Source organism: Phaseolus vulgaris, chromosome 5 (assembly GCF_000499845.2).
Source record: "Phaseolus vulgaris cultivar G19833 chromosome 5, P. vulgaris v2.0, whole genome shotgun sequence".
Lineage (NCBI taxonomy): Eukaryota > Viridiplantae > Streptophyta > Magnoliopsida > Fabales > Fabaceae > Phaseolus > Phaseolus vulgaris.
Genome location: NC_023755.2, coordinates 4359476 through 4431564, shown reverse-complemented (window position 1 = coordinate 4431564; position 72089 = coordinate 4359476). Strand labels below are relative to the sequence as shown.

Here is a 72089-nt window from a genome sequence, read left to right as displayed (position 1 = left end):
ATATTAATTTGTAATGCAATGATATTTTTATTTTTTAACAAATTTTCTTTTAATACAAAACAGCAAAATGTTATTTAAAAATAAAAGAGTAAATTATAAGATAAAAAAGTTTTGGTACACTTGTTGTGTGTGGCTGAAATAGAGGTATGATTTATTTTTATTTATTTATATAATAAATCATACTTCTTCTATTCTCAATTATAGGATATTGCTTTGAAAGTTTGGTCTGACAATTTTCAAATTCCCATTTGCTTTAGTTATTGTTTGATCAAAATATCTTTAATTATTTTATTTCATTTTTAATAAATGCTATGAAGTATCTTTTCTGTATTTGGTAACTGAAGAATTTAATTTAATTTTATAACTTTTATTCTTTCTTCACGCGCTAATTATTTAAGAGTAATTTAAAAAAAAAATTACAATTATAGACAAATTTAATTTTACTAGCTAAATTAGCCAACTTTTCTTATTAAGAGTAAGTTAACTATCAATGTCTTATATTTAGAGACATAAAAATTATTAATTAGTAGGAAATTTAATCGAAAATCATTTTAAAGGCACGTGTTTTACTATTTTTGTCCATAAATTTAAGTCACTTATGACTGTTGCACTGATTACAAAAGTTGATTAATTTAGGTAGTAATAGTATTAACTTTATTTATAACTGTAATATATATTTTAAATTCAACCTTAAATAACTAATGAACAAGAGAGAATAGTGATAAAAAATAATTATTTAAGGATGGGATTAAAAATAATTAAAGACGTGATTAAAATATGAGATTTTATTTATTATTATTATTATTATTATTATAGTTCGGAATATAATGAACACAACTATGCAGTAAAAAATCCATAACAGAGTACTCTGTTTTTGATTAGTTCCTCCCTCTGTCTATAAAAAGTGAAGCTGATACAATAATAATGATAATTCTAGTACAAGGAACATCTTGATGGTGTATAAGTGAAGTTGAACAATGTTTAGAATCTTCTCCATTTAGCAAAGTTGGACACATTCTTGGAGCTACCCTTGCATTTTATGTTCATATGAAGACCCTTCTACCTTCAAAATTTCAAAAATTATCCCCTAAGGAATATACTATACCTCTTGAAAAAACCTCTATTATTGTATAGTAATCATGTTTTGCATATATTGTCTTACTTCATGTTGCTCTGCAGAGAAATTCGTCAGCAAAAGGCAAGCTCTTCCCATTGATACCGTATTCCGAATTCCTGTAGATGTTTCTAATTCTTGGGGTCCAGGTAAACATAATGAGAATGGTCAAATTCTTTCAACTTTTCTTATGTGTTTGTTCGATTTGCTTATTTTTTAAATCAACAGTTTTCTATCTTTCTTTAAAGAAAACTATCTACATCTTAAACAAGTGATTATTTTAAGAATTGTTTATGCCAGAAATACTTATTTTAAGTTAATCAAACAGATTAATCTAGTTCAATGCATGCTGATTATTTGTGGTGGTGAATTGCTACATTCAGGTAATTTTTCAAGTGGAATAATTGATCTGGGTGGGTTGCAAGTGTATGAAGCATCAACATCAAGATCAACATTAACCAAAGTTTGGGGTGGCTATCAGGGTGGAGCTGATGATCATGGGTTTTCCGTGTATGAACCAACAGGAATACCTGAAGGTTTCTTCATGTTGGGTAGCTACTGCCAACCCAACAACAAGCCTCTCTTTGGATGGAATCTTGTGGCAAAAGATGTGTCTGCAAACACCAGCAACCCCATTTTAAAGAAACCAGTTAACTACACACTCATATGGAGCAGTGAAAATACAAAAATTGACCAAGATGGTCCCATCTATATTTGGCTTCCAATTGCACCTGATGGGTATAAAGCTGTAGGCAATGTTGCCACCAACACCTCAGGTATGCCTTCCCTTGACAAAGTCATGTGTGTGAGGTCAGACTTCACTGATGAGTGTGAGACAAACGGATCAATTTGGGGTTTGGACACAGCCAATGTTTATGATGTTAGACCAAGCAATAGGGGAATTCAAGCTCCTGGTGTTAGAGTAGGCACATTTGTAGCTGGAAATCCTAACCCTCCACCTATTTCTTGTTTGAAAAACAACAATCCCATTCCAAATCACATGCCTAACTTGAAACAAATCAAGGCAATACTCGAAGTTTACTCTCCAGTCATGTTCTTGCATCCTGATGAAGAATACTTTCCATCTTCTGTGGAATGGTTTTTCGCCAATGAGGCACTGTTGTATAGGAAAGGGGGAGGCATTCCTGAGATTATAACACTGAATGGCTCTAACCTACCTCAGGATCCTCACAATGATGGTGCCTATTGGATAGACCTGCCCCTTGATCCAGCAGTACAAGAGATTGTCAAGAAAGGAGATTCCAAAAGTGCCCTAAGTTATGTGCATGTGAAGCCAATGTTAGGAGGAACATTCACTGATGTTGTACTATGGACATTCTATCCATTCAATGGACCTGCAAGAGCCAAAGTTGAGTTCATTACCCTTAACCTGGGGAAGATAGGTGAACATGTTGGTGATTGGGAGCATGTTACCCTAAGGATAAGCAACTTTGATGGTGAACTAAAGCAGATGTATTTCTCACAACACAGTAAGGGTATGTGGCTTGATGCCTCCCAGATTGAGTACCAAACTGGCAACACACCACTGTTTTATTCTTCCCTGCATGGCCATGCATCATACCCTCATGCTGGTCTTCACCTTGTAGGGCAAAATGCTGTTGGCATAAGGAATGATACTGATAAAGGTAATGTCTTGGATTTGATAGCATATCAGTTGGTTGCTGCTGAGTATTTGGGTTCTCAAGTTGTAGAGCCTCCATGGCTGAACTATTACAGGGAATGGGGTCCTAAAATTGATTATGACATAGATGATGAGTTGAAGAAGCTTGAGAAGCTTTTTCCTGGAAGGCTAAGATCTGTCATAGAAAATATTGTGAAGAAGTTGCCTAGTGAAGTGCTGGGAGAGGAAGGACCAACAGGGCCAAAGGAGAAGGATAATTGGAATGGAGATGAAAGGTGAAGATTCTAGACTTTAGAACCATTGAATCTTGTAAACTTCAAATTGGTTAGAAGAATGGTAATTACTGTGTGCAAAATGGAAGTTTACTTTTGAAGTTTGAACAAATGTGACCTTAAGTTAAGGTATACAATGGGAGAACTTTGTAGTATAACAAAAATTAAACAAGAGATTTCATTACCATCTCTAACAAAATAAAAGAATAATTTATTTTAGTATAAATATTCTAATAAAATATAATATTTTATTAAGTATATGTGTTTAAGAAAATTATAAATTTTTTTAAAATAAAATGTTGAAGTAAATTAATAAGTAGAATGTGTGAATATTAAAAGAAATAAAAAATAATTGTTCATAATATATTATAATTAAAAATAAATTAAAAAATTCAATATTACTCATATGCAGTTATTCCTTTTATGTATAAAATAATAAATATATTATGTAATTGAATTATACACATAAAATTAATTTAATTAGTTTAATTTAAAATATTTATTTAGTTTGTTAGACATGTCCCCACTAGATTAATAATAAAAGGGTTTAATTGAATATTTTACAACTACACTTTTATATGTTTACAAAATTTACACATTCAATTTTGTGAATTTTAACTAACTGAATCCATCGAAATAAAGATTAAATGTTTTATATAATTATGAAACAAGTTAAATGAAGATTTGTCATTTTTTTTTAAATTAGAAGTAACATCCTAGTAAACAGAAAGCTAAAATAAAATCTAACTAACATAGAAGGAAAAATTACATAATTTTTTTAATTGAATAATATATAAGGAAGCAAGAAATATTAATCACAGAAAAAATAAAAAGATAACATAATGCTTATTATTAGCATAACAAAACAAAAACATTCCAAAAGGACAATGAATATTTGAAATAGAGAACCGCTACCAAACCTGTTTATCTATACCGATAATTTTTGGTTTACATAATTCTTTTTTTTTTAATTTGACTCTTATTTAATATATCTCATTTAATTTTTGGTTTACATAATTTTTTTTTTCAATTTGACTCTTATTTAATATATCTCATTTTATTAATAGAATGAATTACTACGTGATTTTATATTTTCACATTTTTACACAAAATCTCACATATCAAATAAAATAATATTTACTTTTAATTATTCTTTACACTTCCTTTTTTTCTTTTCAATTTCGACTTATCTAAAATTATTTTTTATGTTTATTAAATTTTTATCATTCTAAAAATTGAGTAAAAAAATGAAGAGACTATTTACATCTCATGTTTATATTTATTGTTATTTTAATAAATATCCATTGACCATTTTATTTAGTTAATTTTTCTGGCTGTTTCTCGTAAAAATGGCATCTATAGAATCTTGATTGGTGATGAAATACTTTTTCCAAAGAAAAAGAAGATTCTCTCATTCTTCATGAAAATAAAGTATCTCTCCAAGAAAAAGCAAAGAAGGTGCTAGCACCTATACACAAAAGTATAACTTCTATCTTGCATGGATCACAATATCTTGGCTAGTTTCTTCACGCCAAGAGTAATATTAGAAGAATTTTTTTCATTACATTGCTACTAAAGCCCATTTTACAACTATATTTTTGTAGCTAAGTTTCACGAAAAGAATATGTTTTTCTTGCTGCAAACTGCAGAGCTTTTGTTAATGTCGAATGAATAGCCACATTGGATGACATAAGTGACATATCAGAACATTCAACCTTCTAAAAACACAGCAATGGTGGGTTCTCATGGTCAATTCAAGAAAAAGAAAAGTTTGCCTATTGAAACCACATTTAACCTTCCTACTGATATACCAGTTTGGCCACCAGGTAGCATTATTCAATAATGCATATCTTCATTTCTTTTCTATGTACTCTGTAATAAGATCAGAAAGATGGCTAATATTTCTGATTCATTTGGTTATGGTAATTTTTTGTGATGGGTTTGGCTTGTCATGGATTTCGTAGGTGGTGGATTTGCAAGTGGCATCATTGACCTTGGTGGTGGGTTGCTAGTGTCACAAATCACAACATTCAACAAAGTTTGGACTACCTTTGAAGGTGGACCAAATAATCTTGGGGCCACTTTTTTTGAACCAACAGGTTTATCTCAAGGGTTCTTTATGCTAGGATGTTACTGCCAACCGAACAACATGCCTCTTCATGGTTGGGTTCTTGTGGGGAAAGATAACTCTTCAATCTCTAATGGAGCTTTAGCCAAACCAGTTGATTACAAACTGGTTTGGACCACAAGCTCCTTGAAAATAAAGCAAGATGGAGAAGGTTATATCTGGTTACCAATAGCCCCTGATGAGTACAAACCTGTGGGATATGTTGTCACCACCTCACAAGAGAAGCCTTCTCTTGACAAAATCAGGTGTGTTAGATCAGACCTCACTGATGAATGCACAACATACCATTCAAAGAAGCTTTGGAGAACACAAAACAAGAGGTTTAATGTGTTTGATGTTAGACCAATGAAGAGAAGCATTGAAGCTCAAGGTGTAAGTGTAGGAACCTTCCTAGCTCAAAGTGGAGGAGGGGCAAACTCCAAACCTTTACCTATAGTTTGTTTGAAAAACACAAAGGCTAAATTTTCCTACATGCCCAATTTCTCCCAAGTTGAGGCAATGATCAAGGCCTATTCTCCATACATGTACTTGCATCCTATGGAAGAGTACCTCCCTTCTTCTGTGGATTGGTTTTTCACCAATGGGGCAGTGCTAATTGAGAAAAGAAAGGGTGTCATAAGGGAGAGTGCAATAGAACCAAATGGGTCAAACCTTCCCCAAGGTGGTTCCAATGATGAGGAAGTTACCTATTGGTTGGACCTTCCTTTGGATGAAACCAAGAGAGTTAAAGTAAAGCAAGGAGATTTGGCAAGTTCACAAGCTTATGTTCATGTTAAACCAATGATGGGTGGGACTTTCACAGACATTGCCATGTGGGTCTTCTACCCATTCAATGGGGGAGCAAAGGCAAAAGTGGCATGCACCAACATTCCACTAAGGACAAAGGGGGAACATGTTGGGGATTGGGAGCATGTGACATTAAGGGTAAGCAACTTGAATGGAGAACTATGGAAGGTTTATTTTTCACAGCACAGTAGGGGTAAATGGGTGGATGCAAGTGAGTTGGAGTTCCAAAATGGCAATAGGGTTGTGGCTTATTCTTCCTTGCATGGGCATGCTTTGTTCCCAAAACCTGGGGTTGTGATGCAGGGGATGAGAAGGTTTGGTGTAAGGAATGATGCTGCTAAAAGTGATGCAGTGATGGATATGGCAAATGGGTTTGAAATAGTTGGAGCTGAATATTTGGGGTCAGAAATTAGGGAGCCACCATGGTTAAATTATTGGATGAATTGGGGTCCAAAGAATGGACCAAAGGGTCCAAAGCAGAAGGATAGCTGGAAAGGAGATGAAAGGTGAATATTGTTACCCAATTATTCCAAAAACACAATAAAAGAAATTTATCAAAATCAAAATCTATCCAAATGAAACTTCTCTTTCTTTTTTTTATCTATTTTTTTTTCTTCATCCACTTAGTTAGGATTTTAGATCAAAAATAAAAACTAGAATCACTTATTATATTTAAATATAATATATGTATTGTAGAGTTATTTTACAACCAATAAACCTAAATATTATTTTGTAAATATTGTTTTATAACAATAATTAATAGAACAATTTATAACATGTTATTTTATTTAATAATATTTACTGTAAAATATTTAAACTTTTTAAAAGAAAATGTAAATGTTTTAGCAAAAACAAAAACTAATGAGGATCATAAAATATTAGTTCGATTAGATTAACAAACTTATATTTAATTTAATAACTAAATAAAAACATCACAAAAAAAAAATATTTAAAAAATTTAAGCAAAACTTTTTCACGTGCTATACATAGGAACATAGTCCTATACAACACAAACCACAAAGGGTAAGCTAACAACTAAAAAATTTCATAATATACCAATAATATGTTATATAATGAAAGTCACATTTTACATTCACTTGTTATATTTGCATCAAATTCTATTTTGATAACATCCAAATTTACTTATATAGTCCGATTTTTTTTCTAATGAAATATAAGTATTGATTGTCTTTTATTTCTAATTTTTTTATGTAAAAACTTATTCCTAAAAAATTAGAACAATAATTAATATATAATTATCTTATAGGTTCACAATCAAAGTTGATAACAAAGAATAACAATTGTTCAATTATGTCTAAAATAAGATACAAAATTGAACACAATGTAATATCTTCAAGATTTCTTTTTCTTCTAAAAATTATTCTGGAATCCATTCGGTACTCAAATATAGTTTACTAGAAAAATGAGAATAACATTCAAACTAAATATGTCAAAGATTAGGAGCTTGTTCGACAACAACATTAGGTCAAGATTAGGTAACGTTAGGTTGAACTTCAGGTCTTACATGATTATTTGAACATATTCGTAGCGATTGTGTTGTTTTTTGCAAGATTTTTCAAATAATACTTAAAGGGATAACATTGTGGCATTACAATTACCACCTAATTTAATTGATTCATTTCTAACCTTCTCTAAAAAGTTCAAAGCTCAACTTGTGCTAAACCAACCACATGTAGGTAGCTCAATGACCCTTGAAAACATAAAATAATGGGAGAATGAACTCCTTATAGAGAGACTCGTAGTCATATCTCTCATAGTACCAAGTCTGAATAACAGTAAATCATGCATACCAGGAGAGATAAGTACTGTCAACTATCAAAGAAATTGTGCAAAGAATGTCGCAACCGAGATCATGATAGCAAAACGACAAAAAAAAATTGAAAAACAAAAAGAATGATTCACCATCTTACTTTATTATAGAAAACTACGAAAAAACTAAAAAAAAAGATGGTATGTGAAACCGTATTAAGGTTCTGGAAATCGGTTACACATAGAAAATATATTAGCACCTTACAACTCTCATCCAAAGAGTCTTAACTAAATACGTGAAATGAATGTTTCAAAATGTTTAATTTTTCCAAAAAATAGAAACGAAAAACATAAATAAAATATATTTTGAATTTTTTATTTAGGTGCGACAAGGATTAAACTTGATCTACAATGTATTTCCATTTAAAAAAAAAATCAGAAATTACATTGTGAAGATTAAAGATGTTTTTTTAAAAGGATTGAAGCTGTATGAGCTAGGCTTCTTGAAAAAGTGAGTCCAAAAATATTAAGTTTGCTCCTACGTATTTTCGTTAACAACGAAAAAACAAGAATCACGTAATTTTCAGTTAAAGATTTTTCCTGTTTGTGTTAATATTTTTTTAAAAAAAATTATACTTTTTTGTATTTTTGTAATTTTTTTTTATGATTTACGTTGTTTAACATATGAGATAGGACGAGCGGGCATGCTCAAGACGCTTTACAGAATCATACTTTCGAGTAAATTTTCTTCCAAAAAATATATTTTTAAATTTTTATTTTAAAAAATGAATTATTTTTATTAAATTACAGTTGATGCGTGCGGTCGTACGAATATCTAAAATTCGTGGAACAAAATTATTTATTTATCAAACGACATATTTTAAATAATAAGCAATAGGTATAAGATGATGAGTGCAGTCATACGGATACCTAAACGACTTTTAGTATAAAAAGGTAATGTAAATTACACGATTACATTATATAAATCAATGTAAACGAAATGAAATTAAATGTATTTATTTTTAATAAAATGATTAGCATGGTAGTGGAAATAACAAAAATAAAACAAATTGGGCCTAAATATCAAGGTCCAATACTTGAAATATGTACCGGTATGGACGAGGCCGACACGTGAACTCCTGGACCGAGATCCACTTGGCTGCCCGAGACCTGATCTACCTGACCAAGACCAGGGGACTCTGGTCGAGTCCTGAGATTTTTGGCCGTGTCCTGAGAGTCTTGGCCGAGGCGACTGAGACCTAAGAGACTTGGTCGAAGCTAGGCAAGCTTGGTCGAGACGAGTAGAATCACCACGGCCGACTGATCGACCCATACTACCGTTAACGCTCAAACCAATGTCAGTGAAGCTAATCCGTTATTAAGAATTAGGTAATACAACCCTAAGCAAGACCCACTCCGCTAATCAGGTCCAACAAGGTAAGCCCATTAGAATAATATAAATAACACACATCCCAAGGAGAAAGGTACGTCATTTATTCCTGTTCACCTACCAGAGCACTGATCACCCGCTTTACTGACTTGAGCATCGGAGTGCCTTTGCAGGTACCCCCATGCGGTGTTCACCTAAGACCGAGTGTCGAAGGAGAAGTAGGAGGACAAGGAGAACCTCAGTTCATCACCCATCAACCTGACCGACCGAAGGAAGGAGAAGAAGACTTCAATAGTTCTCTAGGTCACATCTCCCTAGTAGGAACAAAATACAAATGATGTAAAAAAAACAAATGCAAACCAAGATGCCCCACACATGGCTCCTTCTTCCTGCACTTCCACACCTTCTTGTGCCACCCTCATAAGTTTTTTGTATTTCAAAAATACCCTTTTTAATATTCTAGATTACATAATCTCGAAGTCTTTTTCTAGATCCAGAATTAGCTTTCGGATCAAGTAATCCGAAAGCCTTTTGTGATTAGCTTCCGGATTACATAATCCAGAAGTTTTTTCTATACATAAGATTAGCTTCCGAATTATGTAATCCGTAAGCCTTTTTTTTTCATATGGGTGATTAGCTTTCGGATTACATAATTTGTAAGTCTTTTCTAAATATGAAATTGACTTTTAGATTATGTAATCCGGAATATATTCGGATTACATAATTTATAGGCTTATTTCAAATCCAAAAAAGAGTTCCTAAGTTTATAAATCTAAAGAACACTTCCAGATCCAAAAATATCTTTCGAATTATGTATGAGGGTGGCACAAAAAATGATAAAACAGTATTTTTCACATTTAGTATGAGAGTAACGCAATAAGGTATGGAGGTGTAGGAAGAAAGAGTCCCACACATGCATGTACCCATTTAAGATTAAAAAAACCGTGGGACCCTTTCTCACTCTCTTTTGCCATGTGACCTTCCTCTCAATTTCTTAATTTTGAATTTTCATGCACTTAATTTGCTATGTGATCTTATACTTAGGGGGTTTATACTCACTTTTGAGCTACATCCTCATTTACATAGAAAAAAGAAAGCAAAAACAATTCCAGCGAGCAAAACTCTTCATCTAATTAAGGAACGATACCAAGTTATGATGTAAACCTTAGAATGTTAATAGGATATTAAGAAAGGTGTAGAAAACTAAAAAACTCATGGAAAAGGAAACAACAAATAGGGCAAACATGATATTATTATATGAAAACTTGCGGCATGTTTCATACAAAGAAAAAAAATAAGAATAAGTTGTAAAATAAAATGAAAAAGGGGTTGTGATTTAGAAATGAAGAAGAACATATCACTTTGGTGGTGAATCTTAAACAATAAGTGTTGTAAAAGTTTCTCAAAACAAGAATCAATATAATATAAATGTAGAGAACTCTTAAATCTCTTAAGGTTGGACTCCCAAAAGATAATTTTATTCAATCTTCAAAAAGAATTTACAAATAGGAGATCTCTTATATAGGCAGATATTTTAGTTTATGAAGAAAAAATTATCTTTAAAAATAAATAATTAAAACAAATATTAAAATAATAAATAAATATTCATATATTATTATATTATTTTAATAATATATTGAAATCAATTATTTTATTTGATATTAAAATTTAAATTAATTTATTATTACTTTAAAACATAACTTTTTATATATAAAATTTATAATAATTTTTTTTTAATTTTGTTTACATTTTTAAAAATTATTTTTTACATTAAATATTTTACTAATTGAAAAAAATTAAAATTTTAATTACACCAAACACATTATTCACAAATTTTTTATAATTTTTTTTTTCATTTTTACTCTATTTAACTTAATCTAAACGATCTAACTTATACATTTTACTACTGCCTCAGTCGTACAAACAAAACATTAACTAAAGTTTTTTTTTTTCTTTATTCTTCTGAAATTAAGGGCATTGTTGTGAATTCATTATTTTTGACCATGGTAGACAAGTAGACCTTACAAAGCTCCACTTTTGGGTTATTTGTACACTCTGCTGCTGTTTTCCTCATTCCCTTTTCTGCTTCCTAAGTTGGTGGAAGAACATCAAATAAGAGCTCAACTTCTTCGCACAATAGACAAGTACACTCACTTTCATATCATTCTGCCTTCTTTTTTCTAGAGATGATATTGCACTTTAAATGCTGAATGCTGTTTGTTTTCTCAGTTTTTATTTTTTTGGTTTTTGCAGTATAATATATATGTAGTAGTTCATCACTTTCTGATAGAGTTTGTTCCTCCATTATGCAAAAAGAAGGTACTCGTTTCTTTCACACCCTCCTGAGATATTTCATAATCTTTTCCATGCTCTCTTTCCAATTTGCTTTTCTTCATCTAGAATACATTGAAAATGAAACTTGTCTCTGTTCGATCATAGTGAAAGGTTCTTCCAATTAAAATTCAAATAGAATTTGAGTGAGAAAGATGAAAATGCTTATGCAAACTTGATCACGTAAATGGTAGAAATTACTTGATAATTAAGTTTAGAGTTTTTGCTTATCTGCATTCCTTGACTTTTTTGGTGAAGAAACCTACTCCAAATTAAATAACCAATTGATCAAAGTGTATTAGCAGAAAATATCCAAGTCTAACTTTATTAGAGATATAGAGTCCAAAAAAAGTGAAGGACAACTTTCATTCCGCAAATTATAACTAAATTTATAATCTATCATATAATCACATTTTATCTTAAATTCATTAAAAATATTGTTTACTATATTATTCGTGTATAATGTTGAAATAGGAAAAATCAAATTCTAGAACTCGAACCCAAGCAATGGAAGAAATATTTTTCCAACTTTTTATTTTACCTTTTAAAAGCTTTGACCTATGAATATGTTTTGACAATGAATATTAAAAAACTGGTTATTAAGATTTTATTTTAGCCAATATATAAAAAGTTAGGAAGTCATGGTTGTGAAATATTCCTTCATAGTTGTGTGAATTGATGGTGACATGAGTGGTGTATCTCCAGTATACGTGGATTATGTTTTGACATAGAAATGGTACCAAGTTGTCTGCCATACAAGAAATAAAAGCGAGTATTACAAAACAGTTAAAAATAAAATAAAATATTTAGTTAGGAAAGAAAAACATATAGCCTATTAAACATATTGGAAGTATAGCATGTACTACTCATACCTAGTAAAAGAAAACAAGGCACATCATTAAAACAAGTTACAAAATTTACTTCTTCTCAATTTTAAACCTACATATAAGTTTCACTATCAAGAAATACTAGATCATCTACAAAATAATATTTCTATATCAATTATTTAAATTATTCACTTTACAATTCGACGTATAGATTTGAGTTCCCACGTATTTTTTATGCATTGGAGAAAAAGAATGAGATATAGAGAATGACTCATTCTTTAAAACCCAATATTCTTAATAGTAATGAGTTAGACGAAAAAAGAGGGAATGAGGATGGTCTTGGTTCCCAACTCTTCCTTTTTTAATTCTCCTTGATCTTTCAAATTTTTTCTTAATAGAAAAGTACAAAAACTCTCACACAATATAAGAAAAGATTAGAAAAATTTATAAGTATGTGAAGGGAATAACATATATATTATAGGTGTGATCATTGTCGATGAATATTAATGATGTTTTGAGAGGGGGGAAAGGATGCATGAAAGTGGTTCACTAAGTGGAGCATGGTGAGACTGAGTTGTAATGTCAAACAGGCTGTTGATGAAGGATAAAGAGAATTGATAAGAAGAAGAAACCAAATAAGAGAATCAAGTGGGTCTAGTTATGTCTCCTCACTTTGCATTCATGCATCTTCACTTTCATGGAGTTTTGTGTAATAGGAGTGTAGGACATTTACGGTAACGGTACGGTATGAATAAAACCAAATACATGCATTTCTAGCTCCATTATTTACTCCCACTTTGTATAATGTTTTAGGATTTTTTAAGGTTTTTTCTTCCTATGTTTGCTGGTGGACTTTCTCGCTGGTTGATTCTGGTGAGAAGTTTCACCTTCGATCTGTCTCATTTGAAATCTGTTCTACGTCTTCTTGTTGTACTGGAACGTGACTTCGTTGAAATATAGACGACACTACCTATTTATTGATCACACTCCGACAATCAAGTCAGTGAGAGTTATTAAAAACAAATAAGTATTCAGTTTCAGTCTAAAAAATAACATACTTTTACCGGAGGACTCAAGCCCCTTTTATAACTAATTTTGTAACAACTTTCTTTCATGAGAATCTTATCTCTACTTAAAGCACAACATAACAACAGAAAAACGAACGGGACACCACTTCAGGTGCTAATAACCTTATTTTAATATATAACAAAAATATTACTTTAATTAGCCTCTAACTATTTACCAATATAACTGGGTCAAACTCGTGACCCACCCTTTGGACCCAACAACCGAACTGACCTACGCATGTTCGTACACCGAGTATCCGAACATCTGTCCAAAATATATATATATATATATATAATTAGCTATATTTTTTAAAATATCATATTTATATATGAGACATACATTCCACTCAATTTCATAAAATTAACTCATTACAAAACACACTTATATATACATTTCATCAAAACAACTCATTTATAGAACACATATATACTTGTGTTAAAGAATTTTAACTATATACAATTGTTAATTTTTTAAAATTACTTAACATTTATACAATTATATATTATTTAATATAATATAATTATTTCTTAATTGAATATATATATATATATATATATATATATTCTTTTGATAATTAATCATTGATAATATCATATTTCCTTAATTAAAATTTTTATTTTAAAAAAAAATATTTAATTAATATTTAAAACAATACAAATACATATATATTTATTATCCGACAACACAAATTTTATATTTATCAAATAATAGACAAAAATAAATGCAAATTTTACTTAAAAAATTGAAGGAAAAATATAATAATCAAATGGTCAGCCACTTCACATTCCATGTATGTATAAGGCAGTGTTGGTCGGAATATGTTGTGGTGCCACACCAATCCTCCACCTGTGTTTGACAAGATGAATAAAAATATATAATAGGAAAGATGCAGAATAATATGAAAAAAAGAGTAATTTAAAATAATTGTGGTGCATCATAGACTGCATGCAGTTTAGAATAGTAATATTGCATGCATTTTGATTCTTGTTGACAAAACAAAAGGGACAAGATAAAGACTTGAATAATAGTTTGACAGCATTGGACTATAAACTATATATACCCTATGTTTTCTTGTTTTGACTTGATGGAGTATAAGTGGTAAGATATATTATCTAGTGTTTATTGGAGCAAATGAGATCCTAGGTTCATGTTGGTGTCCATTTGGAATAATCCTAGGCTTTGACTATTACGAGTTTCAATTTTGAGGTTATTTCTTTCTTTCAATTTTTTAAGTTCCTTGTCAAAGTTTGATGGTAAATAACCGTTTTTCAAAGGTAAAATATGATTTTGTATACATATGTCCATCACTCTTATTTTCAATACAACCATACACTATTTGAGAAAAAAAAATTATCAGAAAATATATATATTTATAGAAAATTTAAGATTATCTCAATCCTTATATAGAAATTGTGTTGAATATGTAACTATTGGCACATAAAAATTCAATATTTTCAAGCATGAAGTTAAACCACTTGTCAAGTAATTGAGTTAAACTATGAAATTAGCTTGATTAGTCATGAAAAAATATTTTTTTTATTTAAATATATTTTAATTTTTTGGAGTTTATTCTATGATCTGCCATATTCACTCTAAGTTAAGATGGATAAAGAAACTTGGTCATTTTTAATTCAAAGTTTAATTTGATCTAACTTATTTTCAAGAAATTGGTAGTCTAGTACATTTTGTTAGGATGTTTTGTTTTGTAGTCTTCAACCAATTATGATGATTACATTAACCATGACAACATTACGTACCAATGTGTTTGTTACACTTTGAAGAAATAAAAAGAAAATAGACAAAAAAAATAACGAAAGAAAAGTACGATGAAAATATGGAATTATTTGATGAAAAAATAGTGTAAAATAATTTTTAAAATTATTTAATTTTAAAAAAAATAGATATTTTTTTATTATAAAAACATATCACAGAAAAACTAATTGAATAGTCAAGGAAGGTAATTATATTGATTTTGTTGTGCTGCATTGTTTTTAGTCTCATTCACATTTTCAATGTAAAAAAGAAAGTTATTGTAAGTATTTTTACATTGTGCTTGTGTATATTGTGTATCGATTATGAATTTTGATTTAATTTTTTTTATTGAAAATAAAGAATATTAATGAATGAGAGTATTAAGGATAGTCTAAATACAAAAATTTCAATCCATTGATCTTAACTTGGACCTTTACAAAAAATTTATATCAAATTTAATTGTATAAAAGATATTATATTTTTACAGGCTAATACGTTAACAAGAGCGCTTCTAGGGACACCTCCCTCACAACAAAACACATAACAAACAATGAGAGTCTTTCTCTACACCAAATTAGAGAAAATAAAAAGATACAAAGACAGAATACTTACTGACAAAGAATCCATCATCATATTGGTGATGTTTGGGCCAACATAACAACTTGCAAAGGATGTGAGGGTTGAGCAGAAAACAAAATCCGTATATAGAGCTAATTTCCTTAAACTAATCTCTCCCAAAAATCAAATCAATGAAACAAAAGTTGAATTAAAGCAAATATTGTACACTTGTTCCCATTATATGTTTTTTTTTTTAACATTCATAGACTTAAGAGTAGGAAAAAAAATGACAGAACTTTGTGTTCCATGAACTTGTTGATTTGCTCCCCTATCTTCGTACCTATGTAATTATCTCCCTTTATTCCAACCAACATAGACCATAAGTTGTATTATTTTGAAATCTATACCACAAGGAAGGCCTCAAGCTGCAGGTACATAAAAGATGTGTAGAACCAAGAGGAAGGAGTCGCATAGAGGCTATAGCCGACTGAAGAGATGCCTTTTTTTTACTGATATAGAAGTTGAGATACAAGGAAACAAAATCTATACTAGAAAGCCTGATAAAAGTTAACCCATACCAGGAGCAAAAGTTTGTGTAATAGAGGACAAAAACCCAGAGATTTGATGCAAATTATAGGGCACACAAAGTAAGAAAAAACAACTTTAAGATATTTATTTGTAATCCAATCCTAAGTTTTTATGAACCAATGAAAATATTTTTGTACCCTTGATAATGTACTTTAGCAACATTGTGGTGCACTAAGGTAAGTCTAAGCCAACTTTCTGATACGACGAAACAATATGTCCAAAATGAAAATGGATGAAGTGTAACAAACTTCTCAAAAGTGGATGGAGAGAGGAGATTCAGAAGGAAACGGTTGGAACCCAAATGGAAAAAAGGACTACGTGAATATAAAGGGTGAGGAGTAAGCGAGAGGGCAGGCAAAACGTGAGTCCCTTCCTTCCTTCTGAATAGTTTTCTGCCTTACTTTTATCTTCCTCTGTTTCTGAATTACTTAACCTTCTTCACAAGTGATTGAGATCATGATCAATGGGAACTCTCATGCTTGCGGTTGCATAGAATAGGAATCACTTGTTTTGTTTCCTTTAATTCTGTTGGAACCTTTGGCACTTATCAATAGAGAGGGGTGGATGTTTAGTTCACTGAAATAAACATTTCCAGTTTTGTTATTGATTCCTTTTTTTCCAGTATTGGTGTTGGTTCTGGGTTGTTTCATTGGTGCTTTCATTGACCCATCATGGCGAAAAACACACGGATGAAGGACATTCAAGCAAATGTTAAACGTGTGACAGAGGCCCTAACGAACCATTCTACGCAGTTTCTCAAATTCGATCAAACCTTTGAGGTGATGTAGACGCTTCTTCTAGGACACAATGATAGATTTGTGAAAGTTGAACAAACACTGGACTCTATTTTATCTCTGCTACATCAACGCGGCAAGGCAACCACTTCTCAGTCTCTCTGCTCCGATGGGTCGAACTCCCATTCCAACGCTGCTTCACGTCAGCTCTTTTTGGTGTTGTAGCCCCAACCTCACATGACCGTGGATATTCCTAAATTTTCCAGCGATGATGTCATCCAATGGTTATATAAGGTTGAACGTTTCTTTCGAGTATACTTCATCCCCGACGATCAAAAGGTTTCTATAGCATTGTTCCAATTTAGTGGTAAGGAGCTGGCATGGTTTCAAATGTTGGAATGGTCCAATCAGATTCCAAATTGGTATTCGTTAGCAGCAGCGATTCGCCTTCAATTTGGTCCCTCACAGTTTGACAATCCACGAGCGGAGTTACTTAAATTTACTCAAAATACTTCAGTGGGTGCATACTATGATACTTTCATTGAGCTTGTTAATCGAGTTGTTGATATGGATGAATTGCTGTTCATGGATTGTTTTGTGGGCAGGTTAATTCCGCCACTGCGAAAAGAGGTTATCACCCGGATACCTTAATCCATATCCCAGACAGTCGCGTTAGCCAAATTGTTTTGAGGAAAAATCGATTCCTCTTTTTCCTTCACCTCGGCCTCGTTACCCACTCCCCGAAATCAACCTATCACCCTACTCCCCAATCCCAAAGTCAACAGAAACCATTCATACCTTCTCCCTCATCCAACCTTACTTCTCCTTTTTTGCCTACACCGCTAAAACCTAGTCACCTTAACAAAATATCACCAGCGGATATACAATTTCGTAGAGAAAAGGGCTTTTGGATTACATGTGATGAAAATATTCTCCAACTCATAAATGTGCCAATAAACACTATTTCCTCCTACAAACGACAGAAGAAGTGGACGACCTTGTTGCTGAGTTAGACTACCCTCAATTAGCTGAAGTCAATCCACCAAATGATGGCTTCGATCATCACCTCTCGTACCATGCTTTGAAGGGCACAACAGCCAGAGGAACAATCCATTTTACAGGGTATATTAATGGGATAGAAACCTAAATTCTTTTGGATGGAGGCAGCTCGGATAATTTCATACAACCTAGACTTGTCAAATTTCTCAAGTTAACAGTTCATCTAGCACCTCCGTTTCAAGTGGTAGTAGGGAATGGGGAACACTTGGCCTGTGAAGGTCAAGTTCATAACATTCCAATTCATATTCAAGGTTATTGCTTACGCGTTTTAGCCTATTTACTTCCAATTGCTGCTGCAGAATTGGTTTTGGGCACTCTATGGCTTACGTTAGACACACATTTGGTTAACTATAATCAATGTTTCATTACATTTTATATGGATGGCGTTGTAATTACATTACAAGGCGACACTAGCAGCCAAGCTAGTCTAGCTCAGTTTCATCACTTCAAACGCTTGCAGGTGACTAGTGCAATTGGAGAATTATACACGTTACAACTGAGTTCTCTTGTGCAATTTACCTTCTGCATTAGACCCCGACATTAGGGTGTTGCTGCATAAATACAAGGTTGTTTTTCAACCACCTCATGGATTACCTCCTTCTCGTACGCACGATCATAACATTCCTTTACTACCCAATACTGCCCCAGTGTGAGTGCGCCCTTATCACTATCCTCATAGTTAGAAAATCGAGATTGAACGATTGGTCACAGAGATGTTTGCTGAAGGTATCATCCAACCCAACTCTAGTCCTTTCTTTTCACCAATGCTACTAGTGAAAAAGAAAGATGGTACATGACGCTTTTGTACAGATTATCAAGCCCTTAATGCACTCACCATCAAGGATTCGTTTCCTATGCCCACAGTCGATGAATTATTGAGTGAATTTTTTGGAGCTCAATTCTTCTCCAAATTAGATTTGCGTTTTGGCTATCATCAAATATTGGTGCAACCTGTCGATCGCCATAAGACCGCCTTTCAAACGCATCACGGTTTATATGAATGGTTAGTCATGCCATTTGGGTTGACAAATGCTCCAGCTACCTTCCAAGCCCTCATGAATTCTATTTTTGTTGATTTTCTGCAAAAAATTGTACTTGTTTTCTTTGATGATATTTTGATTTATAGTCTAAACTGGACTACTCATCTTGATCATCTGTCTCAGGTTCTCAAATTGCTGCATCAACACTCCTTAGTCGCCAAACTATCCAAATGTTCTTTTGGCCATAAAAAATTTAATATTTGGGTCATGTGGTTACAAAGGAAGGTGTCGAGGTGGATGAATCTAAAACACAGTTGTGAAACAATAGCCAATTCCCACTATAGTGAAAAAACTTCGAGCTTTTCGGGGACTCGCTAGCTATTATCACAGGTTTATTAAGAATTTTTCCATTATTGTTGCATCGCTTACAGATCTATTGAAGAAAGATGCTTTTCGCTGGTCTACACATACTGAAATAACTTTCATTACTCTCAGAACATCATTGACACATGCATCTGTGCTGGTTTTACCAAATTTCAACCAGTCATTTGTATTGGAAACTAATGTTTCTTCTCTTGGGATTGGAGTTGTGCTTAAAATAATCATCCTATATAGCATTTTTTTCCAAGAAATTGACACTTCGCATGCAACAGAAATCTGCATATGCTAGATAAATGCATGCCATCACAGAGGCTGTTGCCAAGTTTCGTCATTACTTACTTGGTCAAAAATTTGTTATCAAAATGGATCATCAAAGTCTCAAAGAAATGCAAGCTCAAGTTATTCAAACACCAGAGCAGCAAGCATGGCTTACAAAGCTATTGGGGTTTGATTTTACAATTGAATACAAACGGGGTAAAGATAATCAAGTAGCAAATGCCCTGTCCCGAGCATTCTTTGCTGGTTCTAGTCTCCAATTTGACTTTCTCCACCAATTGCGTCACGAACTAAAACACTATGATCCCTTGAAAGAATTTCCAGTAGCCACCATTGATCCCAAATTTTGGGTTAAGCACAATGATTTATGGTTTTGGAAAGACAGGTTATTCATTCTAGCTCAGTCAAATATTAAACAACTACTCCTTAGAGAATTTCACGACTTACCCATAGGCGGTCATGTTGGCATTCAACGTACTTTAGCCCGTATCTCTGCTTGTTTTTTTTTTGGAAGGGCCTCAATCATGACGTTAAGGAGTATGTTCGATCTTGTTCCATAAGTCAACAAACCAAATATGTCACTCAACCCCTGGCTGGACTTCTTCAACCATTATCCATCCCTACTCAAATTTGGCAAGATATAGCGATGGATTCAGGATTACCTTTGTCACATGGGTACTCGGTCATCATTGATAGACTTTCAAAATTTTCCTTTTTCATACCCCTTATGGCTTTGCATACAGCCCACATGATGGCTGATGTTTTAGTCCAAAACATCATCAAAATTCATGGCATACCACATTTTATAGTCTCAAATCGGGACAAATATTTTACTCGTAAGTTTTTGGAAACACCTTTTTAAATCTAAAGGAACGACCTTAGCTATGAGTTATTCTTACCATCCACAACAGATGGTCAATCTGAAGTCTTAAATAGATGTTTGGAAATGTATCTTTGGTGCTTCACTCACCACACCCCTAAATCTTGACATAAGCTTCTACCATGGGTTGCCTATTGGTACAATACTGCTTTTCATTTCGCAATAGGCATGACCCTGTATCGTGCAGTATTTGGTCATGACCCCCCACAGATTTTAAGGTATACACCTACTCCAAATGATGAAGTCATTGTAAGCCAACAGTTACAGGAGCGTGACATGTTGTTGCATCAACTTAAACATAATTTTCACCGCTCCCAAGAAAGGATGAAAGCCTATGCAAATGGTAAAAGGAAAGAGGTGCAATTAGCGGTGGGAGATCATGTCTTTGTCAAGCTCCAACCATATCGCCAAATCTTTGTGGCTTCACGCAAAAATCAAAAGTTGAGTATGAAGTATTTTGGCCCCTTTCCCATACTGGAACGCATAGGCCCTGTGACATATAAGTTACAGCTTCCCTGTGACTGCCCGTATCCATCCTATATTTCACTTTTAAAAAAATGTATTGGAGACCCACATTAGCAGGTGATACCAGACGAACTATTGCATGACCAGTTGCCACAATCAGTGGACCTTGAGGACAAGGTCCATTTCATGGAGGGGGGTTATGATACAATGAAACAATATGCCCAAAATGAAAATACACATCAGTAGAGATAGGTGGGCCAAAAGGGTGTAATAAACTTCTCAAAAGTGGATGGAGTGAGGAGATCCAAAAGGAAACGGTTGGAGTCCAAAGGAAAAAAGGACTACGTGAATATAAGGGGTAGAGAGTAAGAGAGAGGGCAGACAAAACGTGAGTCCCTTCCTTCTTTCTGAATAGTTTTCTGCCTTACTTGTATCTTCCTCTGTTTTTGAATTGCTTAACCTTCTTCACAGGTGATTGAGATCATGATCAATGGGAACCCTCATTCTTGTGGCTGCATAGAATAGGAATCATTTGTTTTGTTTCCTTTAATTCTGTTAGAACCTTTGGCACTTACCAATAGATAGGGGTGGATGTTTAGTTCACTGAAATAAACATTTCCAATTTTGTTATTGATTCCTTGTTTTCCAGTATTGATGTTGGTTCTGGGTTGTTTCACTTTCATACATATTCCAAATTTGTTTTGCTACCCAACAAATAAAGAATATATGACTAATAGATTCATATAAATTATCATGCATTACTCATCTAAGGTTGGCGACAAGGACTCCTCTCTTAAATAGATTATCAAGTGTAGCTACTTCGTCTTCATCGTCCCAAATGATGGTATGTTGTAGCAACTTACATGTAGACTTAACCGTGAATTTGTATTTGTGATTCTCCTTCCAAGACCACTCATTGGTTTAAGCTAATTAGACACATAACCAAATATTTACAAGTATTATTTTATGTAGTTTTTCTTTTTTAATTGAATCTTTGACTTTTATAAATATTTGAACTTGAGATCTCATTACTTATAAAACTATAAGTCATGAAAATAAATTTTGGTCAAGTTATCTCTTTTAAGTGTTGACTGGTCTAGTATAAAAAATATTATTCTAAAAAATGTATTGATGTTTTATTGTTATTGACGGATTTTATCAATGGATTTGTAATTTTTTTTAATAAATTTTATCAATAAATTCTATAATAATAATTTTAATATTAATAATAATTACAATAATATTAATAATTAAAATAATAATATTATTAGTGATAATAATTAGTAATAATAGTAATATTGTAATACTAATAGCAATAATGAAAATCATAATATGTTAACTAAACAATCTTCGTTTAGTGGTTATAGTAAGTAAATTTGGGTTTAAGTTTCTCTTAAAAAAATGATAACTTTCATTTGGTGATGGAATTTGACTGCTGGTAACACCATTTTGTTAATTATAGTGTTTCTTGATTTAATCACTTGATCTAAATAAATATGAATTTAAATATTATAATAAAAAATTATTAAAAACAAGAAAAATCTTCTTATCAAATTAATCAAAATTAGTTAACATTTAAAAGAACTATAATATGATATACAAAAAAAATATTACTCTATAAACTTAACAAGCCATATGGCTTAGTCTTAATAGATTTCAAGAAATCAACTCCCTCTTCTATGAAATTCATAGAATAAAAAAAGTATGATCATGTTGCAAAATTTGTTCTGCTAGAAAATTAATAAACTCAAATGGTTGTTAGACATTTTTATTTTGTAAGCTTTTAGGATTGTGCATTACTATTTTGTTGGTCATCCCTCGTCATTAGTGCATCATGAGGGGAATTTTATTTAGAAAGGTAAAGAAAAATTTCCATTCTTGTAAGAGAAGCTCAGAATTAGTGGCCAGTGGGGGCACTCTTACTGCAAAGTTTCTTTATAAGGAAAGGCAAAGAGGAGAATTTTTTAAGAATTTCCTTCTACGTTACTACTAATTTATAATGCAAACTTCACTGCTTTGGTTTTATGCAATGGCCATATAAATGTTCATAAAATAACATTGTTGAAACTTGTTATAAACAGATTCAACAGGCACTACAACAAAATGGAAAATCACAGCCACTAAAACCTCCTACTGAGGTATCATCATCAGGTGAGCATGAGATATCTTCCCTTATTTCCCTCATTCATTTCTGTGTTCTGATCTTTTCTGTCATGGTTTTGTAGCACTTGCATGCACATATAAAAAACCATTTTTCTTTGCTCGATTACACTTTACTTCCAGTGGTTTGGTTCAAAAACAGTTGAGAGTAACTCCACTTGTTTCTTCTCTGGTTTTGAAATTTTGGAGATCTTATCTCTATACTTAGTTTGCATGTTTCCACATTGATATATTTCTCATCCATTTTTCACAGTAATAACGTCATTTAGTCAATCGATTTTTATTGTATAGATGGATAAGGGTTATTTCAACTCTTATTCGGGTAATGATAGGAACTTTTACTAAATATAATTTTATCTTTTAATTATCAAAAATGTGTAAATTTTTTAAATATTATTAAAAGGATAAGTCATGCTACATTATGCTACATTGATACGACTAGTTAAAATTTGATTATTTTGAAATTGTGTCAGCTTTATACGACTTGAGTTCAAATACACTAATCGTGTCACTTGGCACGACTTACCTATTTCAATAATTTCTTAAAATTTTATCCATTTTAGTAATTAAGAGGTAAAATTCACTAGTGCAAAAAACACATATAATACCATTTCTAGGAGACATATAATACTGGTTTCATCACTGACGTAGATCTCAACTATGTAAAATGTCAATTACATATAACACCGGTTATAAAAACCGGTATAATATGTACCAAAATCTGAATAAAATATTCAAAAATATGTGCTCCAGAATCACATACTAAATCATAAATCCTAAATCCTAAACCCAATACCAAAGTGTTTTCAACATATAACAATTACCTAATTTAAAACATAATACATTATATTCTAAATATAGTATAATAAAACTAATTATCTATATAAATAATTGTAAACCAAATAATAATTAAAATTAAAATATTTAAAAATAAAAAATTAACCTGAAGCGTGATCGTGAACGAAGCTATGGCGACAATGGAGGCAATGTGGCGGCGACAGAGGCAGCAAGAGCGACAACAAGAGTGGCAACAAAATAGCAGAGAAATGTGAACAAAAGAATCTCGTTCGGTGTGGTCTTTAATTTAGTCACTATAGCAACTAATTATTTTTTGTCTCTAAAAATTGGTTTTTATTTCATGATTTTCTTGTAATTATATATATATATAATTCATATCTTTTTATTATATATACCATTTGACTGAATTAATTTTATTGAATTAGATAATTATATTTTTTTATCTAAATTCTAATTTACTATACTAAAAATAATCAATCTAAGTACCAAAATATTAATTAAGTTTGGCAAAGTTGTAGAGAGAGGTCCATTGATTTATTTTTTAATAGTATTTGTATTCATTATATCATTATTTTGGGTTATATATATGGGCAACAAGTGAAATATATATATATATATATATATATATATATAATTGGCATTTCTACTTGGTTTAGGTTTAATTTATTTGTTTAAATGCTTGTCATAAAAAACAATTTATTATTGACCTTTAAATTGACTTATGTTTTAATGAATTGAGGTTGTTGAATTGTCTGTTATTTAAGCAGAAATTTTTCCATTATTTAGCTGACCCTCCTTGTGAAAGTTTAATCGAATTAGCAAGCTAGGTTCACCATCACATGATTTAATAAATATTGGTCACTACTTTTCTAACCTTATCTTATAACTTGCTCATCCAATTCATTTAATTAAACAGCATGGTCCCAATGTTCTATTTTCGGAAAAAAATAAGAGATCGTGCTCTAGCTAATTAGTCATAAATGTCAAAAAGAAAAAAGAAAGGGAAAAACTATATTCCATAAACTAAATTATTAGTAACTTGGCACCAACTTTCACATGGGAAAGAGAAGAAAATCAGAGAACAATAAATACGTTTATATTTTGCAAATTTCTGTGTGAAATATAAAAAAATAAAAAATGTTTGATATTTGGTTTTGATCTTCAATGAAAGAAATTATTTGCCATATTAGAGATGATGATATAAAGATGGAATATGATTCCTTGTCATTGAAGGTGACAATCTCTAATTGAATGGTTTTCAGAGAATTATTAGTTTCCTAGTTTGTATTTGCAGGTACTTATTTATGAGCCATCTTGTGATGAAAATTGCAATGTGATGTTGAAGGAAGGAAGACAAAAGGGATAAAACAAAACTTGTGTGTCATGTATTCAATTGCAATGGAATCACCACACTACACAAAGGAGGATCTACACATCATGAAAAGGTCAATTATCTCAACTAAATCCTTTGTTTTTTGGACCATTATGTTTCCAATTTTTCTTCATTTTTTCTATATTTTTTTTTTCATTTTCACTTTATGTGATTATTCTGTATAGTGTTCTACTACTTGCTGGCCAAGATTGCCATTTGGGATTTTCAATTTGTCAAAAACACTTTGTTGTGTCTTTCTTGTCATCTACTTGTCTTCAACAATTTTTGTTTTCAAATTAAGTCAAACTGGTTTTCTAAGCATGTGGTTTGCTTTTCTTTTTGGTTGCATTTGGGTGCATCTTTGTGTTAGGATGTTAGCAAAACAAACAATTTAAATTTCTTCTAGACAAAATTTTAGAAAACAAAAAGCTCATTAAGTAAAAGTTAATTTGTATAAAAATTACAACTAATGAATAAATTAATTTTAATTCTCTTCAAAAAAAAGTATGAAAAAGTTTTTCTAATACAGCTTCATTTATTCTATATCCTTTTCATTGTATTTTGTAACTAGTATTTTATATGTAGAAAAGCATAAACGTTTTTTAAATTGTAACCAGTAATTATATATGTTGATCAGATCTAAAGTTATAGGGTGTTTTTTTCTTTTTTTTTGCAATGAACATATTTTTTTCTTTCTAAAAAAAAATGTGTTAAGAGAAAAAACAGATCCCAATCTCCTGCAATGCAGGGTTCTTAGGATAAATTAATAATTGCTTAGTATATTTGAAATAAATTATAAAATTGTCAAAATATCCATTGATTTTATCATTTAATGATCATATATCTCTTGCAATAAAAAAATCTTTGTAAATAAATTTTCATGTCCATTTCTTTTAGAATAAATATTACTAGAATTAAAAGAGTATGATATTTTTATTCCGTTACACAATCACAAACTATTATGTATAACATATGGATATTAATTTATAATAATTATTTAAAATTCATAATGATGAATAATTTATAATCAAATAAAAATTTTTACTGATAACGTGTGATTAAAATTATTCTTAAAATATTTTCTACGTTTTCTTAATAAAATATTTAGCAATGTCATTTTCATGTAAAAAAAATATACAATTATATTAATTTTTAAGTATTAAAAAATTATTGAATAATAGATAAAAAAATATTTCTTTTAGAGAGTTAATATAGCTAATATGATAATCAATTAATTTTACATATTATAAACCATTTATATTAATCAATAATAAACATTGGTATCCGTTAACTGTATATTTTTAAATGAAATCTTATTAATTAGTCTGTAAAAATATTAATTTAGTTATTCACAAAATAATGTTTTCAAATCATGTTGCTACATCTTTACAATAAAATTATAAAAAAAGTAATGTATTTTATAAAAAAACATAAAAAAAACGGTAATAATAATAATAATAAAATATTATTATCCTAATATTTTTTAATTAATTATATTATATATATAAATGTGTGTGTTTGATGCAAGGGCAAAGGTCCAAACAGTTTCAGTTTGGTCACTGCATTCAATATATCATTTTATATAATTTTTTGACCAAGTCAAAGTGGTATGTTTTCTTAATCATAAGCATAAGACTTCATAATTTTAAGAATTGATTAGGACATTGCAGTAAGATAATTCCAACTGGTTTACCCCTGATTTTGTTGAATTTCAGAAAGTCAACAATAATAATAATAAATTGTCTATATTACTAAAATGTAAAAGGGTATCAGAAAATTTATATGTGGAATCATATGCACATTAAACAGTTATGTTAGAAAGAAAAAGACAATATAATAAAAGACATATTCCAAAACAGTACTATTTGTGTTACTGTTCAACATCCATAATACTAAATAAATTATTTTATTTTTTAGTTTCCTTAAGTCAATTCATCAATCTTAATTTTCACATTAATTATCTCTAATTTTTTATCTCTTTTTTTTCATACCATCTCTCTATAGAACAGAAAAAGAAGAAACAGAAATGAACTTTTTGGGGAACAATGATGTTGAGTCAAAAGCTTACTATAATACATTTATTATATGTTTTCTTAAATCGCGAGAAATGAGATAATCCCTGAAGCTGGTTCCACTCTGTAACTACATCTTTATATGTCCTCAAACCTGGTCAATTCTTGCACACTTTTCTCTTTCTCTCTCTCTATCTCTCTATCTATCTGCTTTTTCTGTTAGAAAGAAGAGGTAAAGGTAATATACACATACCAATCACTTGTTTCATATTCTCTGGTCTCGATGTTTCTCATTGTTTTGTTTATGTTAGCGAGATAAAATGTCTTTTGTTTTCTTGTTAAAAGATAAGAACAAGTAACCACTCCATGTATATATGCTCATGTAGCTACCTAGCAGGCCTGCATAATTATATTAACCTTATATGAAATTGTGAATATTTTATTTGACAAAGGTTTGCATGCTGTGATGTCAGTTTCTTGTGTGGCAGGCCGGCAGAGAGACAAAGATCTCTTGTGTTGTGTGTTTTCCAATGTTAGCTGCTTTCTACGTTTTATATAATATTTTGAAACATATATAGAAGATGGCTGAGTTAAACAATAGAGGGTGGTCTGTGTTGTGCCTCAAAAGAAGTGTACTTGTATTTGTTAAGAGGGTGTTGGTGCTTATTGCAGTAAAAGCAGGAAGAAGAACAAACCAAGAGAAATTGGAATGGAAGGCAAAGGTTTAGGAGAAGTCAGAAGGCTTCACATCATTTACTTCCTTAGTCAGATAGGTGGTCGTGCAGATCATCCTCATCTAATTCGTGTTCTTCATCTTACTCGTAATGGGGTTTATCTAAGAGGTGTGTTCCTTTTCTGCATCTGGCTCTGAATATATAGTACCTCTTGTTGTTTCTTCTGCACTACACATAAGGTGATGTGAATACAGTAAAGAAATACAAACACTTGTTACATTTCAGACTCTTTGTTTCTATCTTTCTTTCCTCTTGTCACATCACATTACCTTTCACATTTACAATCTCTTTCTAGGTGTATATGAGTTCTTGGTGTTCATGGATATTTTTGTTGTGATTAATGTGATTTTTATTATCTAACGGTATTGCCTTTTATCTTGTGAAAAGATGTGAAGAGATGGCTTGGGGAATTGAGAGGGAAAGAATTGCCTGAGGTTTTTTCTTGGTCCTACAAGAGGTTGAGTGATACCCTCCTGATCCTTGCTTGGTCCATTTCTATACCTCATTTTTTTAACCTTTAACTATATGTGTGCGTTATGATGAATTTGTAACTAACAATTATTGAACGGCAGGAGGTACAAGAGTGGATATGTGTGGCAAGACTTGTTGGATGACGACCTCATAACCCCCATCTCTGACAATGAATACATCCTCAAAGGATCACAAATCCACACTATCCCATTTGGTATGTACTAACAGAAAATTGCTATTCCCACTTTTGTTATTCACATTAATATTTGAGTATGGCCACCCATAATTTCTATCCATGGACATTTCCAAAGCATTATGCACTTTTCCAATAATGTTAAAAGGCTCATTAAGTTGGACAACTTTTTGGATAATGCTGCAGCAACAACTCCTTCACTTGAAGAAAAGAAAACTACAGTTTGTGATATCAATGCTGAAAAGATGTGTCCTCAATCACAACTTGTAGAGGACAGAGAACACCAGCAGCAGCCGCCACAGTCCTTAACAGAAGAAGAATCTCAGATTCAAGCAGACCATAATTCTAAAACAAATTCTCCAACAAAAGGGTCATCAGAAATCAGTCAGGATTCGTTGGTCTTCAGCTCAGACAGGTCGTCTGTGACAGATGATGACTCTTCTAAGGTTGAAGAAGAGAAGCACTTAGAGATCAAAACAGGCAAAGAGAGTTTCAATGAAATGCACCAGGAGAAATTAGAGACTTGCACATTGCCTTCCTTGTATCACAATTTATTGAGTAAGAAGGGCACCCACAAAGATGACCAAAATAAAACTCACTCACCTGATTCATCCTTGTCCACCATTTCATCCTCATCGTCATCTCAGTCATCCTTTACTAAGATCAGAAGCAATTCTACAAAAGTTTCTAACATATTTCGAAATTGGATCACTTGTGGCACTGCGGATACAAATGATGCAGCACTCATCCTGATGAACCAGGCTCAAAAAAAAAATTCGAAGGAACCTAACAACATACCTGAAACAAAACCTGAGATTTGTAAGGGAGACCGATTGGGAGGATCAGAGAGGTGTTTTAGGACTTCTTGGGGTCATCACGACCAGAAACAGCAATATGGGGCAAGGTGATGAGTTATGCTATCAATTGAACTTTGAATATTTTAAAATAATGATCCTAATATTATTATTTGCTTGGTTGCTTCCTGTTTTCTCATTCTTTTTCCTTGTTTGCAGAAAAAGCTTTGATGGAGAGGAAACAAACGGGAGCAGGAAAAAGTTAGGCGACTTGCTAAATCAAACTTCTTCCAAACCATTTGGTGGACCAATTTGCTCGTAAGTGACTCAACATGTCACCTCTTGAGTATAATTTCTATTATTAGCATTTCATCAGTATGGTGAGAAGCAACTGTGCATGAAAACTCACGGTTATATTTGTGGAGGATGTTTTAGCACTGAAGAAGATCAATAGGATACAATATTAGTACTTGTCAGGACCTGATTGAGACTCAGCTAAATGAGGTGCATGGAGACCAGAAGCTGCACTAGACTGTTAGTTATTAGTCTAATAAGTATAAACAAAATGAATATATATTGTGTGTGTGTGACCTGTCTATTGGTACGACAAGTGGCAAAAGTTTCCAACAAAAAGGCCAGAGAAATGAAGATTCAGGATGGTTGTGTTAGTCTAGTAAAAAATCCATAATTTAGATTTTCCTGTAATAAAATATAAAAAATAAAACAAAAGGGTTGACATTTATTAGCAGATTGTGATGTTTACCAACTTTTGGCTGCGGGGTCTAGTGTTAAAGATTTCACAGTTGTTTCATGCATCTCAATTAAATGTGAGTAGTGTACTATGAGCTATGTACTTGATGCCCATATATTTCGAGACACATTCAATTTCACGTTTTTATCATAATCATCAATGACAAGACCATAAATAGGACTTGATGATGCAGGCAATGTGGGAAGTCGTTTAGGCCTGAGAAAATGTACAAACACATGAAGTCTTGTAAAGGAATGAAAGCGTTGGGAAAGTCAGCTCCAAATGTTGAGGAGGCACAGCTTCCGAGATCATCAACTTCATCCCATACACACTACTTTTTGACCAACTAAAATATGAAAGAATGAACACCTTCATCTCAGAAGGCGTTGGCTTTTTAAATTTTGATGTTTTCACACTTGGTCCTAGTGCTATTATAAAATGTGTCTCTATCAATGTCTCTTGCTTTCTCTACCATAACCTTTGGTACGATTATTCTTTAGTCTTGAAAATGAAACCAAAACATTCTGCCCACAAAAAAAAAAACAACCTTTTGGCACGACACTACAAGGCAGGAATTAACAATTTGGCATTTGTTCATACGATAGCCAGAACTACACCTTAAGAGTGTACTTGAGATTTCCAAGGTTAGCTTACCAAAAGGTTAATCCAAAATGAATTATAACATAAATCTAAGTAATAAACATATCCTTGTCGATAGAATAGAGTTCAAAAATCGTAGAATCTTGGGCATTACTTTGTTCAGCCAGAAAGTTAGATTAAATTATACAAGGTGTAAGATCCTAATTAAAGTAGTTATACAGAGACCAAAACGAGCTGTTGCAACTTTAAATCTTCACTGTAATACCAATGTCAGCTATCCAATGCAGAGTCAGTTGTATTCTCCATATCCTCAATTATGTTAGTTATTGCACATTTACTAATTAGAAGCAATAGTAGAATTAACATGCTCAAGTAGAAACCGGTACAATTTTTTCCTTAGCTTCTCTACTCTGTGATCAACCTTATCTCCACCAACCAAATTATCTAACCAGTGATTCACCTGTTTGAGCTGTCCGAGAAGACTTGCAATTTCAGTGTTCCCTTCATTTTTCAACCCAAACTCATTCCTTAGGGACTCCTCCAAGTACTTCAGGAACCATTCACTAGATGCCTCGAGCAGTTTTTCAGCCAAACTTGCTGCCACTTTTATTTCAGTTTCTTTTGACTGATCCTGCTTGGCAGCATCCTTGTTCTTGGTTGCCAAGTGTTTCCGCTTTGCAGAAGGAAGTCTTTTAGAAGTTGAATTCGGCAAAGGACTTGTTTGAGTTACTCGATTTTGCTTGCTTTGAGCAGTTGCATTCTCAGTATTGATGTCCTCAGGAGAATTCTCAATGACAACATAATGACATTTCTCACCCTTTAGAACCTCACTTTTTGCCTGATTTTCGAATAGATTGAATCTGGAAAGGTTGGTACCTATGGCAGCTTGTACCCAAGATATAGTATTCATTCCACTGGGAACTTTGCCAGCATCTTCTATTGCACACTGCAGTGTAGAGTGGTTGCTTGGCTTTGGTTCGGGAAATGGGGCAAGTAAGGAATCGAACAGCACTAAAACCCTCCGCAAACGCAGGTGAAGCTCCAAAAACTGCTTCACAAGTAATCCAGCAGAAAGTGTTTGACAAGACTTGCAAAGTTCTGCATACATGCTGAAAGAGAATGCTCATCTCAGTCGAAAAAATTATAAACCGCATCCAGTAGGTCATCTTGACCAAAAAGAGGAAAAACATGTATGTGTATATATATATACACATGTTGTGTTAAGCTAACTTTAAAAAAATAATCACTTAAGATAGCATTAGAAAAGAAACAACTATTTCCTTGAAAGAAGCTGATCCAGACAAGCTATTATTAGAAAACTGAGAAATTTCCTTCCAATTCTGATGATCAACAAGTGACAATGTGAGATGTAGTGATGGAATAGCCATAAGGTTTCCCTTGACATTTGCTTGGCAAGAAATTTACAGTTGAAATAACATTCAAATAGTGACCAACAATTAGAAAGATATAACATTCAAATAGTTACACAGTAACAAAATAATTTCTGTATTTCAATAATTAGAAATGCTTTCTGAAATGAGAAAGTGTTTAGGTTCATTAAATGCATTATTATAAATACTGAATTAACAGATAACATGCATCTGTTAGACAGAAGTATGGCAAATTCCAACAACAAGTAGGAAGGGCGGAAATAGGTGACAAAAACATAACTGTATTGTCTACAATAAAAAATTTAAATAAATAAATACCACATGCATTGGATCACAGAATCTGTAGCAGATGCTTCTTCAAGAGACCGCACAGCCACCAAAAAAGTGACATTTCTATGACCTATAACTTGCTGCAAAAAGAGTGACACAACAAAATTAAAAAATTAGAGATGGTTGCAAGCAAGTTTGAATATTAGCAAGACACAAATACACCTCAATACCTTTGCAAGATCACACATAGAGGGTGAGAGATCATCCCAACATGCAGGAGAATCGTAAGACCAAGTCTTGAAATTGAGGGGCACCTTTACTAGTTGACCATCAACACTGCCACCATATGGTGACCTACTACCAGTACTGCTCCTCGGAGGAGTGCTTGTCAATGATTTTGGACACAGATTCTCCATTTTTTTCTTAAAGGGTAAGACACTAGAAGTTGGAGATTTTAGCGGAGAATCAGCTTTAGTGGAAAGCTTCTTGCCTATCACCTACAGCATCATACACCATGTACTCACAGTAAGATTCAAGAAAAGTTAAAACACAACATAAAAATAAACCTTTTTGTCCCATAGAACATCAGAGTAAAAGTGTTATAATATTAGCTACATGCAGTGCGACATCAGAGTATGTAGAACCTTCAAAAGTACACTCAACCAAAGGCCCTACCATACTGACCTCAAACATTCACGAAACACATTTACATAATTCATTACCAAACAAAATATTAACAACATTTCAAAGCTTACAAAGAAAAAGCTGTAGGCGTGGTCCACAACAACAGAAATTAAAGCCTATAAGCGCCAAAAATTTAAAAAACCAAGAGGGCCCTCATTTATCCGGAACGCTGATTCAACAAAAAGAAAACAAGATTCGGCAGTGGGACGACAACCTCACGTTTCCTTAAAAATCTACAACCTTAAACTTGGGACACTGCTGAATACAACTTAATGACTACTACAACATGTCCGCCATCAAATATATAGTACAAGAACACTCATTCCTTCAAAAAGACAAATCCTCTACTAAACCACCCCCCATAGAAAACCCATGCAAAATTTACAACAAAAAGCAAAAGGATCCAAAAGGTAGAACCTTTCCTTCACCAAACTCAGAATTAATAATACAAAACAAAGTTCAATGCAGTTAAGATCTTTTACTCGAACACAAAGTGAAAGAAAATTTTAACTTGTTTTCTCTTATTTTCCATCTATCCTGCTATATTAGGAACTTGGAACAGCAGATAAAAAGATGAGAAAGCCTATCAAAAATTTTGAATTTAAAAAATTGATTCCCATGTACAAAAATAATATTTTCTCTGTTGTTTTATATTTTCTCTCCACCCAAACCAAAAAAAATACTTCCTTTTCCCTCCATTTTCTTTCCTTCCATTCCTCGAAACATCTCCACGTGAGTATATGATTGAAAGAAGAAGAAAACAGCAGAAAGGGAACAGAGACACACTTCAGGCGAAGTGGGGTTGGATTTCTTGTGCTTGAGTTTACCACCACCGGAACTCGCAGAACTGGTCTTCTCCTTGGGCACAGGGCTATGATCCCAGACTCTTCTCGCAGAGTCCACACTCAACCTCCTCGTCTCCACCTTCTTCTCAGCAACCTTCTTCTTGACCCCTTCAGTCTGGCTCTGGGGCGCGTGGAGGGACGCGCCGGGTAGGAGCTCGGTGGGGTTGCCGACGAAGGGGCGGCGCTTGGGGAGGACGGTGAGGCCGCGAACGATGGGGACGGGGGAGGCGCGGTCGAGGCGAGTGACGTAGACGAAGTGGCCGAGCTGAAGCTTGTCGGAGCAGATGAGGTGGGCGTCGGCGTCGGGGACGGAGACGAAGGCGGAGTGGAGGGAGTCGGAGAGCTTGAGGAAGTAGCCGCGGGTCTGCAGGGCGGAGGTGGAGGAGAGTTGCGGCACGATCTCCGTGACCTGGAGGAGAGCCTGGCGGTGCACGGCGGTTACCTTGCTGCCGGCGTTCTCCAGGAGCTTGGAGAGGACGCCGGGAGTAAGGGATGCCATGATACTGGAAATGGAAATGAGAGCAAGAACTCAAACACGTGAAATTTATCTTATTTGAATAAAAATAAGTAAAATAAATAAATTACTTATTTCAAAAACATCTTTGCTCCTTGCTTTTCTTTCAAAAACAAATAAATTTGGTTTTCTACAGTGAAGGGATGCATTCACAATAACTACTACAAAAATATTTAAGTTATTATGTTTATTAAAAGAATTTCAAAAGTATAATCACAATTATTATTGTTTTAATGAATATTCATTATGTTTTCGAAATGTTTTCTCCATTTAAAAAAAACTAAATCTCAAACAAACACTATAAATATAACATTTCTATTTTATTTCTCTACTTCGGCTACCTTAGAGGAAGACCTCAAAAATTAATTAGTCCTATATTATTTATTATTTAATTAATTTAAAACTTGTATAAACATAAATGGGGTAGTTTTAATCTAATTAACTTATTTTTTATTAAAATAGAGTAATTTTATAATTTAATTAAAAAACTATAAAATAAATAAGTAGTAACAAATTGATACATGTGGATGTGAGTTATATGAGTTAATGGAATTTTAATGATATACTTGAAAACATGAAGTTATGATTTATATTGTTAATTTTGAAGTGAAATTAGAGAGTGAGAGAGAGAGAGAAGAAATACACGTGGCAAACACAGAGATGTCACTTTTTTTTTATATTTGAGTGAAGAAACAGAGAAAAAAAGGTGAGTTCATTCCATAGAGTGCGACAGAACACGTTTCAGGGTTCAGATTCCTATATTCGCATAGGTTATTGTTTCTTTATTATTATCATTATTCTATTTTATCATTTCTCCGAGGGATATTTAAAACTTAAATTAGTTTTAAAAGGTGATGATACTTTGGTATATTAGTTTTTGTGAAATGAAACTATATTGACATAAGGAAATATACTCCACTCAAATGCTTTTTACCATATGATATTTTTTTACACAGCAAAAGGATGTGTTGATGAATAAAAAAAAGTAATGCATCAAAACCATTGAGTCTTTGACTGAATTCATAAGGGAGACAGTGCATATATCCAGAAGTCAATACATGAACCCAGAGAGAAATAATGGGACTGATTTTTTTTTATAGCATATTAGGTCGTTGTAGAATATTTTGACAGTTAATGAAATTTATGTTAACAAATTTGATTGAATTTCATTTTCCACACTTTCTTCTTATCACAATCTTAATTATATATGTATATTAATGAAATTTTATTCAAATGATATATTGTATTTTAAAAAATATAAATTTCTTTTTTCTCATTTTTAATATTTTTTATGTGTGATATTTTTCTCATGTTATTATGTTCATTTAATTTGAAGAACTCTTATTTTATTATACAATTTTTTATTTTTCTTTAGATGAGTCAAGCTACAATTGAATCATGGTGTTTGAACTATTATATTTTTAAGTAAAAAGAATTGTGTCTTGACTAATAACTATAACTTTTGGCCTAATGATATTTGCTTGATCTAATTATTGGTATCAAATTCAATATCGGAGTCACAATCAAAGAGTTTCATTTCTAGTAAAACAATTGTTAAGGAATAGATTGTTGCGAGTGACATCAATTGTCTCATGGTCAAGTCACAATCGAATCGTAGTACTTGGATTGTTGGGTTGTTATTTTAATAAGTAAAAATAGTTGAACTTTGACTATGAGCTATAATTTTTGGTTTAAAGGTAAGCTTTCAATCCAATAATGTTGATCTAAGTTTCACTATGTAAATAAATGTGGTTGTATATGAAAAGGTGAGGTCCATCGGTGATTTTATAGTTTCTTGATTAATTAACATGTATTTGAAAAAAAAATCTTAAAAGAATTTATTTAGAAGATGAGCTTATGCAAAAACACAATAAATTCAAGAAAAAACACAATGAATTTAAGAAATATAAAAGATAAGGATAAAAAGATGCACAAAGATATTTTATACTAATTCAGCCTAATTCCAATATCAATTACTAATATGAGAGATATTGTTTCCACTATCTTATAAATATCATACCACGACCACACTACATATGTGAAACATGTTAACCCTGAAAAGATACTAACTAAATGTAAAAACCAACTACATCAAAAATACCTGTAACAAAAGTCACAATATATCATTTGTTTTTTTATGAGTATTCAAAGATTAAGATAAAAAAGTATAAATCAATTTCACAATATAGCCTTATTGATGAATTTCTTCAAAATATATTAAAATAGAAAGATTTTAACTTTTTGAAGTGTTTTTTTGACAGTATGGAATCAATATTATACAAATCAATTGATATTTCTTCAAAGGGAAAATTGAAAACTATTTACAGGAAACATTTATGAAGAAATTTAATTGATTATGTTTAATGTTGATAAATTATATTGTTTTATGTTGTTTTTAAATAGAAGAGCTTGAAACAACCTAATTAATTATTTTTCACTTAATCAATTAATTGTCTTTTAAAATAGTAGGTACGACCATTAAATTAATAAATAATTCAAAATTTATATGCTATTAATATTATTACGATTTGTAGGGATTATTGGAGTTGATATTCATTATTTCTCGACAATTTCTTATGGTTTTCTTATGTTATTTTTCAAGAAAATTAATACTTTCATATATTAGATATGTAATTTTTTTATCCTACTATATTTCTTGTGTCATATAATTTAAACACAATAAGTTTAATGATTTATATAATTTAGTATATGAATCTATCGTCTTCCATTAATCATACAATGATCATGTAAATTCATTTATCTTACGATACCTTGATTTCCTTTCAATCTCCAGTATCCTTTTGATTTCATTTCAATCAGTGATGACATATGGATTTGTTCTCTCTTCCTAAAGACTCATTAAGTATGTCCCTACCAGAGACTAACATCTAATCCACTCCGATCGGATCAGGTAAGTCCAAACATTCATACCGTATGACTACAAGCGATCATAGTGTGTATGAACTCGCTCTCCAGCTTCTCACCAACTGATATCTTAGTGTATGTGACTTAGATAATTAGTGAAGTAAGAGGATCTCTGCTCGTAGGCTTTTCATATATGTAATGTACCAAAACACAACATCTCACACATTACCCCAAATGTATAACATCAAGTTCATGCAAGCTTTCATCAATCACATACAACACATATCATTCACATACAATGTATATCAATCACTCATACATCATTTAAGATTTCTCAAATCAATTACATATATATCTCAAATTCATCCTCATATAAACTCATAATCAAATTCAGTTTAACTAACTTTATAATCTAACATGCATATTGTTACTAGATTACCTTATTATTTAAATTAGCTATAAGGTTCTATTAAAAAAAAATACATAACTTCCTTACTAAAAATTCTTTATTCTAGTGGAAACTTTAACTCTAACCGAAAAACCATTTGAGACTCTAGAGACTTAAAGCATGTTATTCAAACATCACCAAGATTCAGTATGTGATAAATCAAGTTGAGAAAAGTTGAAAGGAACATTTTTCTCAATTGTTCCATCAAAATTGATGACTAAATCTTAAGAAAAAATAAATAATAAAATATATTTAAAGCAAAAATAAATTTACTCGAATGGTGTGCTGCCGGATCTTACAAAATGCATGGTAAGTTTAATTTTTTTTTCTAAATAGTTATTTTAAAATTTATGATATTGTAATTTTAATTGATTTCTTTTAAATTGAAATATCGATTCTCGTTAAAATGGATACATGAGACGAAAGGAACAAAAGCAATTTGATTAATTATCTATATTCATACTAAAAGTAAAAAACACATATATATTGAAAGTGTGCCAGCAAAAAAAAGTTTAATTTTAATTATTATTGGCAATTTTTTATTATTATTTTATACTAATTTAGTGATTACCAGTTTGGCGTTGTCGGTAAGAATATGAGATGGGATGAAAAGGTCTAAAAAAATTAGTAGATACTATTTTATAGATTAAAAGAAAATTTTAATTTTTTTTAATATCTAAATAGTTATGATTAATAAATTTTTCAAATTAATATCTAATTAACTATTAAAGTTATAGTTATCAATTATTTAAGATTATAATGTTGATAATTAAATTTGTAGTTAATTTAAATATAAATTTAAAAATTAGATTATAAATTTTATTAACAATAAAAAATATTTTAAATATTAATAATTTTTTAGTTTTTAAAATAATATTTAATTTAGTTAATGACATGATTAATTATTATTTTTTAAATTAATTTTTATTTTTTATTATGAGTTTTTAACTAGTATATTTAGAAACTGGTTAGTATTTAGTATTTGCTTTATCTATTTTAATGAAAATTCATTCTTCTTTTTCCATCAGACCAACATGTAATTTAGTACTTTGGAGAGAGGAGATTGTCACGAATTCCAAATTCTGTGTTAGAATAAAGTTTTCATAAAAAAATTGAAGAGAAAAAAGTTAAATTATGAAATTAAAATTACTTGATATATAAATTAATTTGTAAAAAAATAGTTTAAAAAAAATTATTTCTTTCTTAAATAACATAGAAAATATGTCCTAAGAAAGTAGAAGGGTACCCTACCTTCTCCTAGTACCCTTAAAAATGAGTTAGAAAAAAAGAGGAAAACAACGTAAGACAGGTTATGTGGCATCTGTTTTGGGCATCTAGACAGTTAGCTGAAAGGTAACGAACTTAACTAAACCTAGCAAAATGCTGACTTTCCACTGACCTACTGCAACAAACAAAACCCATCAACATAACCATTGCCACACATTAAGCAATCTTCATTTAATGCACTATGCAAGACTAGGCCTTATTCTAATTCTGGTTTTTCCCTGTCCTTTCTACCTTACCACATCTTCATGGAAATAAAAAAATCATCAGGTGAGAAGCTCTTTCTGATGGATGTGGATTGAAGGCTCCTTAGCTCCCACTGCACCTGAAAGCTGCAAACCCACCAACTCATATACACAAACAGAAGCCAAATAAATCAAACTTCTAGTTTCTATGCACCCTCATGTAAATTTGTTTACACTGTAGATATATAACTTGTGAGGTGTTTTGGATAAAAGGTTAATAAATTTACCATCTTTGTTAGGTTGTGAGATTGAATTAGAGTGTAAATTTGAACTTATTTTTTGAAAATAAGTACTCAAAGTAACTGTAGATAAGGAAGTTTTAGATGTAAGAGTTGGCCCATTATGGTGAAAATTGTAGAGTTTGGTGACCTTCCCCCATTTCATTTTCTTGAGCTTCATTGGCATTAGAGAGTTAATCTTTCATTTTTCACACATGGACAACCAGAAAACAGACATTTCACCTTTTTGAAAGGCCTCTAAACTAACCAACCCCCTTTGGTTGCTCTTTAAGAAAGTGAACATTTCTCTTCCTGCAGGAGTGATCTTGCTGTCCAAGAGGTGCAGCCATGGCTCCCCTTTGAGAATTACAACAAAACCAAGCCAAAAATCAGTGAGAGAAGCAAAGATCGTAGTAGATTCCCTCATAGAAAGTTAATGGAGGTACAATCTCCATCAGTGAAACGCCCCTATGACATAACCATGTCAAGAAGAACAAGGAAACACCAATTTCCAGTGCAAGGCAATGAGAAATCCAAATCAGCAATGGGTGATGCAGCACCAAAGGATGACAAACTCAAAGTGCAGGCAACTACTATTGGTGAGGTGAAACAAGGTGGTGAGAATGACCACAAAAGCTTGAAGCAGTTGATCATAGGAGATGATGACAAGGAAGCAATGAAGGGTAATAGTGATGAGAGAGGAAAGGGATCAAGGAACTCACTTGGTGAACATTTCACTGAGGAAGAGAAGCAGCATCTTCAGCTGGTTCGGATGCAACAGAAGGAGAATCTCCAAGGTTTGAAGTTCAAGAAGTTGGTGAGTCGTTATGCCAAAGTTTTGGGGCATTTGCTGAAGGCTAAGCGTGATCCTCATTTAGGTGATGCAGGGAAAAAACCTGTTTTCAAGTTATCAGCCTAGGAAAAGTTACTAGCTGCTGCTGATTTGGTTGCTTCATCGATCTGTTTTCTATGTATTATTATTCTGTGCTTATATTTTGGCCAGCAAAATACCTTAGCTTCCTCCATCTCCTGTTATACTCTTACATCTGTGTATCCTTCATGCATATATATGGCTTGTATTTTATGTATACTAATTTGTATCATCAAAATATGTTCTTAATATGATAGTTTCTGATACTAGACAATTTCCTTCCTCTTAATTTCTACATAACAAAAGTAATTGGTTTTTTTTCATTTCTTCTATGAATTTCCTTCACACTGTGCAAGTACTTCATGCTCTCGAACACTGCCAAGTTTTGCAGAAAAAGTAAAGTTAACTGTTAGAACATTAAGTCTTGGATATGTATTTTTCAGCTGTAAAGATAAGCTTTTAAGGTGAGAAAAGAACAATTCAGTGAGACAGAGAAAAATGGTGTCTATAGATAGAAGAAAGTCTCATGTTTCAAATGAGGAAAAGGACCTTCTTATAGCAAAAGCAGTTGCCTATTTTTTGGTGTATATCAAAATGAAATTACGAGTCTCTTTTAATAATTTATAACCAATAAAAAATCCTAGTTAAAAGAAGAATATTATTTTTCTTTGCCTCATTTTTAGTCTTTTTTACTAATTTTGCGACAACGTTTCTTGCACAGTATGTTTTTTGTTTTCAAAGGTTTATAAAATTGGACAGCAATTTTGTTTAGATTTCGTGATGTTTAAGTATGAGTTTAGTGTGATGATGAGAAGAGAAGACTAGTTGAGAGGAAAAAGAAAGTTTAGAAACTAAGACATTTTGATTAATGTTTCCAACCGACACAAGACTTCAAATCGCCATTTGAGCTACCATCTATTTATACCCAATGCACGTACAACTCATGCAACCAAACTCACTTTCATAGCTTCGTTGAATTTTACACATTAATTAATGTGTACTATAATCTTTTTTTTTCATTTTCATAATTCTTTATTCCATGACAAAAAATATAAAAGAAAAGTTTATCCCAAATTATCTAAAATTTCTTTAGAATTCTTACATTATAAATTCACAATTACTTCTGTCCTATTTGTTTAGAATAGAAGAACACAAGTCACATCAGTGAGCTTTTCTTTTTCTTTCATTCATGAAAAGACGCTTAAGACTCTATATTTCTCCGTCCCCAATCAACTTTCCTTCATTTTTTTTATTATTTTAATTAGTGTGAGAAAAATTGAGAGATGAAAAACTAAATTCCCTTTAAGATTCTCTTAATAGTTAAGTATCTTAAAAGAGTCTGTTATTGTTCTATGCTTAATAGACATTGTATATGCTAAATACAATTCTTAGTATGCTTCCACATCATAAAATGTAAAGTGTATTAGTGGGAAAATGCATGTTTAGAAAAGTTTTAGTAAAAAAAATGTTTGATAGTTAAGTATATTAAATGAAGATGAAAAACAAACAAATCACACATACTTAGAAATGAATACAATTTCTTTGTATTAACATTGTATAATTGTCAATACTACATTACTTCAAAACATATCCATTTACCCTTATAAAGAAGAAAAAATAGTTACAAAACACATACATTTACCCTTATAAAGAGGAAAAAATAGTTACATGTTAGTTAGAATGCAAACATCTAATTAATTAACTGGTTGATACAATAAGTATTAGACACTAGAGAGTTTATCACACTATTATACAGTTTACTTTTAGATGCTCATCTACGAGGCCATCTATGCATGAAAGAGTTCATTACATTAAGATCTACAAAATCCATCTTGAATTATAAGCTTGTTCACCTAGAATTACTCCTGAAATCTAAGTTGAGCAAGTACAAAAAATGTTGTAGCAAATCCAAGAAATACATGAACTTACTCCTGAAAATTAACTTCATAAAGACATTTATTGGAGTCTTATGTGAGCTTAATCCCACTTTATCTCTATCCTAAGATCTTCTCAATTGCATCCATATCCTTTATTTTAAATTCACTATCAAATAAAGACTTTAAATTTCTTACCTGAACCTTATTTTGAAATATTATTAATATGTTGTCTACATTCAATAATAGGTATATAAACTTATGTATCCACATTCTTATGATAGACATGTGAATATTGTATGCCTAAAAGACAATGAAATAATTAAATATCTTATTCTTTGTAAATGATTGTTTATTTCTTTACAAGGAGTTCTTCAATTTATATCAATACTCTTCTTTAACCGTTACTTCGAAATCTTTGAATTGATGCATCAAAATGTCTTCCTCTAACTAGTCATTGAAGTATAGTTTTCCTTGTCTAGAGAATAATAATATTTATTTGTGTTTTGAGAATAATAATATTTATTTGTGCTTTGGTAGATGTAGTTGTTATATTTTGTAATTATATATTTTATGAATAAATTCTTACGTGTTTCAAAATTCATATTCTAATTAAATAATATTTTTCTATTTTATATCAATTCACAACTTTTAAAAATTTATATCATAATTTTTCTATTAATTATTATATTTTTTCTTCTCAAATATTCTAATCAGATTACTTAAAATAAAAATATATAATTAATAGTAATAAACTTTATGTTTACATTTTTAATTATATCTTTTTTTATCAAAAAAAAATAATTAACTCATTTTAGGAATGTCTCAACCTTTCGTAACCTTCTTTTGAATTTTCAAAACTTCATTCTTGATTCTACAAGAATTTTTATAAAAGTCTTTCATTTGCTTATCTTCGAAGGAAGCTTGGTAGTTTCCACCGTCTGTTTAGAGTTGAGTCTTGAGATTTGACGACGAACTTAAAAAGCCACATACACAAGCCACATACACGCTTCACGCCCAATCATTCCAGATAACTTATAGGTACAATCTTTGTAACTTAATGGTATACTCACAGCTTACTTATAGGTACAACCTTTGTTTTTTTTTTATCAACAATGAATAAATTAAATTAAAGGATACTTCAGGGGTATCCCAACCCGTATACAACAAAGACAGATAATACAACCATAATGTGGTTTAACCTACATAACCACACCCAAAAACTTAGAACTACACCAATACTTTGGCAGCACCTATTCCCAAAAGCAAAATACACTTAAAGGAAGAGCAGAAAAAAACTATAACAAAAAATGAAACGCAATCAAAAGGTATTCCAGCTGCAACCAAAAAACCAGCAGCTATGCCATAAAAGCTATTGTATTGGCACTTTAGTTGCCGAACCAAAAACTGCAACTTAATGGTATACTCACAGCTTATTTATAGGTACAACCTTTGTAACTTAATGGTATACTCACGATTTGACAAGTTCTTATTTAGAAGACTGCAACTGTACTTGTTTTGAGAGATCCTCATAAATGATTAAAGTGTGACGTTCACAATACATAAAATATTCAGCCAAAAATATCGATAATGAAATAATATCTCTTAAAAAAAAACATGTTTATTATCCATACGTAAAATCACAATGATACGGGCCTTTTTAAATCTCAAGAAGTTCTTATCCATTTATTATATTATTGAAACTAAACCAAAAACAGCCTTACAAAGTAGCAAATTGAATCTGCCCAGGCTTTGTAAAACCTAAAAAACCTTAGCAGAGAGTTGGTTATGCATAATTATAGCACCAAAAAAATATTTATAAAAGAAATTTATTTTTTACCATCTTCCTGTAAAAAATATTATATATATATATATATATATTTGTGTATATTTAAATTATATTTTAAAAAACTAAATGTTTTTCCTGTAAAAAATATTATATATATATATATATATTTGTGTATATTTAAATTATATTTTAAAAAACTAAATGCTTTGTATCAATCCTTCTATCTAATTGCAAATTATCAAAATACAGTTAACCAAAGAATATGAGTATTTTTAAGCGAGATTTAAAAAAAAAGCATTCACTATAAAGAAATAATAAAGTAATAAAGTAAAGTCGGTAAAAACCAAACACAAAGACAAAAGAAAATTCACGTTTATACGTGGTAATGCGTCGACCATTCACGGACGTTAAAAAAAAATCTAGAACAGTCAAATTAAACGGAAACAAAAAGTAAATAAAAACTAGAGTGGATTTGACCACGTAACACTAATAATAATGTTATTATTATCAATAATATTACTAATAATAAATAAATAAAAATTGTTTGTATCGGTTAGTTCAAAAATTTTATTTTATCATTTTTTGAGCAGGTCTGACCCAGCTATTTTTTACAAATAGTTGAAATTAACAGTGCAAATGTCAAATTAAAACTGCGGCTGACTATATTTCATCAAACACTGTTTTCTCCAACATTTTCAAAACACAATTCATCTTTTGTATTCTACCAATTTTGACAAATTCAACATTATAATTTCACCTTTTTAATCCTTTTTACAAATCTAAAACTTAAATGCCCTTTATTTTAAGGGTAAAATTAGTGTCTTTGTAAAACCAACTAATAAAAGACGTGATCAGCAAAAAGTATTCTATTAACATATATTTTGTAAATTAAAGTTTATATATATATATATATATATATATATATTGTATGATTGTTCATACATATTTAAATACACATATAAAATAATTTTAAAAATTAAAAATATATTATAGTATATAATAGAAAGTGAAAATTCGTACAAAAACTAGTTTTATTTCATAAAAAAATTCACAATACATGAAAAATGTAACAAATTAAACAGTAGGAGAAATAAAAAAATTCTCCAAATGTTTATTTTAATTTCATACTTGCATTAAAATTCTACAAACCATTTGACTATTCATAAATTAAAATAAGATGTAAAACCAAAGATTAACAGAAGAACTTCTACCACACTATGAACGTTGATAGAAAGTGTAATAGTAGAATATCTAATCAAATGTGTACACTTTATATACATTTGAAGCAGTATTTGTTATAATGAATAAGAATTTAATAAATATATGTCTGAAGAGAACATTTTGAGTAGTGTTTGAATATTCCTATGGTATAGCTTGTGTGTTAGAGAAAGGTAAATGATTATGTTGAGTGAGAGAGCTAGACTAATAGTGGTGCTGTCAAAGACTTGGAAGGATTGTGGAAATCCATTGTGTAAGTTACTATCACCCCAGTTACTGAACATATTGCAGGAACAAGACCCAAACCATATCTGGTAACTGAGAAGGGAAACTGTGTTCCCTCAAGCTCTGAAGAGATATCTGCATTCATGATATGAACAATATAAAATAACTAGTAACAATGCTAAGGTGCTTCTTGGAAATTACTATTGGAAAATGTACTGAACCGAATATTTAGCCTAAAAGAAATTTGAAAGACTTACTTTGGTTTGACTGAAGAACATATAAAGCAAGCCCGCATGAAATCTTGTCCAAAAAGCTCAATGATCCAACAACAAATGCACAACCATTAAGGTTCTCTCCAATGAGAAAATTCTGCATGCTTACTCCAGTTACCTGTTAAAAAAATCAATGGAAATGTACACATTATAAAACTAGATCATAGTAGTTTAAACTGTGACTACCATGAACTTTTAATACTACGTAAATTACAGAGGGTTAAAAAACTTGAACCAAGTAAGCATCAACCCCAAAAAGTTCTAAATAACTTTCCTTTATGTGCCAAATCCCCCATTACAGGTGGGGGAGACAAAGATACCAGTAGAGAAATGGGCTTCAAAATGTAGAAAACAAGATATACATATTTCTTCTACTTCTGTCAATTTAGTCAAGTAAAGATCACATCTTACCATCATGAGAGCATTTGCTATGCCGATAAATACTGACACTATGTACATTACATAACTCATATTTGCACTCAAAAGAAGGATCACTGCCCCACAAAAAGTCCAAAGAATGCATCCAGCAGAGTAATAGACCTTGAGCATTCGGCCAGTCCATGCAATCTCCTACAAAGGTCATAGACTTATTTTACAGTGGAATCGGAGATTGAAAATATGGAAATTTATTGCAGAAAGATATCCATCAAGGATACTTATTCAATGAGGAAACCTGCAACAATAGCGATACAACGAAGCTGCAGATGTATATGAGAGCAGGAACCTGTGCCAAACATCATAAGACAGTGAAATCAGCCATGCCATTGCTCAAACTTATGTAAAGCTCAATGGACAAAATTTGTGGAGTACCAAAGCTTTGGCTGATTGGGCCATTTGAAGATCATTGATGACAAAAAAGGCAAGGTACGCCTGAAAAAAAAAAGCCATTTTGGTATCAAGATATCCATTCATATACCATATTATCATGTTTTGTTGGAAATTCAAATGCAAGAGTGAAGTTTCAGTTATGCTTCTGAAAGTGTCTTCCTCATACACTATATCCAACATACAGCATAACCTTAACATATATTAAGCCGATCCTCTTCCAAGAATACAAATATGAAAGAAAGAAAGAAACTGTGCTAACCTGTGAAACGTTGAGAACCAATCTTGTGATTACGTAAATTAGAGCAACCTGGTAATACAAAATTCTCTTGAACCAATAGTCCCATGAAATCCTTGCATGAACCTTTCCATGTACACCCACCTTTAATCTATGAAGAAAACAAAAGAAAATCACTCAATTATATAATTGACTTGCATGAATTGTTTGGTTGAAGTTTTACTATTATAAGTTAAGTTCACCTTTGCTTTCACAACTTCTCTACAAGGTAGCTGATGACATTTTTAATACTTTCAATTAACCTGGCTGTAAAGGGGCAATTCAAGTATTTTTTTTGCCCCTCATATCTACCTCTCACACATATACCATCTTGATAATGTAAATAGTATGTACAAGATCATCTTTCCATACTAAGGTATACCTACTATAGTTTGTGAGCAGAAAAAAGGTTTTGATCCTAGGATAATGACAGAAGTCGAGAAGCACACCTGGGCTCTTTGGTTGCAAGATGAAATATGCTCGCAAAGCAGCATCCAATAAAAATAGACAGATATGCAATCCAACGATACTGCTCATTTGAAGGAATAACAAAGTGATTATGCTTGAGTATTGATGATTAAGAATGAATCCAAATAATTACTATCATACATACCTGATTTTGAACATCGGTAGGTGTTTTTCCATCAATGACACTGAATACTATCAAAGCAACTGCATACAGACTCAAGTTGGCAACCTTGTAAAGAGAATTAATCACATACATTAGTAATTAATATTAATCTATTGACTTATAAGGAAAGTTCACTAGAAAGCTTACCATGGTAAAAGCATTGCGACAGCTAGCCAGTGCCACTCTGCTTGTAGAGTTCAGCGTGATGCAACTCACCATGGACCTTCAAAAGAACAGTAAAAAAAGACACTTGTGAGCTTATGCTAACTTGAAGGGCTAGAAACCTGTGCCTTTTTCGTTAGACTCTTCTTTTATCCATGTAAATTATCAGACACTTGTGAGTTTATGCTAACTTGAAGGGCTAGAAACCTGTGCCTTTTTCATTAGATTCTTCTTTTATCTATGTAAATTATCAGATTAGAGTTCGCTGGTGCTACTTGGTTTATAAATGAATATTGCTTCATATCATTCTGAGACTTGGTTACTAAAGTGGCATTTACCTCTAGCAATTAAAGATGAAATTACAAAAATCAAACATCATTGTTTCAGTCAGTATGCCAACAACATCACCAAGTAAACCACTTCTATTTTGAAATTCAAACTTACAGTTATATATTTTTTTGGCATCAAATCGAAAAAATATAAATTAGATGAAATTATTACATGTGCGAAACCTGAGTAGCAGCCCAGCCCACGTTGAAGATTGCTGCAAATATGCTGTAACTCACAGTTTCAAAAGTGGGTGAATTGGAACTAAACATTTTACAAGGTAAACAAACCCCAAAAACAGAAGAAAATGAAATAGCCACCAATACAGATCCGGCACCATGCCATATCTTGAAGTGTCCAAATCTATCTATCTGTCAAGCAAGCCGAACAAAATTATCATGTCAATCAAAATAAGGTCTGAAGCACAGAATTACTTACTTTTAACTTTCTTAGATTCTATTTGTTATTGCTAGATAAAATTAGCAACTAGACGAAGATTAAATGTATTTGAATGAAAGAAGTGAAGAAATGCAGTAAATTTGACTGTTTTATCATAGAGTGAAGGTTTATCAGATAATATCAGGTATGAAGAAAACCATCAAGTAAACTCAGCTTTATCTCCAAAACAAAAAAATATGGTTACTCAGTTATTACGCAGGCTAAACCTATACACAGTAAGAGCCACCTCCCTCCCCCGACACAAGGGTATAAAAAAAAAAAAAAAACGAAGCCAGATGAATGTGATATATAAGAAGCATGTGAAATATTTCCCTAGAAAGAACAGAGAAAATAAGGCTTAAATACCAGTTCACCAATAAATATGGTGGCAAATCCATCAGCCACTTGACCTGAAAGCATCACAGCAGCCGCATTCCTATGAAATTGAGCAGCAAAGAAATGTCAATAAAAAAATAAAAAAATTTGGAAGCATCCAACAGATTTTTATCAAAAAAATACTTGTTTTTTTACCAAGTCAGGTGGTGCAAATTGAATGCATTTTATGTCTCGAAAATCATTTATCATATGTTTGTCCAAAATTATTGGAGCATTTGGTAGGTCTGCTCAAGATGGACCTACTAATGTTGTGGCAGATCCAAATATGACCGAGTGGCTGAGGTGTACATAAGGAGGAAGAAAATATGTGATTCGTATCTGGGTGCAAGTTAATTGGGATTTTCTATTTGAGTCTTGGGGAAAATGGGCTTTTGAGGTGAAGGGGTATCAGTTATTTATCAAGTGAATTGACACTCTCCGTGGTTCTTGAAATTGTATTTTTACTACCTCCTATGTTAACTGTTTTTATTTAGCCATCAATAAGTGATTTGTTCTGTCTCCTTTTATTTTCTATAGCAGGATATATAGATATCAGTAGAAGCAACCTAAGATGTAGAAAAGGTCATAGTATGGTAGAACTAGTTCTACAGAAATGCAGATAACGAAACTTGGTACAGGAAAATATTATCGAACAATAAGAAAAACCAAAGAGATACTCTCAGTCACACCACTAAGTTGCTTCTAACATGGCTACACCTAGTCCAAGGTAACATGACATAGTTCAGCCCACAGTATGTTCTCTACAGACCAAAACTAAACCATATATGCCAACTGAAGTCAATCAACCACACCTTGTTGGTACCAAGTATCTCTCTTTTATCTTTTATGGAATAGTTGCTAATACAATTTATAAAACTAATATGCTTGTCCATCAATTTTGAACATTGTACAATAGTTTAAATATGTCAGTTCTTTACTGGATAAGAGTAAGACCAAAGCATACCAGGTTGCTTCCACCCAACCTATCAATTGGATTTGTACCAAATCTTGACTGAATTTCCAACTCTTTCTAATTTTCAACTTTCAGTTACATCAATCAACAAGCAATTAGACAAAAATTAGCCAAACTAGTTGATAAATGGAAAAAAAAAACTTAAAGGCACCTTGGTGAAAGTCCAATATCTGTCAAGAACAATAATAAATAGGTGAACCAACAAGCTGCAGTTATGTCATTGAGCATGTGTCCCATTCCATAATAAAAAATAGGCCATCTTCCTAGGATCCTGGTATATGTGTCATCTGCTTCAATGATAGTTCCCATTGTAGGGCCCTTAATGAGAGCTATTACCAAATATAATAAACCTGCAAGGAATATATGGAAGACTTAAGCTTTCAATACACAACACAACCATTGGAAAATACCATCAAATGCACTCTCACACACCACCCTGAATTGGCAGAAAAATTCACACGTGATTGAGAAGCAACAAAAACCCCACCTTTTTCAACACCCAGAATCTCAGAACACAAAATTCAAAACATTCAAAGAAAAAATGCAGCAATTCCACGAGATGATTTGTGATCACATACAGAAACAATAAGCGAAGCTAGCAAAAGCACCCCATTATGAAAAGCACGTCCTTTTCACAGTCTGACAAACCAAAGAACCCAAATACGGAACCCAAGTTGGATAAAACAGAGGAAAGAACCCCAAGATGGTGACTTGAAAACTCTTTGTGGAGAAATGAAGATATCTCAACTAGTTAACGATATCCACAACGCAACCTATCCATAGAACTGGAAATAGTATGTTATACATATAAAATTTATAGATATTATGTTCTCAATCAATAGCAGTTTGTCCTGTTCAGGAGCCTTCGCTTTGCTGAAACGTTTGTGTGCGGTTGAACGGTGCGTGTGTTCGGTGGGAACAGGGAGTTAAAAAGCCATAGAACACATAAACTGTCTAAAATGACAACAATGTCCCCCACCTTTGACGTGTAACATACTTCATCGGATCCCAATGCCACGTGGCAACACGGTGTGGTGCATGCCAATGAAGAATAAGGTTTTTACTTAGTTCAATAATAACTCCTGCAAGAACTTATAATGAAAGCAACGTTTAACTATATACTTTTATTTCCGATCATTTTTTTATGAATGATTTTAAATTTTACAAAATTTTAATTACAGATTTAATTATCGATAATTAATATATCATTTCATTATTGATAAAAAAAATATTAACATATTTGTCATAATAATATATATTGCATATATACACTTAATATTTTATGTAATATTATCTAATTTTGAATGATTAATAGGGAATTTAAATTAATTAATTTTAAAATTTTGAAGAACTAATAGTTTTTATTTTATTTTAAATCAAAATCTATGCCTTCGTACGATTATAGAACCCAAATAACTGTAAAATTAAAAACAATATTTACTTCATTAAACATTATATATACCACGATGATAATTTTTTTATTTTTTCAATTAAATAAATTTATATTTTATTAAATTAAAACAATATTTAGTGAAATATATAACTGTACAGTCTCTTCAATCAAAAGTAAATGTATAACTCTTTAACTCAAAAATATTTATGCAAATTCTCAATTTATTCTTACAAAATTATTCATATTTTATTTTTTAAAATTATAATTTTTTCTGATATATAAAAATGTGTACACATAGAAGCGAAAACACGATTGTATTAATAAGTATCTAACTATAATTTTATATAAATAAATTCTTCAAAATTTCTTTTTTTTCTCAATCCACAATTTATTTCTTAGAAAAGAAAATTATCACTTAATAAGCAGGGTGAAAATACAAAAACAACCTCTCTTAAATAAATAAGTAAATAAATAAATAAAAATTGGATCTAACGCTTACCAATTAAGATAACATTTTATTTGAAAAAAAATAGCAAATATTAACTTGTGTTTTCGGATATTAATTGAGAAATTAAGAGGTTATTTTTTTATTAAAAAGCATAGAAAATGTTATCTGATTTTTTAAATATATTTTATATAAATTTTAATAAATCATTTTCATTTTAATGTCTTAACTAGTAGTTCTTTTAAATTTGGATATACAAAATGAAGAACTTAAATATAAATAAAATCCAGTTAATTAATTATGTTTAATGCTATTATTTTATAAATAAATATAAATATTTTATATTCAAATTTGCATATATTTCTGATAAATATAATTAAGGAATAATAATTTTAAAAATATAGTTATTTAATATAGAATCATAGTAATTAAATAAACTTAACTAATCTTTTAACCAGTCTAAATTAAATAGTTTTACTTGTATAAGATTCCAATAATACTAGAATATAAGTCTGGTTACTACCAAGTTGGAATGTAATGCACAGAAAAACAAATTATATTAATATGTTTAGAGGACCTTTTTCAGAGTATTTTTAAGATTAAAAAAATTTAAAAAACAAATTTGTAGTGAAAAGTGTAATGAACTATCTATACTATTATTATTTTTGTAAGCAACCATATATTATTGGCAAATAATTAGCTTAATTAAAATTAATAACATGTAATATAGAAACAAAGTTTGTTATTTTCACAACTTAGAATATGTTAAAAGTTCCTACATAGTCACTTCTTTAGCAAATATTGCAGGGTTATCTGATGGTGTTAGCATTCCGGATATAGTATCTCAATTTTGAACAGGTTGTGATTGGAATATTCCCTTCTCTTTACAGCAGATGCCTCATTTTTTTAATCATATCATGATTAGAGAGGAACAAGATATTCCTAATTGGATTCTAAATGAGTCTGATCGTTTCACTCTTAAATCGGCTAGGACTTTTTTCTTGGAACCAGGAGTTCAAGGTGGTTGGGGTAAATTCATTTGGTCTTCATCTATTCCGCCTTCCAAAACTCTAGTACTCTGGAAAATTTTTCATGGGCGACTTCCTACAGATCAACATATTCAGAATAAGGGTTTGCATATATGTTTTATGTGTTCGCTTTGTGAAAAGCAAGAGGAATCTATTCAACATCTATTTTTTGAATGTTCTAACGCATTGCATATTTGGAGTTGGGTTCGACAAATTTTTCTTACTTCTCATTTCTCTAATAAGGATGATCTACTTTCTTTTATTAAGAGTGATGGTAGTCCTTTGGTTAAATTGATTAAGCTTGCAGTGATAACCTTTTCTATATGGATGATATGGCGTATGAGGAATTATGCTAGATTTCAGGATAAGATTGGGGTTTCTAAGGCTATTTCGATAATTAAAGATTTAACTTGTCTAGTGGGAAATTCGTCTAAAGCTTCAATGAAGAATGATATATTGGACTTCAACGTGATTAAGTTTTTCGGTATTAAGACCCGTAGTGGTAAAGTTCTTCGTCCTCTTCCTATTAGATGGGAATTTCCTTCACCAGGCTGGGTCAAAATTAATACTGATGGGGCTGCTAGGGGGTATCCTGGTCTTGCTACTTGTGGAGGTATTTTTCGTGGGAGTATGGGAGAATTTATTGGTGCTTTTTCAGCGTTTCTTGAAGTTCAAACTGCTTTGGTTGCTGAGTTTTATGGAATTATACATGTTATGAAGGAAGCTCAAAAAATGGGACTTACTAATGTATGGCTTGAATGTGATTCTGTCATGGTTTGTGCTGCGTTTACTGCTAGGACTAATGTTCCGTGGATGCTTCAGAATCGATGGAATACTTGTCTTAATTTTTGTGGGACAATCAGATTTAGGGTAACTCATATTTTTCGTGAAGGGAATGCGTGTGCTGATAAGTTGGCTAATTTAGAATTTATTCATAGATAATCATTTCATTGGTATAATAGACTCCCAGCTAGTCTGTTCTTAGAATTCTTTATGAATAGGTATAATCGACCTATGTATCGTTTGTGTACATATGAGTTTTGGTCTAGTCCCCCCATATTTTTGTATTTTCTTTCTTTTTTCTTTTTTTAATAATATTTTTTTTTCATGTGATGGCAGATGATTGTTGTTACTTGAAGTGTCAGCTTAGCTGAGATGTCAAGTTGCATAGTGATGCCTAACACGAAAACTTTATAAAAAAAATAAAAAAATAAAAAAAATCTATGTAATTAAGATGAGAAAATAAATGCATACATAAGTTTTTTTAAGAGAAAGTTTTATACTCTGCATTTTTCTTGATCTTCACAATATTTTCTTAATATTAGATTTTTGTTGGAATTTTAGAAGATAGACATGAAGATTTAATACTAATAATTATGAGTTAATTATATAAAAGATAACATATTCATGAGTTAATCATATAAACATGGTAGTAAAAATTTGTGATAAAACTTAATTTATATGTAAGGAAAAGATTGTTAAAAAAATTAAAATTTCACATTGAATAGAAATAAAAAACTTTAAAGTTTAAGTAACATATAAAAAAGAAAAATCCATAAATAAGTATTTTATTGAAGATGGTGTCATAATATCTATTTTTAGCATTAATTATTAAGATTTTATTATTAAAAGTTTCAGTCAAGAGTATTTAATTCAACTATATGTTATCTTTATTGTGTAAAGTTGAATATTTTTCATGAACTGTTAGAAAAGTCTTTGTATAGATATAGTTAAAGATAAAGATTGTTTGAAAAACTTTGTATTTTTGTAGATACAGATATACATATTGATTGGACATGGTGCAAGTGCAACTTATTGCATTATCAAGTATTTTATATAATGTAAGAATCTTCAATAAAGTCTTCGTTAATGGATGCAAATATTTCATATTTTATTTTAAAATTTAGTACAATAATTTTATCATTTAAATGTATTATTTTTTATATTTTTATTCTCCAACTTTGAGATATTTAAATGTTATATAGTAATTATTAAAGTATATAATTTTGTCTTCTAATAAATGGAAACATACAACAGAATCTGACCGTGGATAATCTATTACGCGTGCACTTAATAGATAAAGCGTAATAATAATATTTTATTAAATTTTATTAATAATACTTTATAAACTATGCAGTTTAAAGTTTTTCATCAAAATAAAAAAAAAGTCATAAATATATTACTGAATTAAAATAACACCATTCTCTTAATAAATACATTTTTTTATTACAAATATAAATATTAAGATAATTTATTATTTAAAATATGTAGTTTTTTAATTAATTTAAGATTTCAAAAATACTAGAATATAAGTCTAGAAAAAATAACAGAAATATACAAAATAAAATAATAAAATAAAAGAAATATACAAAATAAAATAATAAAATAAATATTTAAATGAGGGTAGAATAGTTTCAAATACGTATTCACACAGAGTGAGAATGGGTCCGAAACCACAACTATTTTATCATTCTTTCTTAAACTATCTTTTTTCCAATCAGCCCAAGCAATCATCTTTCTCTACTAGGGAACTCAAGGATTTTTGTTAGTAATAATAAAATATCATCGTACAATAAGATGTCATAAAAGATCATCGTATAAAATTAAGAGGTCAGAACACAGTACAAAATTTAAGGTCATAAAACATAATAGTACAAAATAAAATGTCATAAAAAGTCATCATACAAAATAAAAGATAATAAAAGTAATTGTACAAAATAAAAATAAAAGATCATACGAAATAAAATGTCATAAAAGGTCATTGTACAAAATAAAATGTCATAAAAGATAATCATATAGAAAATGTCATAAAAGATAATCGTACAAAATAAAATGTAATGGAATGTTTGTATCCAACACCTCAAAAATAATTTTGTTATCTGTCATATACTTAATTTTAAAGTTATATTTTATAATGTTCATACATGTTCTACCTTATCTAACATTTTTTTGGAAGAGCTTAGGAAAGATAATGAGTGCGAGAGAGTTTTAAAGAAGAAGTTTGCAGTGTAAAAGAGCTTTCTTTAATAAAGAGGTTTCTTTCATAATGTTATAAAATTTGATTGTACAAAATCCTAATGAACCTAATAAAGGTCATCGTACAACATTATTTTGAGAATGGAAAAATTATAGTTGTTGGTTTTCAATTTTAAACTAATTTTCTTCAATGTTATTCAAATTAAAGATATTTTTAAACTAATTTTCTTCTATATTTTTAAAGCTCCTTGGGTTAGGTGAAAGGATTGACAAAGTAGAAAGGGTTTGTTGGAAGAAATTATTTCAAGACAAATGCACATAAAAACTTATTTATTACTTAATAACTTGAAGAAATAGAAAATTGATCTTGCATAATGATCCTGCCCGTTGACCAAAACGTTGGAGCTTGCCTCGTCAAACCTGGATCGACGTGTGCGCCGCGTCAACCTCCGTCCTTCGCCACGATTCACCTCAAGAACCTGCAAAAGAACAGAGCGGCGCCGCTGCGGCCGATCGCACTCCAACGCCCAAGTCAGTGACTGAACCACCAAATACTAAGAGGAACACTCAAGAACTCTCAAGGAACCGTGCAATGTTCTCTCTCACAGTATACTCAAGAACTCTTCAGCGACTGAACTCCCTCGTTGATTCTGAAGAGCTTGACGCAGCTCTTCAGTCACTTTGCTAAGCTCATCATTTCTGGCCCGAGAAGCGACCAGGTCCTCATGCATTCTTGCCTGCTCTATACGCGAGGCTTCCACATTCGCCTGCAACGAACGCATGATCTCCACCATCTGCGCCATAGTCATGGCGCTGGCGCCTTCAGCAGCAACAGGCGCAACTGGACTTGAACGGTTGCTTCTCATTTTTCTCATGAAAACTTGGCAAATCACAGAGTGCAATGAACAACACTTCCTTCAGCGACGATCGATTCGGCGATCAATCGGTCAAAACTTCGCGAAACCCCGAAAGAAAACTCAAGAACGCAGCGAACCTCCACAGAAACCTGCAACTCCACCAGAAACCACCGCTTCTCCCACGAAAAACCAAACGAGCCAAAGAACTCAGATCTCACCGAACAAAACTCGCGCAACCAGCAGAAAACTTCACTTCACCGAACAAAAACCCAAACGAACGGTGGAAAACGCGAAATCACCGAACAAAACCTTGATGAATAGCGAACAGTGGTTGCACCAGCACGCAACCACACAGAAAACTACAAAAACCTCCAAGAGCTCACGCTGTGGATGGGAACAGGTTTTACACGGCCCCACGGTGGGCGCCTGATGATCCTGCCCGTTGACCAAAACGTTGGAGCTTGTCTCGTCAAACCTGAATCGACGTGTGCGCCGCGTCAACCTCCGTCCTTCGCCACGATCCACCTCAAGAACCTGCAAAAGAACAGAGCGGCGCCGCTGCGGCCGATCGCACTCCAACGCCCAAGTCAGTGACTGAACCACCAAATACTAAGAGGAACACTCAAGAACTCTCAAGGAACCGTGCAATGTTCTCTCTCACAGTATACTCAAGAACTCGCAAGCGTAAAGAAGACAATCTGAACGCGCGTACCTCAAAAGTTCGTTGGGAAACCCTTATATACCTGGGCACTTTCTCTCTCCTGGCCGTTACACATCTGGACACGTGGCTCGCATCCAGCTGTACACGTGCCATCATCTGGAGCCTCCTCGACTTGGGCGCTGCTTCTGACTCTCCTTTGGCTAAGTTACTTATGCATGATACTACTCAGTGCATAACTGTCCTGGAGTGCGATCTCTACTGGATTGGCGAGCTAGGGTGCCTTCGTACACACCTTCCCTGTGGTCTCGCCGGCCGCCTTCATAATCTGCACCACCTTCATCTTCGGCGATGTGCTTACTCCGGCGATCTCTAATCACTTGGTCGCCTGAGTTTACATCTGGCGACCTCATCTTTAACCCGGTGACCGCCGGTTCTGGTGTGCTGGAGATCGGAGCACGCCAACTTAATAACTGGCGACTTCACGAGCCCCCCGACTTCCTTTCCTTCTGCCAACCTGGCGTCTCGTCAACACGCCTATACCGTGCTTGGTGCCACGTCATCGCTTCCGACCACCAGGGCGGTACACATAATATGTCACATACCAAATGTATTATTTTATAGTATGTAGTATGTCACACACCTCGTCTTTATTTTTATCATTTAATTAAATCAAAATTTTTTAGAACTACGACGAACCTCTTTGCAGAAACAAAGTAACAATGCGGGAGAGGTTTAAGAAAGATGTTGACAGTTAGGAAGAGCTTTAAGAAAGATGTCTCTCAGAATTTATACTGATTATTGTACAAAATAAAATGTCATAAAAAATTATCGTATAAAAATAAGAGGTCATAAAAGGATATCGTACAAAAGATAAGGTCATAAAACATCATAGTACAAGATAAAATGTCATAAAAAGTTATCGTACAAAATAAAAAATTATAAAAGTGATTGTACAAAATGTCATACAAAATTGTCATAAAAGTTCATCGTATAAAATAAAATATCATAAAAGGTAATTGTACAAAATATAATATGTAATGGAAGGTCTGTATCCAATAATATAAAACTTCACGAATATTTTCGTTGTCTGGTATAATTCTCATCATATACTTAATTTTGAAGTTATTTTCACACGTACCATTTTAATCTTAATCATCCATGTACATAGTTTTTATTACAAAATAATAATCATTTTAAAAAATAAAAGGTTATCGTACAAAATAAACAAAAAAATTATTAATAGAATAATTTCACTGTTATGATATATAGTACAAAATTGACGGTTGAACTACTTTATAAAATATTTTGCTTTATAAATACTCTTATTTCAAAGCTCTTCTTCATTGTTTGTAGTGATTGACATTGGTAAGCATTCAACCCCTTACATGAAAGTAAGTTCAACATTTCTGATGAACAGAAACCATTAAACCTATAATTCAAGAGAAAACTCAACAAAGTTAAATTGTCCTATAAAACAATTGTAACTCATAAAAGCTGATACTGTTAAGCACAATCACAAGTGCAATTAGGTAGATGAAAATGCTGCAATATTGTCAGTTACTCCAGTGTGAATAGACAATTTGGAAGCTCTATTTTTGTCCAAACAGAACTAACCATCTTTCTTCATATGATGCAAGGTATGCTGCTCCATTCTTATGCGGCTTATGTAGTGTTTATAATCGTTGCTTAATTACAAACATTGACAACTGCTCCGTAAATGAGAAATCAAGGTTCAAAAGGTCATTGTATAAAATAGAATATAATTGTAGAAAATAAAAGATTATCGTATAAAATAAAAATATCATAGTAAAAAATAAACTTATTCTTCTCAAACATTCTCTTTTTTCCGCCTTCCCACCATCCTGCACCCACCTTTTTAAAACATGAGTACAAAATAAAAAATAGTCATTGTACAAAATAAAAAATCTATAGACTTTGCAAGGTTTGATTAGTAGGACCTATAGAATCTATTTGGAGAAAGAGTTTTAGCCATACTACCAGCAGATCTTCCTTAGAGATAAGCAAATGAGGTATTGATTCACTATTCTATATGTTCAAAAGATCTTTGTCAACTCCAGCCACAAGTTTTCAGATCACATGAAAAAAAAAATTAAGTCAATCAGCAAATAAAATACATATATCATCCTCCCATTTAACCAGGCCTGATAAAAAATGTGCTCCTTTACTCCTATGGTTCAATTTCCATATATCCAAGAGCTTCCCTTCATTTTCTCATTATATATAGCATGAATATACAGACACATCAAATATAAATAAGAAGCATAAGGAACTTATAAAATTCTATTATGTAATTTGTAACATAACTTAAAAAAATACATTTTAGATTACATAATTCTGAATTTTACTTAAGTAAATTTTATTTTTTTATAAATTTAAATATTTTATTTTGTTAAATATCTAAATTTTTAAATTTTTTAATTGAATTTTATATTTAATTTTAGAGTTATATATTAACCTAAGTAATACCTTACATTACTTACATGTTTCCACATAAAAAAAATTAAATATTTCTTAAATTTAAATATTTTAATTATTTTTTTATCAAGTATTTAAATATTTTATATTTTTTAATTAAATTTTTATTATAAATTTAAGTAATGTAGCAGTTTGATTTTAGGATTTTCAAATACAATTTTGTGCAAACTTAGATAATAAAAAAATAAAAATTTTAAATTTGAATTATATTTAAAAAGAGAATGAAATTATCAAATTTTAATTATATTTAGAAAATAATGAAACTCTACAACTTTAATTAATTTTTCTAAATGATGTTGTTTGGTATCTTCACATTTAATTTTGGTTTAGTATAAATTTTAGAAATGGAATGATATTATTTTTTATAAAAATAATTAGGTTTTAAAAGTTTGTTTGACAGTTATCAAGTGCACCATGTTCTACAAATTAAATAGACAAAATCAAAGAACATCAATAGAAAAAAAAAAGAGTATAAAATTATCTGAAAAGTTAACAAAACTCGTTTAAAACTATTTATTTCTATAATTTTTTTAAAATTAATTACATTATTTTTATTTTTGACAGAAACACGTAAATTTTAATGATTTAATAAAAAAATAAAAAAAAGGTTAAACACTTGATAAAATATTTTTTTAAATAAAATTTACTTAAAAATAATCAAATTTATAATAATTTTATTTCTGTTAATTAATTTTATCTTTAAATTGTTTTGGTTGTAAAAAAAATTCAATTTTCATAAAGTTAACCAATTCCTTAAATTTGTAACAAAATAATGACATGTTATAAGAAAATATAAACAATGTTGTGCATTACTAAAGTTTATTACTACGGTTTATAAAATCATGTTATATTGATTTTGTTCTAATGTTTTAAGAAAATTATACAAGTTTATTAGTTTGTTTAAAAAAATAAAAAATTTTGTAAAATTTATAAAAAATAAAAAATAAAAATTTGTAAAATTTATAAAAGTTATAAATGTTGATGACAAAATATATAAAAAGTAAGAGATAAAATTTGTAAAATGTTAATAAATAAGTGATAAAATTTACAATTAATTTAAACTAAAATATTAAAGACAGACATGAGAAGCAAAATGAAACAAGAAAGAAGGAACTAAATAATAATTTTCCTATATTGTTTGATTATGTTGGCATTGTTATGGAAATACAAATTCCCATCGCTTCAGCCCACAAGAAGATTTTTGGTTACCTAAAATGGGCTTGTTCTTCCTTCACCCCCACAATTTTCAATATTCCAACATTAACCTTGAGCAAAAATTTGAAAAGGGCAACGTCAGCACTTCCACAGTCACTGCTCATCTTCATCCTTGGGTTTCAAGTGTTGTGGAGGTTCTTCATAATTGTTGGAAGCAAGGCGGAGGAGTACACAACGTTGCCGAAGTGTTGTCTGGGTTATAGAGGTAAGAGTAAAGGTTTTTTTTAAGAAACACGGTGGTTATGGAAATTTTGGGATTACCGGATATCGGAATCCGGTAATACATTCCGGATTATAAATGAAATAATGTGTTCCGGATGAGGGGGTGTTCCGGAAGTAAAATGCAATAATATGTTGTTCTCCGGATTTGTGAATCCGGAAGCTAAAATTTCATTACGGATGGGTTGATCCGGTACAGTATTTTGTGTTATGGATTCATGAATCCGGAATGCTTTACTTGCATTATGGAGTTATGAATCCGGAATTGTATTTTGTGTTATGATGCATTCCAGATTCATGAATCCAGAATGGTTTTTTTGTGTTATGGATTCCTGAATCCGGAATAGTCTTTTTGAGTTATGGATTGTTGGATCCGGAATGATTTTTTTCACTTATGGATTCATGGATCTGGAATGCAATAACTTTGTTTTATTTTTTTTATTCGTAGAAGCATGGATAGTAGTGAAGAATTTGAACAACAATTATATGATGGTGTGAATGTGTGGGATGATGATGATATTGAGAAGTCATTATCTAAATCAAAGGGATATGAATGTACAGATGCGTTTACTACAGATGAGGTAAAGTTAAGTTTGTAAAGTATTTTTAAGTTGTTTGTTAATTAGTAAATAATTTGTTATGATAACTTTTGTAGGTATTTCGTACTCGGGATGAGCTCCTAAACTGGGTGCCACCTTTCTACAAAGGCACACAACAGTCCTTTGTCTATCGTGTCATAGCTTGCCCCAATAAGTGCAGCTAAACCTGACAACTCCACTGCAGGTAGTATCCGAGGATGAGGAGCACCCATCTTACTCATTTTTCGGCCATGAGACACCAATTTTAACTCTCCTCGATCCTAATTTAACCAACCAAAATCATATACAGTTTAATGAACGAAAGTCATATCAAATTAACAATGAACAAGTATCACATTACAACATATTTACTTACCACACCATTCCATAATTGCATGGCCACATGGTCTTCAAAACCTGTCAATAGTGTCCCATCCCGTGGACCTCCAGGATAACCTTCACCTTCTATTTCAGGTGCGCCTTCATCCTCCACCTCCATTTGGGGTTCAGCTTCTTCAAGTTCAACATCAACATTTTCTGCATCTTCATGTTCAACATGTTCTTCATCTTCATTAACATGTCTTCTTCTTCTTCTAACAGAGGCTGTGGGACGTAGACGATCACCTTGTGAACCTCCTCCCCTGTCTTCACCATTTCTGTTCAATTACACCATTCAAGTTAGATTCAACTTATATTCATAAACCTGCAGAAATTTGCATGTGGTACCTTGCATTAACAGTGTACATGTCATCTAATTCTAATCTTTTATAAAGTATACATGAACATTTGATGAACCTTTCCTTGGTTGCCGAAAATGAAGCAAAAAACACTACCGGATTCCTAAATCCGGAACACTACCGGATTCCTAAATCCGGAACACTACCGGATTCCTAAATGTTATTACAGTTAATGAAGCTCGGGGTAGTCCGGTATCGTCATTTACGGATTCTGTATCAATGGGAAATAACATTTTGTACAACTATTAATTAGTGGCTTTGATGCATCAGATTCCAATTTGCATTCAAATTGTAAAACTGATAACCACGAATTCACATCTTGCCATTGAATATACTTTACAGAATTAGCATTAAATACTTGCAATTAAGATCAACACAAACACCCAGAGTATACAATTTCAGGAAAATATATTATGTGGTAGAGAAATAAAAAAGAATGAGTGATGGAAGCATCCTTGGAGCACATTGGAAGACTTAACAATGAGGGAGTGAAAGAAGTTAAAAAGAACACAGATTCATTCCTTGAAAGGAATATAAAAACTGGAAAGTGAAATAAATATTAAAACTTCAAACTAACCAGAGAAAAATATACAAGGAATAAGCATATATGGTAAAGATGTTATAACAATAACTACAAGACTTTACTAATTTCAACTCCAACACTAGTGAATGTCTCTCTTACAGCTTGAAGAATTAGTACTAAGGAGTGACATGGGTGAAAATGAAAGAAAAAAGGGTGTTAAACTTCACCTAAATCCAGAACACTACCGGATTCCTAAATCCGGAATACTACCGGATCCTTACATCCGGAAAACTAACGGATCCACAAATTCGGGAAACTACCGGATCCCCAAATTCAAAAACTTACCGGATTCTGTGATTTGGAATGTGAAATAATATTTACGGAAACAACAATCCATGAAAAAAACGGATACCAAAATCCGAAACACATGAATGTACCTTTATGAATGAGAGATGGATGAGATTTGGAAGAAGAAGCTATTGCAAGAGATTGCTGCTGAAGAAGACCTGTGCTATCGAAGAAGACGGCCGGCCACCACGCACAAATGACCATCATTTTAACTTTTTAGGGTTTTATTACATCAAGGGTAATTTTGTAATTTCAAAAATTTTAAAGGACAATTTTATCTTTGTACAAGACTGTGGGGGTGCAGGAAGAAAAATGTGAGGGTGCAGGAAGAAACACCCCCTAAATTGTGTGCTACTTTTCCCTGCAGTCAATCAAATCACCAAGTAATGGACCAACGGTACATGGGATGTTTGAATGATCCAATATATGACTTATAATAATATTCATACTCTTTCTTCTTACACCTCCATACCTTTTGAAAATACCGTTTTATTCTTTTTTTGTCACTCCATATATAATTCAGAAGATGTTTTTAGATCCAAAAATGTTCTTTAGATTTATAAAATCCAGAAATCGTTTTTTAATTTGAAATAAGCCTATGGATTATGTAATCCAGATATATTATGGATTACATAATTCAAATATATTCTGGATTTCATAATTCGAAAGTCAATTTTATGTTTAGAAAAGACTTCCAAATTATGTAATCTAGAAACTAATCACACATCTGAAAAAAAGATTTCCAGATTACACAATCCAGAAGTTAATCTTATGTATAGAAAAAACTTCTGGATTATGTAATCCGGAAGCTAACCACAAGAGGTTTCTGGATTACATAATCCGAAAGCTAATTCTAGATCTAGAAAAAGACTTACAGATTATTATGTAATCCATAATATTAAAAAATAGTATTTTTGGAATAAAAAAAATTATGGGGTGAGACAAGAAAGTATGGAGGTGCAGGAAGAAGCAGCCTAATATTCATTGCAGGTTTGTAATAACACTTGCCAAGCAGGGCCCAATTTCTGAATGCAATTCCTATGATGGGACAAGGGCTGCTTCTTCCTGCACCTCCATACCTTCTTGTGCCACCCCCATAAATTTTTCTTATTCCAAAAATACCCTTTTCAATATTCCGGATTACATAATCCAGAAGTCTTTTTCTAGATTCAGAATTAGCTTCCGGATTATGTAATCCAGAAGTCTTTTATGATTAGCTTCCGGATTACATAATCTGGAAGTCTTTTCTATACATAAGATTAACTTTCAGATTATGTAATCCGGAAGTCTTTTTTTCAGATGTGTTATTAGCTTCCGGATTACATAATCCGGAAGTCTTTTCTAAATATGAAATTGACTTCTGGATTACCTAATCCATAGGCTTATTATTTCAAATCCAAGGGGGTGAAAAAAAAGGATAAAATGGTATTTTCATATTTAGTATGGGGTGGCACAAGTAGGCATGGAGGTGTAGGAAGAAAGAGTCTGGGACAAGAGGATCATGTAGAAGTGTTCATTTTTTTTTTGTTAAACGTACAGTGCAATTCATTCATGCAGAAGTGTTCAATTTTGTTTACCATAGGTAAATTGAGGGTTAACACAGTCCTAAAGATGTTATTGCCTTAACAGTAATTAATTTAAATTTTGAGAATAATACTTAAAAGTTTAAAAGCATATACAAGATTTGATCAAGAAAATAAAAAAATATAAGACAGGCAATGTTCACTTTTCTGAATGTGAATGTTAAGGTAAGACATTCTTCACTGTTTATAACCAAAAATATATTAGTCTAACAGATATTTGTCCTTCTAAAATCATAAAAAAGGAGATAGTATTTTTTATTAACAATAAAAAAAATATTTTAGGAGTGATCCAACTCATGTACAAAATTGTACAGAAACGAACAATCTCAGGTACTATTTAGACTCACTTTGTCCATACAAATAGAATAAGAAATTAAAAGATGAAAGTAATAAATGGAAATTTTTGGTATTTCTTTAACTCTTTAGAATTTCTTTTAAACTTTTAATTATTATTTTTTTCAGTAAAAAAATGGATAAAATGAATGAACAAGGACATCTCTCTTTTGAATCTAGAGCAGTGATTATAGAAGGATAAACTGTTGGGAAAAACGGGTAATTTTCCCACTAAAACAAAACTCTAACAGAGCTACCCGACAAATAATATTGAATAAATAAAGCGGAATAATAAAAGAGATAAAGAGGAAAGAACACACCCGAAAATTGTTAACGGAGTTCGGCCTGTTTAGCCTAATCTCCGAGCACAGCAAAAACAGCTCACTTTTATTACTATGAGAGAAGATATTACAAATTGGGATATTTAACAGTGAAGGAGAAGAGTTTAATTTATAACCCCCAAACCTCCTTCCCAAACAATGAACCCACCGATGTGGGACTTGGGATTAAGCCAAAATCAACAAATCTCCACCTTGGCTTAATTTCAAGTCTCACCTAAAACAAATCTTCTCAAAACATAACAAAAACAAACTTTACAGTGCTTCAAATTTGCGCCTCCGGACGCCAACTTCAAATGTGCAAGATATTAACCAAGTCTAAACAGTGTTCAAACTTGGTCCTTGTAACCACCTTGGTGAGCATATCTGCAGGATTCTCCGTAGTGTGAATCTTCTGGAGAACAATCTCCTCTTCTTCGAGAATCTCACGCACAAAGTGATAGCGAACATCAATGTGCTTCGTCCGTGCATGAAAGACTTGATTCTTTGCTAAATGAATAGCACTCTGACTGTCAGAATATAACTCAAGTTGTTTCTGACCAACTCCCAAGTCTTTAAGCAACCCATGAAGCCAAATTGCTTCCTTCACAGCCTCTGTAATCGCCATATACTCTGCCTCTGTCGTAGACAAAGCCACCGTAGACTGCAAGGTAGACTTCCAACTAACTGGCGCTTTTGCTAAAGTGAACAAATAACCAGTAGTAGACCGTCGCTTATCCAAATCACCTGCATAATCAGAATCACAATATCCAACTATGCATTGACCAAGTGATTTATCTTGCTCAAATGTCAATCCAACATCTAAGGTATTTTGGAGGTACCGTAGAATCCATCTCACAGCTTGCCAATGACCCTTGCCCGGATCATGCATGTACCTACTAACAACACTCACAGCCTGTGAAATATCTGGTCTTGTACACACCATTGCATACATCAAGCTTCCAACTGCATTTGCATATGGGACTTTCGCCATGTATTCTCGTTCTTCATTAGTCGTCGGAGATAAACAGCTACTCAATTTCAAATGAGGAGCAAGTGGGGTACTTACAGGTTTTGTATCTTCGTGTATACCAAAACGTTGTAGTACCTTCTGCAAATACTGCTTCTGTGACAGCCAAAGTTTTCCCCTCTCTCTGTCCCTGTTTATCTCCATGCCGAGAATCTTCTTGGCTTCCCCCAAATCCTTCATCTCGAACTCTTTACTCAACTGAGCCTTTAACCTGTCAATCTCAACTTGGCTCTTTGCTGCAATCAGCATATCATCAACATATAAGAGTAAGTAAATGTAGGAACCATCTTCAAGTCTGCGCAAATACACACAGTGATCATATTTGCTTCTCTTGTACTTCTGATCCTTCATGAACTTATCAAATCGTTTGTACCACTGTCTCGGAGATTGTTTCAGTCCATACAACGATTTGCTAAGTTTACAAACCCAATCTTCTTTACCATCAACCTTGTATCCTTCTGGTTGAGTCATATAGATTTCCTCCTCCAAATCACCGTGTAGGAACGCGGTCTTTACATCAAGTTGAGCAAGCTCCAAATTCAACTGTGCTACCAAGGCCAACAAAATTCGAATGGAGGAATGTTTAACAACTGGAGAAAATACCTCATTATAATCAATTCCCTCCCTCTGAGCAAAGCCTTTAGCAACCAACCTTGCCTTGTAGCGAACATCTTCTTTATTAGGAAATCCTTCTTTCTTTGCAAATACCCATTTGCACCCAATTGCCTTCTTACCTTTCGGTAATTGTGCCAGCTTCCACGTCTTGTTCTTCTTCAAAGACTGCATCTCCTCTTCCATCGCACCTGCCCAATTACCACTCTCTGAACTCAGAATGGCTTCTGGGTAAGTGGATGGAATGTCATCAACAACTGGAAGTGCATAGGCAACCATATCCATGAAACGAGCAGGCTTCTGAATATCTCGTCTCTGTCTTCTAACTGCAATTGGCGCTGATTGTTGTTGAGATTCTTGGGTAGGAACCTCTTCCTCATCTGACTCTTCTTCTGCCATAGGAGAGTCACTTGTGGTATTTCGTGTTGGGATCACCACTGTCGGCTCAAACTCCACCTGCTTCTGAACACACTCCACCTGTTGTGGAGTACTATCAGCTCCTTCTGGATTTACCTTCTTTAACATGGCAGATTCATCAAAGGTAACATCCCTGCTGATAATCGTCTTCTTTGCCTCTAGACACCACAAACGGTATCCCTTCACTCCAGGACTAAAGCCCATGAAAAGAGCCTTCTTTGCCCGTGGATCCAACTTTGATTCAATCACATGATAATATGCAATAGAACCAAAAACATGCAAAGAATCATAATCAGTTGCAGGTTTTCCAGACCATACCTCTAACGGGGTTTTGCCATCTATAGCAGATGATGGCAAACGATTGACGAGATGTTGAGCGTATGTCACAGCCTCAGCCCAAAACTCTCTGCCTAACTCAGCATTAGACAACATACAACGAACTTTCTCCACAAGTGTCTTGTTCATACGCTCCGAAACCCCATTCTGCTGTGGTGTTTTTCTAACAGTGAAGTGCCGAACTATGCCACAATCTTGGCATACCTTCAGGAACGGATCACTCTTGTATTCTCCTCCATTATCTGTTCGGAGAACCTTAATCTTCCTTCCTGTCTGGTTTTCAACTTGAGCTTTCCACTTAAGGAAAATTCCAAGCACATCATTTTTGTTCTTCATAGTAAACACCCAAACTCTCCTGGAAAAATCATCAACAAAAGTGACAAAATAATGCCTACCTCCGATTGACGGAGTCTTGGCAGGTCCCCACACATCTGAATGCACATAATCCAGAATACCCTTGGTATTGTGAATTGCAGTGCCAAACTTCACTCTTCGTTGTTTTCCCAGAACACAATGCTCACAAAATTCAAGTTTGCAAGCCTTCGTACCTTTCAACAATCCTTGCTTGGTAAGAATTTGCAAGGATTTCTCTCCAGCATGTCCCAACCTCATATGCCACAACTTCGTTGCCTCAGCATCCTTCTTAGTGCTAGAAGTTGTTGCCGCTACTGTCCCCACCACTGTACTACCTTGGTAGTAATACAAATTGTTCTTCCTCACGCCTTTCAACATCACCAGTGCTCCTGAAGTTGCTTTAAGAATTCCATCTCGCATCGTCACAACTAGGCCTTTAGATTCTAAAGCCCCCAATGAGATGAGATTCTTCTTCAACTTTGGCACGTACCGTACATCCCGCAAAATTCTGGTGGATCCATCGTGATTCCGCAACTTGATTGAACCTATCCCGACTGTCTTACATGGATTATCATTACCCATGTAAACAACCCCGCCATCGAGTTCTTGAAAATCAAAGAACCATTCCCGAATGGGACACATATGATAGGTACAACCTGAATCCAATATCCACTCATCTGGATGCAATGATGCTGAAAGCGAGACAATCAACACATCACTTTTGCTTTCTGCAACATTTGCATCTTGCAGAGCCTTCCCTTCTTGATCCGAATTTGCCATTACAGACTCACAATATAATATTCAATATTACAAATAATTTCAAACAACCCAAGGCGAACCTTCGGCTCTTGATACCACTTGTTGGGAAAAACGGGTAATTTTCCCACTAAAACAAAACTCTAACAGAGCTACCCGACAAATAATATTGAATAAATAAAGCGGAATAATAAAAGAGATAAAGAGGAAAGAACACACCCGAAAATTGTTAACGGAGTTCGGCCTGTTTAGCCTAATCTCCGAGCACAGCAAAAACAGCTCACTTTTATTACTATGAGAGAAGATATTACAAATTGGGATATTTAACAGTGAAGGAGAAGAGTTTAATTTATAACCCCCAAACCTCCTTCCCAAACAATGAACCCACCGATGTGGGACTTGGGATTAAGCCAAAATCAACATAAACATCTCTTAACCTAATATGTCGAAATTGATAGTAAGAGCTGTATAGATTCCCATTACTTCCTAGATGCTTATTATGACAATGGGATGACACAACACCATGAAGTTCAGATCAAACTAATCTTGATATTGGTTCCAGTTGGATCCAATGCAAGCCACACTGAAATTGGCATCTTCTTAATTTTGTTTGTGGGATCTATGATGTAATTGTGCAGGAAGTTCCTTCATTCCTTGATCACCATAGTGATATGCAGTCAGACTTTTGACAACATGTAGAGGAGCTCCTTGTGTTAGGTGAAGGAATTGACAAAGTAGGAAAGAGTTTGTTGGAAGAAATTATTGCAAGACAAATACAGACAAAAACTTATCTATTATCTAATAACTTGGAGAAACAGAAAATTGATCTTTGCATAATATGTCACGTATCAAATGTCAAATACATTATTTTATAGTAAATAGTATTAGAAACATGTTTTTCTCTTTCTCTTACTAATTGAAATACTTATACATGATATGATATGATTTTCCACCATGAATATAAGAACAAAGAGAAGATTGAAATTCTTCAATGTAGACGTGAGTACCATGCAGATGGTATAAGAAGATGGTTACATGAGAAAAATGTCTGCTCCTCGCGTACAAATCAACAACATTGACTATTGAATAAAAGCGAAAATAAATTCATTCTTCCTGCATGCACAATTCTTAGTTACTCTCCAGATATTTTATACTACATATTTATGAATAATACTCGATAAATTCATTGTTGTAATATTGAATACATTTGTACTTAACATTGTTGTAAGAATGAATTATCGAATTGAGCATTAGAACATTAATACAAGTTATTCTTAGTGGTTGAATATGGAGTAGTGTGAAATGTATGTCGAAATGAAAAGGAAGTTTCAATTAACAAAACTAGATATTTTGTTTAACACCATAAAAAAAACATTAAATTATTGGAAAATTATAGTTTTTATGTAAGACATAAACCCAAGTTAGAAATATTTTTACAAATTTAAGGACAGTGTAAAAAAGTAGGAAAAAGATAATAATAATAATAGAGGGTTAATTGTTTTATTTTTTTCATCTTTAGAATCAAAGAGGAAGCAGTAAAAGATGAGAGAAGGCGTAGTACCTGAATTGAGGGCATAGCCACAGAAACGTGAACCTCCTTGAAAGCTTCCATCATGTTGATGGATCCTGAGCAGTGGCAATGCAGATAGCAGACACAATATTATTAAGATCAGCATTGAACCATTTAATCATTCAACAATGGCAACCAAAAGTGCAGTACGGGAATACTATATATAGGAACCAAAATACTCATTTTCCATTCATATGAGATTTTTTTAAATCTCAAAATAATAAGTTGCTTAAGGAAACCAAACAATACCCATTCTTTTACACATTTTCAAGCTTCACTAAGAAGTAACATTACGACCAACACTTTCACTATTATCTTACTCCTCAAACTGAAATTTTAATTTTATTCTAAGTAAGCCAAAATTTTCTCAACCTTCAGTTTCTAACGCAAAATTTTGTTACAAGTTTCCATTAAAGCTTTTTAAAAATAACAGAATCTTACTATCTCTTTCATTTCACCAAACAAATTGGACGATAACACCAATCCCCTCAGAACATTCAAAACTTCAAAAAGAAAATAAAACAAAGCATGAAACAACCACATCTCTACACATTTATTCATTATTGCAAGTTATAAAAAACGAAACAAAAAAATAAAAAAACTCGTTCATCAAATCAAAAATAGGAATACTAACCAAGGGTGTCGAACGTGTTGAACACAAATGTAAGCTCTCTCTTTGTTTTATAAAACTTTGTGTTATTGAATTCAGAATGCAAGTTAGGATATATAGTCGTACAGACTCAAAATAGAAACAAGAAAATATCACAACTGCACCCACTAATTTCATGTACTGAATAATGTGTGGTTTCTTAACGACGTGCATCAACGTGCATTAAAGTATATTCTTAAAAATCAGGCCAGTAATTGACCACTTATTTGAAACAAAAAAACAACTGTACTTAATTAAATAAATTCAAAAATAACAATTAAATTTTAACTGCTTCTAACATTCCCTCCCTTAAACTAGATGCAATTGCATTTAGTTTAATTCTGATGTTTCAGTTATGACCAACATATTGCGAAACCTTAAGAATTGCTCCAATTTGAGGGGCTTGGTCATGATATCAACAACTTGATTCTGTGAAAAACAATAACTTAACTTGACAACTCCATCTTTCACTAAGTCTCTTAAGAAATGAAATTTAATGTCAATGTGTTTGCCCCTCCCATGAAACACTGGATTCTTAGATAGTTGTATAGTGGAATTGTTGTCACATAGAATTTTTGTGTTCTTCTGCTCTTTAAAAAATAGTTTTTCCAACACTCTTTGAATCCAAATACACTGACATGCACATGAGGCAACAACTATATACTCAGCTTCGGTGGTGGGCAATGATACTACTGATGCTTCTTTGATGACCATGAAATTGCTCCAGAACCAAGTAAAAATACAAATTC

General features: G+C 32.0%; 6 protein-coding genes across 11 annotated transcripts in view; 4 read left to right on the top strand and 2 right to left on the bottom strand.

Annotated features, from left to right (window-relative positions):
* The window catches only part of LOC137834932 (hypothetical protein At1g04090-like), a 4973-nt gene extending 1719 nt beyond the window's left edge, over positions 1-3254 (top strand). Inside the window, exons 2-3 of the mRNA XM_068643180.1 lie at positions 1180-1263; positions 1498-3254. Of these exons, the coding sequence (XP_068499281.1) occupies positions 1180-1263; positions 1498-3035 (1622 nt within the window). The 3' untranslated portion in view covers positions 3036-3254. The remainder of the gene's footprint in view (positions 1-1179; positions 1264-1497) is intronic.
* Positions 3255-4552: 1298 nt separating this feature from the next.
* On the top strand, positions 4553-6539 carry LOC137834931 (hypothetical protein At1g04090-like). The gene is made up of 2 exons (XM_068643179.1): positions 4553-4854; positions 4993-6539. Exons 1-2 carry the CDS (start codon positions 4761-4763, stop codon positions 6450-6452), a joined length of 1554 nt encoding a protein of 517 aa, XP_068499280.1. The 5' UTR covers positions 4553-4760; the 3' UTR covers positions 6453-6539.
* Positions 6540-27444: 20905 nt separating this feature from the next.
* On the top strand, positions 27445-30739 carry LOC137834930 (protein SOSEKI 1). The gene is made up of 7 exons (XM_068643178.1): positions 27445-27581; positions 28016-28185; positions 28465-28534; positions 28650-28762; positions 28928-29645; positions 29755-29853; positions 30480-30739. The coding sequence occupies exons 2-7, from the start codon at positions 28053-28055 to the stop codon at positions 30634-30636; spliced, it is 1290 nt and encodes a 429-aa protein (XP_068499279.1). The 5' UTR covers positions 27445-27581; positions 28016-28052; the 3' UTR covers positions 30637-30739.
* A 197-nt stretch (positions 30740-30936) lies between these two features.
* Positions 30937-34611, bottom strand: LOC137834929 (uncharacterized). The gene is made up of 4 exons (XM_068643177.1): positions 34018-34611; positions 32778-33044; positions 32596-32687; positions 30937-31995 (listed from the first exon to the last, which is right to left on the bottom strand). Exons 1-4 carry the CDS (start codon positions 34573-34575, stop codon positions 31224-31226), a joined length of 1689 nt encoding a protein of 562 aa, XP_068499278.1. The 5' UTR covers positions 34576-34611; the 3' UTR covers positions 30937-31223.
* A 5182-nt stretch (positions 34612-39793) lies between these two features.
* On the top strand, positions 39794-40795 carry LOC137836222 (uncharacterized). The gene has a single exon (XM_068645064.1). It carries the CDS (start codon positions 40087-40089, stop codon positions 40567-40569), a length of 483 nt encoding a protein of 160 aa, XP_068501165.1. The 5' UTR covers positions 39794-40086; the 3' UTR covers positions 40570-40795.
* Positions 40796-45436: 4641 nt separating this feature from the next.
* LOC137834928 (uncharacterized) lies at positions 45437-50885 on the bottom strand. Of its 6 annotated transcripts, none has more exons than XM_068643172.1 (13): positions 50486-50885; positions 50059-50257; positions 48926-48995; positions 48296-48492; positions 47780-47855; positions 47615-47698; positions 47451-47530; positions 46987-47113; positions 46710-46769; positions 46573-46623; positions 46311-46469; positions 45885-46017; positions 45437-45762 (listed from the first exon to the last, which is right to left on the bottom strand). In XM_068643172.1, exons 2-13 carry the CDS (start codon positions 50214-50216, stop codon positions 45602-45604), a joined length of 1356 nt encoding a protein of 451 aa, XP_068499273.1. In that variant the 5' UTR covers positions 50217-50257; positions 50486-50885; the 3' UTR covers positions 45437-45601. The 6 variants fall into 6 exon arrangements, with proteins under 6 accessions (XP_068499273.1, XP_068499274.1, XP_068499272.1 ...); XM_068643173.1 differs by having other exon boundaries at positions 50482-50827; XM_068643171.1 differs by having other exon boundaries at positions 50395-50821.
* Between the last annotated feature and the right edge of the window lie 21204 nt (positions 50886-72089).

Coding starts and splice junctions, on each gene's coding strand:
- LOC137836222 (XM_068645064.1), top strand. CDS start 40,087: ATGGAGGTACAATCTCCATCAGTGAAACGCCCCTATGACATAACCATG.
- LOC137834931 (XM_068643179.1), top strand. CDS start 4,761: ATGGTGGGTTCTCATGGTCAATTCAAGAAAAAGAAAAGTTTGCCTATT. Junction 4,855..4,992: donor TATACCAGTTTGGCCACCAG/GTAGCATTATTC, acceptor TGGATTTCGTAG/GTGGTGGATTTGCAAGTGGC.
- LOC137834929 (XM_068643177.1), bottom strand. CDS start 34,575: ATGGCATCCCTTACTCCCGGCGTCCTCTCCAAGCTCCTGGAGAACGCC. Junction 33,045..34,017: donor CCAACCCCACTTCGCCTGAA/GTGTGTCTCTGT, acceptor ATGATGCTGTAG/GTGATAGGCAAGAAGCTTTC. Junction 32,688..32,777: donor CTATGTGTGATCTTGCAAAG/GTATTGAGGTGT, acceptor CTCTTTTTGCAG/CAAGTTATAGGTCATAGAAA.
- LOC137834928 (XM_068643172.1), bottom strand. CDS start 50,216: ATGGGAACTATCATTGAAGCAGATGACACATATACCAGGATCCTAGGA. Junction 48,493..48,925: donor CCATATTTATTGGTGAACTG/GTATTTAAGCCT, acceptor CTTGCTTGACAG/ATAGATAGATTTGGACACTT. Junction 47,531..47,614: donor CTACCGATGTTCAAAATCAG/GTATGTATGATA, acceptor TCAAATGAGCAG/TATCGTTGGATTGCATATCT.
- LOC137834930 (XM_068643178.1), top strand. CDS start 28,053: ATGGAAGGCAAAGGTTTAGGAGAAGTCAGAAGGCTTCACATCATTTAC. Junction 28,535..28,649: donor TTTTCTTGGTCCTACAAGAG/GTTGAGTGATAC, acceptor ATTGAACGGCAG/GAGGTACAAGAGTGGATATG. Junction 29,646..29,754: donor AAACAGCAATATGGGGCAAG/GTGATGAGTTAT, acceptor CCTTGTTTGCAG/AAAAAGCTTTGATGGAGAGG.